Source organism: Melanaphis sacchari, unplaced genomic scaffold (genome assembly GCF_002803265.2).
Source record: "Melanaphis sacchari strain LSU unplaced genomic scaffold, SCAv2.0 Contig142_pilon_pilon, whole genome shotgun sequence".
Lineage (NCBI taxonomy): Eukaryota > Metazoa > Arthropoda > Insecta > Hemiptera > Aphididae > Melanaphis > Melanaphis sacchari.
The window spans coordinates 161,370-233,458 of record NW_020270605.1 but is presented as its reverse complement, the minus strand read 5'-3'; the positions used below and the strand labels follow the sequence as shown (position 1 = coordinate 233,458).

At 25.4% G+C, this 72,089-nt stretch overlaps 1 protein-coding gene across 1 annotated transcript; it reads right to left on the bottom strand.

The window, feature by feature from the left end:
- Nucleotides 1-14,434: 14,434 nt before the first annotated feature.
- On the bottom strand, nt 14,435-38,663 carry LOC112591749 (protein 5NUC-like). Its single transcript, XM_025335668.1, is given in 10 exon segments — nt 14,435-14,666; nt 17,623-17,826; nt 19,366-19,542; nt 21,032-21,146; nt 22,967-23,124; nt 23,239-23,433; nt 28,627-28,828; nt 30,652-30,855; nt 38,320-38,513; nt 38,516-38,663. Coding segments are annotated over 10 exon segments (1,695 nt in total). The 3' UTR covers nt 14,435-14,568.
- Between the last annotated feature and the right edge of the window lie 33,426 nt (nt 38,664-72,089).

Genomic DNA, 72,089 nt, shown 5'->3' with positions numbered 1-72,089 from the left:
GTTTTTAGGTGCGCAACACAGTGTCGTTTTATTGTAATTACTACTGTAACAAATATTTTTTTTTATTGTTTACCCTCGGAATTCGTGTTTTGTTTTTTTGCGTCGCACAGTCATTACCCATATTCATTGTATAAAAAAGCAAACAGGTACATAAATATTGTTATCAAAATACAATCTATAATTATTAGTTAATTACATTTTTTTTTTTTTTTTGGACCTTTTGTTATATTTTCTCGTTCCGTTAATAGACTCAAATAATCTATTTTTGAAGTAAATTCAATAACGACCGAAAATTAATGTATAATAATACATAATAATATAAATGTACTGAAGTGCTAGGTACAAAGTATATTGTCTTCTGTAAGATAAAAATTATCTCAACACATAACTTAGGGGGATCAAATTAGTTTGGTGTCAGAAATAAAATATTATAAAAATTGAAAAATAAATTGAAAAAAATTACATTGATAAAACAAAACTGCATTAAAATTAAAGGTGTTTTCATAAACCATTAACTTATCTAACCATTTATATTTTTCACAACTTGTTTTTTGAATTGAAATGGAAAAATACAATTTTACGCCCTCAAATATACCAGGAGAAAATTTCACCTCTAAGTCATATCAACTAAATATCTCCTATGAATCGTCTGAAATGGAGATTGAAAGAAGATAATACGAAATCTTGTCCAATATCTTATTTTGTGATAAAATATTTGGATAATACCTTAGGAGAATGTTTGTCGTTTAGAGTTCAAACTCCAACAATATTTGATAAATTTAGTTTTTTTGTAAAATATATTAGATAGTTACTACAATATTAATATTGCTTGTAAATTTTTACCTAAGTAAAAAAGTAAAGTCGTCAACGTTTTTGTGAACATTTTTATTTAGTGCAATAATGTGAGGCATGTAGAAAACCTAAATTAAGTTATAATAGATTACACAGACATGCTCATATCACATCATTAACGTAAACCGAAATTTGAATAATGCTATTAAACATTATTCTGTTCATTCAAATAATAAGAATATAATACTTTCGAGTTCATTTTTGACGATTTTCATTGAAATATTTTGACGTTATTTCCCTCCTTTTATGGCTATTGTGTACATAACATTATTATTTGTAATTTACTAAATAGATGCGATAAATAAAAAACATCATATATCCGGCCATCCGAAAACTCAACAACTGCAGCCTATTGTGAAAAATTAATAATTATTGTGTTATAATTTTGGTAGTGGTTTTGTGTCGTAGTTGTGGTGATTATTTGCATTAACTGCGAACGTCTTTGCCTTTCTTAGTATAATGGAAAACCCTACAGGATACGCTATTGGAAAGAGCATGCAATTAGTGAATTTCGCAATAAATTTTTTATTTTTTAGTTTTATGCTCGTTAAAAGCCATTTATTGTAAAAACCGTGCACATTATAATTGTGATTATATTTATTAGGCGCTATTACACTGTACAGTATATACCTATCATACATTTATACCTGATAACTATATAATGATTTAGTTCGTTTCCGTGGTTACGAATAATAAAAAAAAAACACAAACAAACAGACGATTCTAATTATTTGGTTTGGTTTTATAATTCGCAACAATACTATTATAATAACGACTTACCGGCGATTGTATACGCCGTTGTTAATCGCAATGTAAAATTTGGAAGAGTTAATGAACAAAATTACTTTAGTTAGTTTAAATTAAGTCGACATAACAAATGTTTAATCGCATTACTTTTAAGCTAAAATATAGTTACTTCATTATAATGAAAGTAAATTTTCATTTTAAAGAATAGAACATAATTAATTTGTCAATACATTAACTAAGTAATAGCAATCGACGATTAAATTGTATAAAATATGTATTTAAGAACTAAAGAAGAAAACCATTAATTTAAAAAGCTATTACAAAAATGTAACTATATGATAATTGTTTACATAATTGGTTTTAGATGTTTTAGTATAGTTGAATTTACAGATAAACACACGATTAGCTATGATTTTAATGTTATACGTATTTTATATTTATTAAAATTAATTGGTTAAAGCCAAGTTATTACTTTAGGAACTTTAACTAGATAAGTTATTGAGGTCAAAAGAAATCGTCTAACTGGTTAAGTTAAGACATTAAAAAAATTATCTTTTCAGCTAGCTAATGGCTTAACCTATGTATTATTATTGGAATCGTTCGTACGAATGTGATTTTGGTTAATCCACATATGTCTACAACATAACGATCAATAAAGTTGCTGCTGCGTGGTTTACTCTTTATAATAATAATAATAATAATAATGAACATTATTAAATTATCTTACGAATTCAGTTAACAGTCGAGAAGAGGCGCATAATATAAAAATATGTATAAAACAAACGCCAGCGTGTATACAAATGAAAAATGTGAAAAGACTATTGAAATGCGTACAAAAAGATAATATTATTATAATAGTATGTGGATATAAGAACTATCACGACCATCTGTATATTATGTTACTTACCTATACATCATGTGACGACACAATAAGGTGTGACAATAGTGATTAATTTTAAATCATTTTTTTATCTTGTAAAAAATATTTTAAAAATTGTATTTAAATGTAGATACAAATACATCTATTCAGAAAATATTTAAGAATAAATACAAATGTTTAGAATATAATTAAATACTGTTTTAATTTTATTTCTTAATTGTATTAGTGGATAAAAAAATTATTTTTAAATTGGTAATTAGTAATTTAAATTTTAAGTATCATTAGAACTTTGAACACTACTTTTATACTAAAATGTGAAAATAAAATAAAATAAATGTATTATATTTTTAATTCTAAAATAAATTAATAATATTAATTAAATAATAAACAGAATATCAAATATGTGCTCATGTTCAAGTAGCTAAAAATAAACAATTATTCCAATAAATTTGATTTTAATTAAAAATAAATATTATAATGACTATGGAGAAATAAATTGAAATGTCACAAATAATTCTTTTGAATTTTAAAAAAGTATTTACATAACGTTTGATTTTCAAATATAATTAATATGTCCAAAACAGTATTTAAAAACTTGCCTAATAACACTTAATTTAAAAAGTATTTTAATTTTAAATACTATATGATAAAGACAACATTTAAATCAATTTACTCAAATATTTTCAAATACTGGCAATTTTGTACACACCGTTAATTACGTTGTTATGGTATAGATTATTTATGATTTATGGATAAAATAGAACTCCAGTTAAAAAAATCGTGTAAAAATATAACATTTTTTAAATTTATATACAGTTTCTACGTATTTTTTTTTTCGGGAAGTAATTTCATAAAAATTAAACTTTGACTCAAAGTTCTATCATAACTAATACGATACTGTCTTTCTAATCTAAATTTCTAATAATAAATTTATTATTTATTTTTATGAAATTATACTTTTTTAAAAGAAATTAAATAACTAGTAAATACAATTAACTAATCTATTTATTGATAATATTACTTAAATAATGCACGTATTTAAAGCTTTTAGAGTTTATGGTTATATAATATAAAAAAAATTATTTTTTTTTTCGTATTTATTGGATGTTTTATCAAAATAGCTCGAGATAGTCAGCCGTATTCCCTTGGCCTACGAAGTTCTATAAGTTTTATACCAGGTCATGTGTATTGCGGGCACTACCTGAATATTTTATTTTAGTTTCGATATAATTATCAAAACCTGAAATAGAAAAACTAATAAAAAAAGTTGTATTCATTTGAACTAAAAATATTATATATAGACAACTTCGTGAACGACTAAAGTTTAGTCTATAAAATTGACTGGCCTCCCTCGTATGGCGGGACTTATGGGATCGCCGGTACTACCCACGGCAGCTAACATGATAATTGAAAACAATTATTGTAAAAAAGAGTTTTTTGTATATTATGCTATTGAGTTCTTTCCTACTTTGTAATTTCCGTTATTTTAAACTTATATAATAATTACTTATTGTACAAACATTAATATATAGATTGTAATTACGCTTTTTAATAATAATAAAGAGATATACTGTAGATTTTTATTAAGTGATATAAAACGAAGATACTAGATAAGAAATGATATTATTTCTGAAGAGGCGAGGGTAAACAAATAAGTAAATATAGCTTTTGTTTGATGTTTGTATAGTATTTTAATATAATAATATTATTTCAGATCATCGCGTTATATAAAAGCAATATTGTTTTAACTTTTTACAATGTTCGTAATATTATTTATTAGGTTAGATGAATTTCAAACAAATCTTTATTAAAAAGTGAACAGAAAAAAGGTATTTATATGTTTATAAATAAACAATTCTACGAACGTAACATAAATTGAACGCTATACACTATTTAAAATGCGGAATTCAATTAATAATGATAATAATATCATACTCTATATATAAAGAGAGTTTGCATATTGAACGATATTATAATATTATTCCGGGCTTGAATACGAAATTACATTTTTTGATTTTAATTTAACTTTGCTTATCGATATTCGTTTTTGTCAATGTCAATTAAAATTAATATATTGGTTTCATAATTTTATGATTTTTATATTGTAGAATACAAATTTAATTGTTTTCTGATTTTAAATTAGATTTTTAACGTAATATTTCTTTTTTTTCGATTTAAAGTACATTTTTTACATTTTTATAATTATAATTTTGATTTCTAATTAGGTATGAGTAGAATCGTCATACGCACGTTCTATGAGGCATTTGAAACGAACTTAAAAATAAAAAAGTTAAATATAATTATTAGGTATCTATATAGTGCTATGGATCAAAATTAAAATTAAATTTTTAGTATTCATTTTTAATTGAGTTATACATAAAAATTGTAAAATGTTTATTGTTTTGTCACAAATTATTGAATTTAATTCTTTAGATTCTAAACAAAACATTAAATGAAATGTATATTGATTTTACAATTATGTGTATTTTTTAGGCCTTTATACGTAACATTTAATAAATAAAATTGTTTGAATTTCAATTTTAAGGGTTGTTTCTGGTAGAAAAATGCATCTAATTGATACTTATGAGAGGTCAGAATTTAAAATTCCAAATATTTTTAAAACAGTTTGGAAAACAAATTAAGGAAAAACGGAAATTTTTAACCTCAATCCGTTTTTGGAAAAATGTATTTTGTTCTATTAGTGTAACTTGCAAAACTAATAATCATTTATAAATGACGTTATTACCAACTACGAATATTTTATTAAAATTATTTATACATACACGTATATTATTCAAATAAATTAACTTTTTCAAGCTAATTATAAATATTGGACACTATTGTTGTTTTTTTTTTTTTTATTAACATCATTGAAAATTGTTAAATACCTAATTGATCATTTTATTTTTTTTTCTATTTAAATTATTAAATAAATAAATATCGATATGATTAAAAAGAATTTAAATTAAAAAAATTATTTTTTTTTTTTTTAATTAAAAATATATAAAACTTTATCCATCAGTTTAAATAATAAACAATTCCTTGGGAATGCAAATAATGAACATCTTCTCTTTACATTTCATAAATGTGGGCTTTGCAGATTAGGAATTTCTCTAGTATGCTGAGATTTTAAGTTTATAATAAATATTATGGTTCATTCTACTATATTAAATATTGAGATTTCATGTTTTAGTGTAAATATAATGTAAAGATTCTTATGTAAATATACTTAAGTGGTTGACGCGGGAATTTTTTCTCAAGTAATAATTTCTTTGATATACAGAATGATTCACCAAACATGACCCTATCATTTTCCCTTTAATAATTAATTTATTCAAAATCGGATTTTTGTAATTTTCAAGTTTACTTAAGGATCATAATATTATCTTTGAATACTTAAATTTTTTACACTATTTAATAGAAGTATCCTGCAGGGGGAAAACAAACTACTTTGTTATTATTTTGCAAATAAAAACTAACTTTTCTTATTGTAAATTATGAAACAAATATTGTTTTTGAAAACGTTAATGTATCTAGGTCAAAATCTTAACAAATAGTTTCTAAAGTATTAAAACAAGTATACAAAGAATATTAGTCTTCATAAATAATTTACAAGACTATAATATGTATACAATATTTAATTTAGTATCTACATTATATTAAGCTTATGCTTGGAACATTTTTATGAAATAGGTATAAAATATTAATGGATAAATATAACTTACTTTGATTTTAAAATCATCACAGCCCTCATAACCAAGGATCTATTATCTTTAATACACATAAAAGTAAATATTGTGTTACTTCTCATTAATTATTATACATATAATCTATTGAAATGTCAAATTTTGAATACAATTATGTGGATAAATCAACTTTCAATAAAATCGTATGGTTACAATTTCACGCAACAAAGGTTTGGTTCTCACCTGAAAAAAAACTGCATTCAGAGGACTCTTAAACAGTGTAAAACATTTAAATATACGGCCTTTGTTCAAAAATGAAATAATATTGGTGGCGAGCACAATTAGTGAATCACTCTGTATAACAGTCGTAGGTAATAGTAATATTTTAGGCGCCACCGACTTTTACGCATGTACGTCATGTGGTTTATGTTTATATTATTATATACTGTACACGTATGAGTGTGTCTATAATGTATATTATATGGATGGCGTATCGTGGTAACATTATCCGTCGGGCTCGCAAGGGCAAATATTATATTTAATGGATTAGGTATATTATTATTATTATTATTATTATTTTATGGCAGGTGGGGTTGTGCCGACAACGACCGTTTTAAGGTTGAAAACTTTCGATTTGTTTAAATGATAACATAGTAATAACCGTCGTCGTACCAATAATGTGAAATTGATTTTTTTTCTTATTATGATATAATTATTATTGTTCGCTATTTATTTGTTACAGTACGAGGCTCTAGTTGAGGGAAAAAACGTACTTATTGTTTGATGTTATAACGATTTCGAGTGTAAAATATTTTCTTTTGACGTTCTACCAATGTTATAACGTATATTTTAATTAAATATATTTCGGTAAAATGTTTTCAATCAAATGACGCACGGGATATTGAAATGGTTCCAATTCATAAAACTTCCCAATCATTTTAATTCTCAGCAATTTGTCGAAAAATGTGTACGGTCGTTTGTACATATAACACTCCGTTAATATAAATGAATATAAACAGTTTCTCTTTCATGACGTGTGAATAATAAAGATTCAAGTTCAAAATCAGTGGTGTTCTATACATAAGAACCTAGAATTCAGTAATCGCGTTAATGACGTTTTTATACTTATAGCTTTCAATTTTTTTTAAAAATTCATTAATTCTTTCGTTTAAAGTCGTTTTGTAAGTTTATAGATAACAATAATAATATGTAATTTTTTTTTATTATAACCCAAAGGTATAATAGTTTAGTTTGTTACTACGAAAAGTAATAATTTTCAGCTTTATATTGATCGTATTATTGTTGAAGCGGTTTAATTTACACACACTTATATTAATAAATATTTGCACAATAACCGTTTTGAAGACGAACAATCAGAAAAATGTACAAATTCTACATAGCTTGCATATGTACTAAAAATGTGAAACTTTATCAATCCTTGTTGAAGGATTTTGTAATATTTGTAATAGACGTTCAAATTGTTGTTTGCATTATTTCCGTTAAATGGATATAATATATATATATATATATTATATATATATAGAGTTTTATTTAGAAAGGATTTTTAGAGAAAATTAAAGAACAATATTAATAATAAGAATTATAATATGTTTTTATATTTTATTAAATGTTTTTGATTATTAATGGCATAAAAATAATATTTTCAAAAACGTGAAAATCATGAGTGTCTTACGTTGAACAGATCACCCGGTATTCATTATACCTATAAAAGAAAATAATTACGGCGATATTGAACGCTGCAGGTTATTGTTGTTAATTTTCAATCACGATCGTCACTCGTCGAATAATTTTTATTTCTACTGTTTATCAAACGATTACTATACAGTCGGTCGACGCGAGGACTGCGTATTTTTTAGTAAATAAATTAACATGTTTTATGTGTCGTCGTCGCGTGCATGTTTTATTTCAATGGAGAACGATTAATGAATGTCTAGACGGTTGATCGAACGAATTCGTTTTCACGTTTTGCTGTTGTTCGTCGACTGTATAGGTACACGATATTCACACGTTTAATGTATATACCAGCCAATCCTTTTTGCTCAAACAACGAGAATAATAACAATAATTGAAATGCGTGTGTGTGTTTAAGCTTATACATTTGCTAAAAGTCATTGTATTGAAATAATTTTGAGTTTTAATTACCGAATAAAACACGATGCTGTGTTTCTCAAATAATTGTTCCGTGTTTACATATTGTACTAATTTATGATTCAATGTTTATTTGTAACGTATTTTTTTCATTCGCGAATAATTATTCAATTTTCAATAATCAAGGGTTACATAATATTATGTATTATCATGATATGCACTGCACAAACAATTCACAGAAATCAATAACATCCATTCGGCACGGTCTACCAATACATATATAATATGTATAAATATAATGACTCCGACACAATAATTACGAAGGTGCCGTATTGTTTTCAATAAATTTTTCGTTCGGTGCATTAGACATTCAACAGTTACTGTTGTAGTAAAAAAATTAACACTCGCATAAAGCAGTGTTTCACAAACTTATTTTTACCGCCTTAAATTGATAACCAATTTACAGTTATTAAAAGGTTAGACGTTTCGTTATCCTAATAATGTTTCGAGCTTGCAAAAAGATGCTGTTATAGCGAATACGCATAGAGTAAGCAGGTTTTCTAGTCGTTGAACATTTGATGAATGAAAAAAACACATGCATTTTCGCTGAATCGTTTACAATTTTAATCGAATGTCCGTTGTTTATGGAGACAATATTATTAATATCAAATCATAGTCAAATTTAGAGTTTTCTGTAAGAAGCGGTGCATAGATTTAAGCGTATATATCTTTATAAAAATCAACTTAACTTCAATTTATAAAAACGATATTTCGAGTGGCTAGTTTACAATAAAACAGCTTATATTATTTAATTTGGAAGAGTAAAATTTTTATAATGCATTTATACCTACAGTAGGGTCTCGGTAATCCGAACGGGCTTGGAAATTGCCGCATCACTATACTAATACACATGTGTATCAATTCATAGTATTATGCAATAGTATACGAGTATTATGTACTTTTTTTTTAGCTTTTAGTTTTACTATTACTGCTCAAAAATTATATAACAATATGTACTTATTAACTGTCTATTTATACATAATTATAATGATTTTGTCGATTTTGATTGTATTCATTGTGTTTTCAACAACGAGTTTTATGAATTAATTCTGCAGTATAGATAAAGATTAATTTCAAAATTTAAATTACAAGAGAATAAAATTGATTTTTTTTTTTAAGTCATAAGTAATCCAAACAAATCATTAATCCAAATGATCCCTTTCCCCAATTTCGATCGGATTAACAAGACCCTACTGTATTTGGTTTATTTGTAGTTTATACAAATGTATTCATACATTTTTTTTTTAAGTTTATAGTTATGCATATCTCAATTCTTAAGTAGTATTTATGTATATATTTTAAATTAAAAAATCATAACAATAATATCTTGTATTATTTTTACCATCCTACGAAAAAAAAGCTCAAATATGTACAGTATATATATTTTGAAAAAAAACCGATGTTAGAACGTATATAGAATAATAAATTTACTTTTAATAATAAATTATTATTCATTTGAATTATGATTCGGTACCTATTATAGGAATGTAAGGAAAATGATAATTAGGAAAAAAAATGAATCAATACGCACAGGATTAAAACATTTCAATCATAATCGTCTAATGAGTAATAATGTGTAGGTATTCATGAAGTATGTAGTTATAACAATGTAATGATTATAATATTAAGTCTTCGAAGTAGGGATTTTAATATTATGTTCATTGATTATTGAAAAGCTACGCTACCATATCCTGTAGTAACCATACTTTATATCAACCTGATGTAATTAAAATACAAGCCTGAAGCCGATAAAGTTTCTTATAGAAGACTGCGATTTTTCAAAGATGTACTATAGTTATGAATTATGATATAGGTATATATAAAATACAAATCAACTTATAATTACAGTTAATTTATTCTCGTGTTGTAAAAAGTTTAACAAACAATATTTGAAACAAGTATTGATTTTCATTATTTTTTATTTTTTTTTTTTTTTGCTCGCCGCTGTTTACGTTATGGTCTTCGCCAACTTTTTATCTTCATAAAATACGTCATATCAAGTACTTCTTATGAGCATTATTCGTTTGTGCAAGTGCTGCAGTTCATAATAAACTCGTATTAATTTCTCTTTCCTGTTATGCCTTATGCTCCCCGATCATACTAAATCTATATTAATTTTCATTTCGCATTGAATTCCCTGAAATAATGAATTTATTTTATGTCCAATCGTAAATCAATCCCTAGCCAGAAAATAGTACAATATTATTATAAATATAATACACAAATTATGAAATTAACTAGTTAGAGATCTAGTTTTTTAAGCTTTTTTCAACTTAATCAGCTAATTTAAGTCCTAATCAACTTAATAACTTACCTTTAGTTTAATTGATGGTTGCAATAACTTAACTTAATTCAGTTAAAATAGTAATAATATATAAAGTTAAAATTGAAAACTTTTTTTTTTAATTTTTGGATTTATTTATTTTATAATAACATGTTTATTATATTTTTTGATAAGATAATATTATATTATATAATCATTAGTCATTAGTCATATAGATAGTTACAATTGTTACAAAATACTCTTTATGTGAACTATGAAAATACTAATTACAAATGCAGACAAATCTTTTTTTTTTTAACTGAGTTGGTTAATAATAACTTTACAACGGATGAATTAAATTATTTATTTGTCAACCAGTTAGTTTCTAACTTAACAGTTTTGTTTTCGCTTAAATTAATTTAGTTTGATTTAATTATTTTTATTAAACACTTGCTTACCTTTGAATCAATACATACACAGTGTGTCATCGTAATTTTTTACTAAATTTATCGTATTATATACATTTATACATAAATTAATTTTAAGTTAGATAAAGGTCGACATTGGAAGTTAAAAAAAACTGTTTCTTATATTTTAATGTAATAATCTTAGTGCGTTTTTTTCTCACAAAAAATATTTTACAGCCGGCGACAAACAGACCAACCACGCTTACAGGGTGATTTATAAACATACGCACTCCTCTTCCTTTAACCTTAAATATTTTGGTTATTTTGAGTTTAGATTTTTTAAGTAAATTTAAAAACCGTATTTTATAGTACTTAGATTTTTTATACCATTTTAAAAATATTTTATGGCAATAAAAATTAATAAATGTACATAACTATATTGTCTGTATTACATATCTATTTTTAAACGACCTTCCTTTTTTAATGTAAGTCATTTTTAAACAGATTATATTTTTTGAAGTTTTGATGCATACAAACAAAAATTTCAATAAATAACTTCTGAGTTGTCAAACTAAAATTAATAATTCTTGATAATGATTTTACATCAAATATTATAAAATAAAAAGTATTCAGTTCAGTACTTGTTATACTCAGAACATTTTTGTAAGTATAATTTGATAATATATTAATATAATATTGATAATTATACTTTTCAATCACCATAGATTCACACATACTATAGTTTCTAAGCGTATATTATCGGTATTATCTTCAGTACCCTTTTAAAGTTTAATAATTTAGAAATTATACTCGTTCAAATTTGGTTTTATACATAAAATCCATGACTACAATTAACGATAAAAAATTAATTTGTACCCATCACGATAGGAATCAATCCTATAAACTATATCCAATTAAACAAAAGTATTTAAATTTGTATAGTGCTCAAGTAAGCATACTCAAAAATTTTGCGGAAATCCGAATTCGAATAGTCTAAATTCGTCGTTATATGAAAAAATTTGAACGAGCATGATCGACGAATCGCCCTGTATATAATATTGTAGACACAATTATATCGTCGTCGTTGTCGTTGTCACACAGCACAATATGTAAACCAAGTCTTTTGTCCGTCTGCCCGACAGGGATATACTTGTATACACAAGGACACCTGTACACGAAAATCTCAAACCCGAGACACGTCGTCGTCCCCGGCAAGTGCGATCGCGGCACGATAAAATAATAATATAAATCCTACGTATGCGTGCGTACAGTAGTAAAAACAGTAGTATATCGATGATTATGTGATGTGAATATGCGCCATTGTCGCAGAAAAGACTGCGTTACCTGAACACGGCATTGACGGGTTGACGACGGATACGAAATGATAAAATAATACGTAGACAATAGACATATATTATTATGTAATAAAGAGTTGGTTTGTCAATGCGCTTTTCATTGATTTTCATAACCAACTATGTGATGCTTGTCGTATAAAATAATTAACGTTTCATGTATTATTATATCAGAATAAGAAGTTTTTATTTAGCGTTTTTTGAAAATATTCAATTTTTAGGTCATTTTTTAGAATACTACTTTAAAATCCGGGCTATTATAAATTGTATTTTAATATTTTTACTTAAAAAATTGACTTTGAACGTGCAAAGACAGTTTTTACTTAATAGAATATTATTAACCATAACTGTTCAAATGTATAACATCAAAATTGAGATTGTGGTTGTTGACGTAAAATTAAATTAGAATCGTACTATTTCAGATTAAAAGTTTACGTAGAAAACTTAAAATCGTACGTGTACTGCAAAACTTTTTTTAAATTTAATAAAATATACTTTTTGGTTAAAATAAAAAAAAATAAGTTCATTTTATATGTGCATTATTTTTATTATTTTTAGGATTTTTTTATGAAATTTCATTCCCGGCCTAATACTTGCCTTTTACGTTATAGTACGATGCTTTGTATTTTCCAAATTTTATCTTTGAACCTTTCAAACAAATTTTGGAACGGACTATAATGGCACTTCATTGTAAAATGTTTAGTGAAGATACTTACTATTATTATCAAGCAAATATTCTATATACTTATATATGGATAGTTTGAATAATATTTACACAAAAAAATAACATTATAATTGTTTTAGACTCGAGATGGAACGTTAAGACAATATTATATTGTATTGATTTAAAATGGAATGTGTTTTTTTTATGTCTAAGTATATGATTCCTAGAATAAAAATGCTCTGACCAATGACCACATATTTTGAAGAAAGTTTCCGATAGAAAATTGGATCTGGTTGATACTTTTAGAAAGTCAAAATTTAAAATCGTCAGTACTTAAGATTAAACGGAGATTAAAAAAAAATATATATAAGTATATGAATATTTTTTAAAATTTTTTTATCATTATATCGATATTAAAAGTAAGTAAACGGTATGCTTTACAGTAGGAGTCAAATGTGCAAGTGTGCCCAATTACAGTACATAGAAAATGGATGTATTAAATTTGAGTTCAATGATAAATAATATTTGTATCCGGTGAAAAAATAATTTAGAAAGAAAAAGTTTAAGTAACCAACTTATAGATCCAATTCGTAATCAGATACCTTCTTTGAAGATAAAATCAGAGCATTATTTAAGTGTACGAAAAAAAGACGAATGTCGTCATAAAATTAATATACATTCTTTGTATACGAAAAATCCACCAAAAAAAAAAAAAAAAATTTTGAACATCGAAATAATCATAAAAAGCGTACGTCTTACCGATATCTTTTCATATCGATAACGTCGTGACCATCTGCAACAAGTGTGTTTTCGAGGAAAATGCTATTCGGATATTTTGATTTGGAAAAAAGGACGGGAATAATGTCTTATACATTATAATAACGGGTGTACCTACAGTTAAATATAAAATATTTATCGTACGTGTATGTATATGATACGGATCGATCCAGCTTGATCTACGTCGATGACAATGTATAATATCATATTATCGTATTGTATTATTATAATAAACGCGAACGATAATACGACATATTTATCATATTGTATTGAATAACGGCGAATGAAGGACTGCCTGCTGCAACCTGTATCGACATATATTATACGTTTTGTACGACGAAGAGCCATTGAAATCGAGTTCAATGAAATTTCATTCGCAAACGAATAAATATGCGCACAAGTGTCGAAATGGACGGGCGTTCGTCTTGTTATTTGTTCAACCTAACCTAACCGATTTAGTACCTACCTACTTCAATGTTCGTTGCAAAACATTTGCTCGACACTTAGATTTATTTTCTGTACGTGTGTCTCCTACTGCGGTAATCGATAACAAATAATGGTAAAAAGAATAGGAACTAAACAATTCTAGTGAAATTATGTTTAAGACTTTTTTTTAAAGCGTCAAATATTATTTTTATTCACTGAAAAAAATCGATTTAAATAAATATATAATACTAAAAATGAAAACTTGACGGAGCAAACGCAATAAGTCGAAACGATAAATTTACTATTTATTATTATTATATTATATTATATATTATGCAATCCTCTTCATTTATGATTCAATACTTTGATTCTGTTATCTAATCCAGCATAAATTGGATTGATTTCTTTGACATACGTTAAGAAAGCCTCTGTTTCTGTGATATCTGAAAAAAAAAATAATAATCAAAACAATATTACATTATATTATTGATCGAATAAAACTGCGTAGGATTTGCTCAATATAAATAGACTTTTAATAATAATGTGTAGCGATAAACCTGTCAATAAATCATCGTAAAACTCTGATTCATAATTAACACGCGTTTGATAAAAAGTAATTCTTAATCAAAGAACTATGTATATGACGTTTTATCAGGGAGGTTTTCATTTAAATAAGTTACCTAAAGTTATTTATCGTTTGAGAAAATATAAAAATAGATTAGATGAAATTTATATGAGAACCTAATACGTCTAATATATTGTTTGACCGAGCTAAGATTATTATACTATATAGTTTGGCTGAAAGTCATATGGATACCTCGTGAACAGGTTTAATACTTTTTTCCTTCTATTTTTAGAACCATATAATAATCTGACATAAGCTAGATATATTATTATTACCATATTCTTTTACTTGATTTATAAAACAAAATTGTTCATCTTTAAAAGTAACATTTTTTTTGAAAAAAATGTTATAAAGTTATTTATGTGTTACTTCTAGTGTATTAGGCTATATTATAAAAAATGACATTACGTTACACAATGTATTTAATGTCTATAATAAATTAAAATACATTCTATATTTATATTTTTTCAAAAGTTTCTATTAAATATTCTTATCGCATTAGATAATTTCGTTAATATAGGTTTTGTAAATAAAGTTGAACATATAATTTTAACTGGTTTCGAGATTAAGTCTTTATTTTATTTTATTTTTTACGTATTTACTGTAGGTTTTCTCATTTGATTTAATGTTTAAAACTTTAAGTAGGTATATACAAAAATAAATTAGAGATCGATTTACTCAAACGATCAGTTAATATCTCCCTCCAAATAATGTGTTCTCATTCAGGTACATTTTAGACCATTCGCTCAATTAATAACTTCCTTTAAGCAAGTATCGTCGTTTGCCTTAAATCGTAAAGAATATTATATATATATTATCTATACTTATTGTTATACATATTACATATAACTGTGGATTTATATCTTTTTTAAGATTAGAGTGGTTTCAAACAGTAAGGAATATATTATTGTTTTACTACGCATGTACTATTAAATAATTTTGTATTTAATTACTATATAAACTCACATTAGTCACGTGCGATGCCTATATTTATATAACTACAATTATTTATGTATGCACAGTAGATATGAGTAATTAATAAATATTCTCAGATTAATGTGCATTTGAAACTGTAGATTATACGATCAATTTTTGAAAAAAAAATCACTATAAAGCAAAATGTACACAAAAGAAATAATTGCAACATTAAAACCAGATGTTAATCTTATATACACAGTCTACGTCTACATAAAACACAGAAATTATATAGGTAGTGAACATATAGTACAAATAAAAATATATAGTGACAGACAAAGTTTTCGATAGGTACATGAATAATTATAATAGTATTTTATAAATGAATCAACCAGTGGAAATAGTAACGTCACAGAACTCACGTTTTTATATTTTAGAAACTTAAACCGATTATTTTAGAATACTGAAAACTTGTTTTTCCACGCTGTAATTTTTTTTTTTTTTTTTAATTGTGTTTATAGACATTATTAGCAACGTACCTTAGATGTCATTAAAACGTCAAAGACTTTATCAAAATAAAATCAGTAAATGTACAATAATTAATCATACTAACTTCTACTTTTCGCATATATATTTCAAGTTCTGTCTCATTAGAACAATAAACTTCTATTGAATTTGCTGCAACGCTTAACGCTATGAATCAAAATATATAGGTAATTGGATAAATAACAAAATAACAAAAATACAAAAATAGTTCTGGTTCGTAGTAATCGTATCATTATTGTTTTTCTTCTGATTGTAATACATATATAATTTAGTTTATTTATATTTTTTTAAACTTTATTTTAAAAACAATCTGTAATTTATTTATTACAATAAGTCTTCATGCATACATGTATATTTATGCCATGAGATACGTAAGAAAATTAACCACCCAATGGCAAAACTTTACTTGGGGATTTGGTTGATTTTGATTATGAAATTTATACATAAATTTTTTTTTCATTATAATATAATAATGTTTATTGCATACACTTTTTTATTTTGGTGGGCCTTTGGTCTCAAAGCGAGTTCAATAATTATTGAATAACTGATTAATCGGTGACTATAACTACGTTTTAAATATAACATATAAGTAAAGTATATCCATCGAAACACTTTTCAATGGGTACATTATAAGTATATAAATTATTCAGAATGGTAAAATATTAATGTAATTATTTATAATTAAATAATCGTATTTATTCCAATTTGTATTCACAAAATATCAATGCAACTTTAAAATGGTTCTAAAAATATGTACCGTTTAACTCTAATTCTAAACTTTGATTGTCGGAAGAAGTTTTCCAGAAATTCGATTTCATTTACCACCTCATACTCACTCAAACCAAGCTTGAAAAAATATCGAAATTCATATTGGATTTTTTTAATTTTGTTATATATCAAAAACATGTTAAATTTTATCTTTTAAATAAGTTGAGTTAATTTATTGTAAATAACCTAATAAAAAAAAAATAAATCGTTAATTCGTCCAATTTTGTAAATCTGCATGTTTAATTAATAATTATATTTCTGGTTAATGTCAGTATTGAACAAAATAGATATTTTTAATTTTTATAAATTAAAACTTTGAATGAAAATAAATAATAATTGATAAAATAATAATAGAACATTTCAATTTAGAAATGATATAATGTTGAGTTACGCATAATATTATTGTCTGAATAGAGTACGAAATAAAGGTTTATCTTTTTACCTGTATTGATAATTTGATGATTTTAATTAGTCATCTAATTCGTATTATGTTATTAATTATTGATTAATTGTATTTATTTTTAATGAAAAAAATAGACACTTACTTAAAAATTTAAAACTAATTAGTTCATCCCTGATCATCGTATACTGATCTCCACCTTGTGCTATGTAATTAGGCATAATTATCGTATAATTTTTTTCTAGAGCGATCGGCTCGTAAGATGGCAAATTACATTCTGAGCACCGAATCATCACAGACCGTACTCGTGAACCCACGGCATTTTTAATGTTATAAGTGACGTACATTCCTAAAAAAAAAAAAAAACATTTAAAAAACCGTACTTTGGGTAGAATAAAATAATAAACTACATTTATGATGTGGTTCAACTATATAATATAAAATATGATTTAATATTAAGACCAATTTTGAAAATTTCAAATTGTTTCGATATTAGCTACATTTAATAAATAAAAATATTTAAATCATGTTTGTAAATAGGTAGAATTCGGTTTGTTATAAGTGATGATTAAATAGATTGACAGTACTATAAAAAATAACTTTAAAATTGCTTTATGTACAAATATAAATAGGTATACCTATTCAAAAAGTATTAAAAATACATTTCGAAAATTTTAAAATAATAAATATATAAGTATTATTAGAATTTTGAAAAATCTATATCATTATTTATTAACATATTTTCTATTGGTCTTAATTCTAAAATAATTTAATAATTATTATCGAAAAAAAAAGACAACCTGAAGTATATCAAATGGGGTTTTTTTTTTTAAATTTTGAAAAGTTAGCATATAAAAAATTATAGTCTTATCCAACACACATTAATTTCAAATTTTTCAATAGCATCGTTATATAACTTTTATAATAAGACTCTAACAACGGTTGTTGTTCTTTTTTTGTTATTATTTTTCCATCAACATAATTCTCATGTGTAGTATTTTTAATTAAGAATATGGATTTTGCGTATAATATTAAACTTTTATTAAATTTGTATAAGTTGTAAATATTAAAAAAAAAAAAAAAAATGAAAAAATAAAATATAACTACTTAATTTTTAACTACGTTGAGTTCTTTTTATTAATGATGAGCTTTTAGAAGTTAGAAGTAAAAAAGATAAAAGTAACTTTTAAAAAGATAATTTAAGTTATAAACTAATTTTTACTTATATTTCAGACTCTGAGCGTTCCGATGAATATATTGATTTTACAATGATTTTTGTTTCTTTTGTGTCGGTCATGAACTTTTGAGACAATAAAAATGCTTAAATTTTAAACTTTGGCGTAGTTTTGGTAGATAATTGGATCTAGTTGGTACTTTAGTGGATTCAAATTAAAAAATTCTTAGTATATTTTTCAAAATAATTAGGAAAAACAAAATAATAACCGTAAATACTTGAAATATTTACTAAAATATTTAATGTTCATGATAGAATTGATGATATATCGTATAATTTTCTAAATATTTAAAATACGTTTTTTTTTCTTTAAATATCGATAAAAAAGCAATATGTTCGATAAAAATATAATCAATCTTCTGTAATACTAATTACTAATAATAAAATATATTAAATAATAGCAATATAAAAAAAAATATATTATCATGTTATATACTTAGTAATACAGGCTGATAGACCTTTGCTCAGAACCGTTTTTCGAATTAAATGTTATACTATCGAATTAAAATTTAACACATCCGGTACAATGACCCACTCGACACTTATAGACTACAGTATAGCAGAGCGGTACGCCTACTTTGCACTTTCCTACTTTTTTTTATATTATCTTAACTTAATGAGATGAATATTTTTGATAACTCTTTCAACATTTACCTGACATTTGCATGAAACCTCCGTATATATTATGTTCAGGAAATGCACATTTATGATAATCATACATGGATGCACTATGTTCTAGTGCTTTTAACAGCGTTGTTCCAGTAATAGTCACCTTACATAGAGGAGCACTGTATGGCAATGCATTTTTAATGTCAGTTTCATATATAATACCTAATAACAGGCACACAATTCAATATAAATGTTTAAAAAATAAATATATTATTCATGCAGCAAATTAAAAATATCGTTATAAACATAACACAATACTATTTTATTAGGTTTGATTAAGTAGCTATTATAATTTACTTCTATAGTCATATATAATGCATATAAATAGATGGCATCTAACAGTAATATTAGATTAATAACGATTGTTATATTTGTCACAAATGTTGTGATACATATTATATGATATGATAAGGAAACATTTTATAAAAATAGATACCTAACAAAATAGTTGCATTTAATAAAGAGAACTACAGCTAATGGCCCTAGTCGCCGAAGCTTAAGTTCAATAAAAAAAAAAAAAACTACAGAGAACTACTGGTGATCGATAGCGATTTGAATTTTCCAAAGTGTTCATAGATACTTATTTTATAGTTTTTATAAATGAAATGCTTACGAAGATCAATCTCAAATATGAATAGCCATGTAAGATAAGTAAATGAATCAAAAATCTCTAAACACCGAGGATTTTTCAAAAATTTCTATATAAATCATTAAGAACAATTAATATTTACAGTAATAAAAAACTATATTATACGAGTTAGTTTTTATTGAAAAATTTAATATAGTTTACGTATTGAATTGTTTTTTTATACGGTTACCTCATGTATAGTCGATTTCTTGGTAACTATTTGAAAAAGTTATTGTTATTTTGTCAATTGACGTATAAGTGTATAATACAATTAAATTTAAATTTCTAAAATATTATATTGAGAATGTTTGGTTTTAAAAAAATTTTATATTTCTATATGAAAAGATTACTTGACAATTTTATATGGTCTCAACTATATAAGAACGTTATACAGTACTTTCTTTTTAAATAGACTTGATCAGTTTTACTTATAATTGTAACACTAAAATTTAACGTCCTTAATTTAATTTTTATATTTTTTTATTTCAAAATTTTCAAGTGTTTGATTCAAAATGTCAAAATATTTAATGAAAAATAAATTTACTGAAAATATTCAATCAAATTCAAAATATGTACTAGAATGCTAGAATTTATAATGTTCAGTAAAACATAATTTAATTATGTTTTAATAATTTAAGGTGAATTCTATTATTGTACAAAAAACTATTGAAAAATTAAAAAAAAAAAAATGAAATTCATAAAGATTTAAAAAAAAAAAGTTATCTGATTAATGATAAACAGAAAATAAGTGTAATCCTTTTCTGAAAAAACTATTTAAACTGGTAACACGAACACCTTTAAATGGCACGAAAAATTCAAAGTATTTGAAAAAATTGTTCTTAAATAATTTGATGTCTTTAAAAATTCCAAAAATTAGAGTTTGAATATATTTATTAGTTATTATTTATTAAAGAAATAAACGGGTGTGAAAATGATCGACAAATTACCTTTATCATATAGAGATATATAAAACATGTTTATTGCATAGTTTTTATAATATTAGAAATATTAATCTTATATTACCTTGTGTTTTTGAAGCATTTATTGAACTATGAATAGAACTACTTATAGTAATCGCTACAGCGGCATCGGTCCAACCACTTAAGGATACATTGTCTTTTAACAACTTGTTCAAATTCTAAAATATCGATAAAAATAAAATATAAATTACTATTGAAAACACATTCGTCAACTATTATTTTACTTAAATTTGATAAATACATCTTACAAAATTAAAAATCTGGTTTAAGTATTAAAAATAGCAGCAATTTCCAACTTATATATTATTGAATATCTGTCTTTTGAGTAAGTTGTTTGAAACAACCCAATTTTCGTGAACATTTCATTAAAAACGATAACATTTTTTTGAACTATTCGAGTTCATAAAAATAACGAATATTAAGTAGAAAATGATTTGTAACCTAATATTATTTTTAATATTGAATGTTTTACAATATTTTTTTTTAGAATAAATTATTACCTTATATGTTAGTTATGCTTACCATTACTAGAATGTATTCTATCAATATAATATGATAAATATTTTATAATAATAATAGATATTATTCTTATTTTTACTGGAAGTATTAAAACTTCTGAGATATAAACGTTAAAATAAATTCCAGTCGTTTTTTTTTTGATTGTAAACCTTTAAAATCAAAGTTTTAGAAAACTATGAAGTGAAGTGACATTGAATAGGTAGCTAATACTTAACAACAAAAATCTGTAGTTTACGATTTGGTACTCAATTACAATACGTGTAAGTGTTATTATTATCAAAACTATTATTTTTTTTTACTATTCGACATTCATCAACATATTTTCTTGGAGACAGTGAAATTAAAAATATGGAATATCGTTTATAATTCTAAAATTAATATTATACCTAGTGGTATTTGCAATTAAACATGATATTATTATTATTATATAACAAGTGAAAATAAAATAAATAATAAAAAACATTCAAATTGCTTATATCTTAGATTTTGAAAAAATTATACCCTATTTATAGTATTCACTATTAAAATTATTGTAAACGTCGTAATAATATTAATTATTACAACCTGTACATAATATAAATTAGTCACTGTAATAAAGCAATTATTCACATTTTTTTTTTTAAATAAGTTCATTTTTTAAGCGTTTAAACGTTTTAAAACATGAAATATTTAAGAAATTATTCAAGTTATTAGGACATTTTTCACATTTTTTTTTTTTTTGAAACGACCATAAATTTTAGTACGGAATTTATCGTTTTTTAAGGTGCTCATAAATTGCAACCAGAGTTAAATTATTAAACATATCTTTTTAGTAGTTTGCAAACTAATTTTAAATATTATAAATATATTTTTATTGTAATATTATTAATACTTAATAGTTAATAATATTAAATTAAAAACTTCTTATGTAAATAAATGTTAAATATAGATGTACGCTGTACAATAAAGATTTTTAATTTCAAATTTAACAATTTTTTTCCTCAACCAAGTATAATATATATTCATATTTAGAAGCTTGAAAGAATATGCAAATCGATACTATAATATTAATAAAAAGTAGTATTAGTATAGAAAAGGTCAACGCACCTATATGGAAAATCAATATGAAAAAAAATAATCTATAGAAAGTAAAATAAACCAATTAAATAATTACAAACAATATTGAAACGTTATGCATTTAATAAATATTAATCTCGTAAATACAAATATTGAAAAAATTAAAAATTAGTATTGAAGATGATGTTTTTTACATCGCACATTTGATTTATTAACCATTATTTATTTATAAATATGATTTATGACTCATATCATATAATATATTTAATATAATTCTTGTATGTGTGATTTCAAAGTGATTATTTGTTACGTGTCCAGGAAGAAATTCATTTAAAAGATACGTTCATCTGATTGTTTTGTGTATTAAACCTAACTTGAGTATACCCAAATCGTTATTACTCACTATGCGTATAAAAGAATCAACGATCAAATCGGCCAAATTGGTTTCCACGCATTTGCAGTCGCCGTCCAAAAATACTCGCGTGTTTCCGACGGCTTTATCAACAAATTTTTCCGCCATTAATCTTTTGTAGTATTTGACTTTTTCCAACATTTTAGAATCTGAAATTGATGAGCGTTATTTTTTTTTTTCATGAACGCTCAAGCGCGTAAGCAAATATTTAATATAAGCATTATGTTACATACCAATATATAATTCTTATTAATTGTACCTACCCTGAGGAACGGTTTCGTCCAGTAAAATTGGCTCACCGACGGCACTGATTAAACGCTTTTCACTGTCGAAAGTTAAAACCAATTTCCCCAAGTATTTGGAATTTGCGTATGCTTGCACCACGGGCACAATTCGTTCACCTCTTTTTTCGATAATAGGGTATGGGCCCGCCGGTGTTTCGTTGTCCTGCGGTGGTCCTACATAAATAGAGTAATGGGATATATAGTAAAATCCACGGTAAGTAAATTTCGTCCGCATTCTTTTAAATAGAAATAACACTGTTTACTAAAAATTGCTTAGTACATGACTTTTTTGAAAATTTTAGAACATCTAAATCAAAATTTAAACTATTATTTTTTCTAATTGTGTGCTTATAAAAGACCATAGAAATAACATTTAAATTATAGTTTTACAATAAATATAAAATAAAAGTCTATTTTCTTTCCCCCAGACTACCAATGCTTTGGAATTTTCAAACAAAACTAATGTTAACGACTTGTATTTTATTTGTACTTAAAGCCATTCCATTAATTTATTGTACCTTATAGCTCTTTTTACTCTAACTGCACTCTTTTGTTAATTGTAACTTGTAAGCTGAGGGAACGAACTTAAAAAATGTATGTAATACTTAATTTAGAACTTTTTACTTTGAAAATATTTTTACAAATTATAAAATACATATTAATATTAATAGCTATCTATCATTTTAAAACCATTATAGACTTCATTTAATCAAACCTATTTTATCATAATATCGTAGATTACTATTTTCACTCTTTAGTACATACACTGCAGTGAAACCTCCCCTATAAATATAACTCCACTAGTTTTCCTAACACTTCTCAATATCGGAGACCTTCGAATAATAGACGAAGTTTCAGTGACTGAGAGTGTCCGTTATTCAGAGGTATCATTGTATTCAAGTAATTCAAAAAAACTTGTCCGAATTTCGTCACATAGTTTTGATTAACATCAACATTTATTTCATAAATAATATGCTTAAAAATTTAGATTCACGTTTGAAAAATATAAGTTGATTTTAACACAATCTATAGGAGAAAGTAATTCCTAATTTAAAAATTAACGATGACGAGTATTTCCTGTATGATAATATATTCTACCACATAGCGTACCAATTACGTAATTTTCATAATATTGTACACATATTCGTTATGTATAAATTAAATATTTCAAAGAGATTAAATTATTTTTAAAACAGATAGTTATGCTGAGTCGATCAAATATTTATTTATTACTATTATTATTTTATACTCTGATATTGGTACATAATACATCACCGTACTTGTCCTCGTACACAACCCGCCTGTCTATCAACATATAGGTAGACGTACCAGAAATTCATCACCTGCTTAATCTTTGAACGTAGGTACGTAAAAAGTGTGTTTGAATATATCCAACGAAAATCAATAATTCGATAACTTGTTGTGTAAGAGTTTACATTATGAGAATTACTAAGTATCTTCAATTAGCCACCGCCGAGAAATGTAAATACGATAATATTGTTAAACTATTTTTTATTAATAAAACGAGTACGGTGTGTGCATTCTATATAAAAAATATATTTAACAGTAATACAACAGTCAATAAATATAAACGTTTTCAATAACAATATTTTAAAAAGGTCTACTAGAAAAAATGCACTATATTAAAGACAAATACCAGTGCCTCAGGAGGCCGAGACGCAACTACCTACTAATCTTTTAGAAGTAAAATTATTATTTATAAAATTTACATAATATTTATGATACATTAATGGTTAATTCGTTGGTGTTTAATAAAACTGAAGATGGATTTAAAAAAGAAAACATTTCAACTAGGTAGGCAAGGGCGCCCATAGAAAAAATTTCAAAGGGAGGACAATATTTTAATTATGCCCGTGATATAGGAAGGGGTTTACAATTTAACATTATTATACTATTATATTTTATATATCAAACTGAAAGATTATGAAATAATAATTATTTAACCAATTAACTATAATTAATAACATAAATTTATTAAAATATTAATTTACAAATAGAAATTGTAAATTATTTCTTTAAATATATTTATTACTTGTTCTATGTATTCATTCATTTTATCATCAATTTTTCCCTATGTACTCTTATCATGCATAATCCATCAAGTCTATTTTCACTCATTGTAGATCTTGTGTAAACAATTTTTCAACATTTTCCAGGGGGGGATATGCCCCCCATATATGGGCGCCCTTTTAGGTAGGTACTTATCATGGCTCATAATATGTCCATAACAAACTGGAATAAACGGATGTGGACAATTTCTTAAAATTATTTTTTATTGGCCACTATTTTATATTGTTAATAATCTATTCCCTTACAAAGCTGAAAAATCTAGAATATCTACCCGAATCCTATAATATAACTGCAACCTTTAAACCCCAGTGCACCTCTCTGCATCACCGCTAAATCTAACACTGCATATACACGCTGAAACGCACTGAAAATACGCAAAATTATAATATGATTGCGATATTAATTGCATTTTGTATGTGCGATTTTTTGTTTTAAATAACTCTTTGACCACGACGATTTGAACGAAAGTTTATCTCCAAAAATAAACTCTACGAGTATACTCGTTGACATTTTAAACTGTACCCGCATGCAAAATGAATACAACTATTACTACGCGTGTATCCGACATCAATAACGTAAATTACCAACGTTCGATTACAAAATATGACGTATGTGATGTAGGTAGGGGGGTATATATGTAATATTATTATTATTCTACACACGACTATTCATAATGAATTCAATGTTCCGAACTGATGGCTATAAATTATATTACACGAGTTTGATGAACGATGATTTTTTTTTCGTCTTTTTATTTATTTTTTTTTTTTTTTATGAACTCGCGAGAAGTATCTACCATGGGTGGTGTTGAGAAACAGCTGTTTTATTATACACACACACATATTTATATATATATACACACACACACCTTTATATCGTATATACACGCAACAGGTGATCTACCGGAATGCGATTCACTCCTGCACAACGTGCTGGTCGGATAATAATAATAAGGGTTGTTAACCTTTTCTTATGATATTATTATATCATGCGCCCGAGGTTTGGATAATTTCGTTGTTCTCCCGGGAAACAACTGCACGGCTCTATATTTTATTCTATTATATAAAACTATATGTCTATATAATATATATATATATATATATATCGTGTATATATATATATACACGATATAGGTTTACTGTCTTAACAAAATACAGCTGACGTATGACTATATCCACAATATAATTTGAAACAATACATTATGAGTATAGGCAATAGGCATGTAAAAACGTATAATAAATACTAATAATGCAGCGTGTTAACAATCATTTACTAGAGATGATGATGCTTGTATTATACAATGTTATCACTATCGTATTACAACTCTTTTAATGTCTATAAGTTTATAATATTTATACACGGACTACAAAAAAAAATAAATAGTTCACTACATTTCCAAACAGTGCACTAATTACATTAATTAAATATAAGGTTAGTTTTATACGAATGTTATGACTGGTGTACATAATAATTCATATATATACGGTGATCCATTTAAATGTCTACTTCTTAAAGTATTGTGCACTTATTATTTCGAAAAGTTTTTATTTTAATTTTCATCGTATAATTTTTTTTGCAAAATTCGTTATTAAATTGTTACTTTTTTGTACCTATGATAAATAGTAATTTTAATTTCATACTTCGAAACAGGACGTTTTACGGGGTATGCTTGTGCTTCATATCAGTTCGTCTAAATTTTAAATACTATTATAGCTAATCACTACATGTTCGAAATTAGATTTGTATGTATTAAAGCCTCCAAAAATTATTTTGCTCAGGAATACGAAATTAAAAAGGTATAATAATCAATAAGTGATAATCTAATAAACTTTAAAAATTATAATCACAAGAATTGTAAAAATAGTAATATTTTTCAAAAAATCTTGCTTTGCAATGATATTAAATAGTGTAAAAAATATCTTGAAAAAGTAAAGTTAACTATTCGAAATAATATGTGGTAGATACTTGAATTTATCACCTTGCATTAAATAAATAATTTATTTATTATAAAATGGACCGAGTTGAATGCATGTAAATAAATTATCGAATTATTAATGATAGTATAATAATAATAATAATAATAACTAATAATATAATCGTAGATATGATTAATTATTTAAGATGATATTTTATAAACTCGTTTTATTGAACGTTAGTCCATCATTATTTTTTTTATTCGTTATTAAATAATAATATATAGGTACATCTGCAGAAAGCAATACAGTGCAATGTATACATTTTAATTTTTAGTCTAAATAAAATAAGATAAAATAACTTATTAACAAGTTGATAATTACACGTGACTTTAATAACAAACACATTTTATATTTACATTACATATTGCTCGACGTCTGCAATAATCAACAGACATAGGTTATATCAAATGTATTAATTATTTCGTGAATTCTTCAAAAATTCACTTCTTTCTCTTTTTGTGTACAATAACAGTATTAGTCGAGCTTGTAACGTAACATGACAGTTAATACTCAAACTTTAAAAACATTAAAACCTATACCTAACTTAATGTTGAAGTTCCAACACTGGATGGTTCTTCCCTTACGCTAAAAAGCCTTTGTAAATAAATAAAAACATTTCTTATACTTATTGTACCACATACCTGTGTACAAATTGTATAATTATCGAATGAAAAAATAAAAAATAAAAGATTCAATAGCAAATTTTAATTAATAAAGCTTTAAACCTCATAGAAGTATACTGTATAATTAACATTTTTTGTTTGAATATTAGTTTTACATGAATTTATATTTGTCAATATTATACGCATAAAAAAAAATCAAAGTATTTTCTGAATTCGAGTACTACACAAATACTATTTTAAGATCCCCCCCCCTCATTTTCCATATAAATATCTAATCGAAAACAGAAAGTAGATGCCACAAAACATATTAATATAATTATAAAGCGTGACTGACAAATACCAAATAATTTGTTTCATAAAAATTTCATCGAAGTAATTTCGTGGTACATATTTAAGTTTCAACACGATAAAGCTTTAAATATACGTAATATTATAAAACACACTCAACGTTTAAAACGAAATTGTGACACTGAAATTCATCAATCTCTCTCCGTCTAAAGTGAACGGTATAATATTATTTAAAGGTCATAAAAGCATTTTTTTAAAAAAAAAAAAAATCATTTTTTAATATTCTATCCAGTTTATTATATTATTAAGTATTGTTCGCTACCAATCGTTCAAGTAAATTGATCGTAATTACCTATATTCTTCCGATTAGCTTGTTGCGATAAACTTACCACTGATCAGATACGAATGCGAATGTCCTCCGACGACTGCGTCTACACCATCCACTTCTCTAGCCACCCGCCTGTCTATTTCGAGACCCGAATGCCCGAGAGCTATTATGAACTCCACTCCGGCGTTTTTTAACTTGGCAACTTCAGTCCTGACACTCTGAATTTCGTCGGTTATGCGAACTCTGCCTACTTTATTTGTAAACTATAGAAGTACAATTTAATTGATAAGTATACGTTCGAATTTCTAAACTAACAGTATATTACATAAGGTAATTCACCAAGCATGCTCGCACTCATTTTTAACATCCATAGTGAATTTATCAAAATTCTGATTTTTAGATGTCACAAGGATATTTTAAGACATTTTTTTTAAATACTCTACGGATTCCATTACTATATATATTACAATAGTTATTGAATAACTAACAATTTTTTCTAAAAATAAAATTGTCTTTTTTTGAAACTATATGACTTTTTTGAAAGTTTTTAAAAATCTAAATCTAAATTCAAAAGACTAGTTTTTGTGTTATTCCAAATTGTTTACCAATCATAATTTTAATGGATTATCAGGAAATATGGGTGGACATTCTAAATAAGATATCTAACAACCATACGTTAAATTTCTAAAACTTATACCGGTAAAAAATAAACCGATGAAGATTTTGCTGAACTGCAGTCAACTGATGGTTTGGTATATTTTTTTAAGGTACAATTTCCCAGTAGCGTTATGAGTTATGACGCCGTACTGTTCCATTAATTGACGTTGCAGGATAACAGCACCTTTAGATAATTTCTGTTAATATACCTAAAATGCTTGTTTTCGATATTTAAAATATTATGAGTATATTTAGTCGAAAACATTTAAGCTTGAAAATTTTGCTAAATATTCATAATTCAATGCAATGTTTTAAGTATAATACTCGTAAAAAAAATATTAATTGTGTAAATAAATGTATTATTATTTTTTATTTCTGAAAATTTAGAATAGGAAATAAAGCATATTTTATTTGTTAAATAGCCCGTACAGAGATTGACAATAATATTTAAGTATTATTTTATTATTTATTCAATTTCTATTTTATTTTTTAATAAAAGACAATGTAAATATAATTTTTTTATAATAAATGTTTGAAATAAAAAAATGAAAATTATTTTTATTATATAATACATAAACCATTTTAATAAATTATAAATTACTTCTTCAATTTTTGATTCAGTTACACAATTATTTTCAAAAAAAAAAGTTATTATTAACAGTAAACATAATTTGGAAAAAGCAATTTGTATCGATAGGACACTTTTTAAATAGTATAAAACCTTTAATAATTGAAAATATGGTTTTATTGGTATAAGTATAAATGCCTACTTGTAAATTTCATAATAAAAATGGAGGTGAGCATGCTTGGTAAGTTTTTATGTATAATATTACTATAATATCTAAAGTAACAGATAGGTACTTAAAAAAACAAGGCAAGATACCACTAAGCAGTTATTTCTTCAATTAATTACTATCTGGTTTTGTTTTTTTTTTTCAATGCATAATATAACACATTTATATGGTTGTAATTTTTATGAGATATAATTTATTTTTTAGACGAAAAACATTTTTATTTTCATAATATTACTCTGAATATGAATCCTTATTGTAAATAATGCTTAATAGTATATAGTGTTAATACAATATATACTTCTCTGAGGCAGTGAGGCAAAATAAATTATATTTCATAAGTGGTTTCGAATGTCGATGGATAAAAATTTAATTTCAAATAATTCATAGTTAACTTGACGATAAAAAAAAAAGGGAACAAATTATTTTTGTAGACAAATCAAATGATGTGAAAAAAATAAAATAAAATGTTACAAAAAAAATAAAAGTTTGAAAAAATGAATTAATGCAGTTTTACATGTATCTAACAATAACAAATACACCTAAATATTCAGTAATATTTCATCAAAATAATATGTTATTAATAAACACTTATTATATTTTAAACAAAGCAATTGAGCATTGATTACACTGCTTACTTTCGTGTCCGGAGTCAAGTAACCGATCACGCCTATGGTGTGCCCTCCGATCGTCAGGACTGTAGACGGCTTAATATTAGTTAAGCTCGGTTCGTCTTCGGTATTTATATTTGCCACGACTATTGGTATAGAACTTATGTTTTTGGACTTAAGGAACGGCGCCAGTCCTTCTGGACCGTCATGGAATTCGTGATTTCCTAAACACTGTATGAAAAAGTTTAAAACTGCTATTTATAGACTCATAATTTTATCTGCGATTATCAGAATATTTTATTAACAAAATGTTATATTTTATATTTTGATACATTTAAATATTTAAATATCACGCAGAAAATGATGAATGGCAGTCCATTCTTGTTATTCTTCATGAATTGAAATATTTTTTAATAAGCCGTTTTTAAATACCTACTTTTAAAAATAATCTTTATAATAAAAAAAAAAAAAAAAATATAGGAAGTAAAGAGAATTTTTATGCAAAACCAGTGTTTGATCAAGTCTATTATCTTATTAGTTGTAATAACTCAAAAATGAATGATCACGCTCAATATATTTATTAAATGTTTATAAACGTATTTCCTATACACGGTAAAACTCAAAATATTTTGACTTTTTTTGAGCTGTTTATAGATATTTGAAATTTTGATAAAAAAATGTTATTTTATCAACATTTGAAAATATAATACAAGCGTTCTCACAAAACAATTAATATTTCATTTATTTAAAAATGTTAAAAGTACAAAAAAGTACTTCTTTTATAAATATAATTCAATAGCTTATATTTTTTTTTTTTTTAAATCACGAAAATGTGCAAATTATTTTGTTGTTTAAAATGTATATGTTTAATTAAATATAAAAATTATTTGATAACTTTTTTTTTTTTTTAGACATTTTAAATTCAAATTTTATGAAATTTTTAATTTACTGTATAAAAAGCGGCGAAATTAATAAATTATTTTGTTGTATCATCCAAATGTTTTTTATGGAAATTTTAAATGTTTACGTACCTATATTATTATGTTTTTTACACCTTAATAATTTAATAATGAACATTTCAAAACATTATTATTAATTTTATACTATTATCTGCTTTATCCAAGAACCTATTCACGCCGTATTTTAATAAGTTGGTATTGACTCAAAGTTAATAAAAATAATATAATATAGATACGTTCCTACTATTATGATTATTTAATATTAAATTATTAAGCAAAAATGTTTCCTGCGGGAACTAAATTAAACTTGCCGTATTACTAACTAACAGTAAAATAAATTATTACTTATAATAGTGATGAATAAAATATACTTATTAATATAGGCTGACAAACCGTCTTAGCTCAGAATCGTTTTTCATATTCTATGATTTATGATTGAATTCAAATTTAACACATGCATTACAGTGACTTTTCAATGCTGACAAGATACACTCATACATTTACATTTATAGTAAAGCAGTTATCTATCGTTTCCCCCATTTTATTTTTCGCTTTTATAAATTCTAAACATTTTAAGACAGTAATTATTATAAAATATTATAAGGAAAGCTCAGCTAAGAACTGTGTTTTCAAACACAATGATTTATCGTCGAGTAAAAATAGAAAACCCCCTATATAATAATGTATTATGTACATGACGATGAGAGCGAATCGAGATTAAAAGCGAGCATCCGGTTATTACTATGTTATAACATGAAAACATTATTTCCGGTCTATTTTTTAATATACCTATGTTTTTCCTAGTACAACTTTAAGGTTTTTCAGTCCTTTGTCGACCACGCAAAAAATAAAAAATTCCAACTGACTTAATTTTCGTCGAATGTAATATTTTCTGTAATACCTAAATATAATTAGAACGCGTATTTTTATACAACTTTATAATTTTTTTTACAAATCGTAATACTTTTGAGATAATCACAAACATTTTTTTTCATATTTCATGATTATTGTATACTATTATATATTTTGACAATATTCGATATTTATGGCATGTACAGAACTGGAATTAAATTCTACATACTGTTTTCAAAATTTATTTAATCAAAAATATAAAAATAATATTCCATGGAATAGAAATTTATAACTTTAAATTTTTTTGTGTCTATCATTTTCGGTACCTATACATTTTATCGTTTTTCATAACAAGTGAACTTTCTCGTACATAATATTTTATCAAGCAGTATGCATATTGCATCATATATTTAGTTAAGCAATTAAATTTATTTAAAATCATTTTAATACCTAGTAAAGTAATAATTATCAAATAACCGATCTACTGGTATATTATGTTATTTTTACTATTATTTATTTTTTAAAGTTTTTTGCACATTTGTTAAATATTTTAATGATTTTTATTTCATATAATTTATATTTTGATACTTTTCAACTCGTAAAAATCTGAGCTCTATTTAGTACTCCAGAGTTACTCAACCACTGTGTCTTGCAATAGGTCTATAGTAAATTGTGTCATAACTCATAACTCCGTGCAGTAGGTAAATCAAACAATAAAAACATAAAACATCAACACAACAATTAATATTGAATTTTATGGTGATCAATAAAAATCTTCAGTTTGCTGTGAAGGTCATTTTTTTATGCTAAATTTAAAACGTCATCCATTCAGATTCTGCATCGTAGTTAATAGGGACAATTATTATCCGTTTCTTCCAAAATTTAATAAGCGTTCCTAGTAATATTGATGAACCACCGCCTACTACGCGTTAACGAGAATTAAAAATCTGATCAAATCATAATTCCTACGCGAGTAACCTTTTTACTTGGAAATACAATTTGTTGTTATTTCCTAGTTTGTAATGTTTCAAAAATATCGGACTTCAGCGAGAAAAAATTTCACGATTATTACTTGTTTACCAACAGCAAACATCAGTTGTTATAATAAGCTTAGACAAAATAATTACGTGCGCTTTTAAAAGACGAATAAAATGTAACTTGAAATATAAAAAAAAACTTATCAGTTGTTAATATAGCTAATAGAAACATAGTCCAATCCATTAACCATCAAATCGTGTGCCTATTTATTAAGTTTAATAAAATATGATATTCATTTTCATTGTTTCGTAAGTTCACAAAATATATTTATTATGTGCAGAGAGTAGTTTATACAGTAGTGTTTCCCAACATTTTTAATTAAAAAAGGTGATACGTTGTTAAAATGTTACATTATTCACAAAACAGAATTTAAATAAGAAATTAGTTGAGATGATAACTAAAAAAAAATCTTATACATTAATATACTCGTATATATATATATATATTTTTTTTTTTTTATAAGAAATTTTTACATTTAAATAAATATTTTAAGCCAGTCTAAGAGAATATATAACATTCAAGTAGTTTTTTTCTTTCTTTAAAGAAACGTATGATGCTAATGTGCATTTTATGTACACATTAAATAATAAATGGATATGTTTGAGGTGTTCTAATGTACGTGTACCACGAACCGATGTATTTTTCGTATATGTGTGGTGTATAATGCAATTTATTCAAAATTCCACAACCAAATTCAATATTTAAATAATAAACAGTAATAGGATTCTACGTTTCGAATATAGTCAGTAAATAACTTAATTCAATTTTTACTGTTAATAATAACTTTCAACGGAATAATATAACAAATATCATATCTTATATAGGACGCGGTCAGTGGTGTATTTACGGGGTAGGGGAGGGGGTTGGCTGATAGGATTATATGGGCGATGTATTTTCACAATAACTTTTTGTTTTTTACTATTTGATAATATATATTCTAAAGAAATATGTTATATTATGTCCATAAATGTATAGGTTTGTATAATACAAAAAAAAAAAAAAATGTTATAGTATTTATTCGCGTATATATAGACATACGTTTGACCATGAGAGACGTCAATAACAAAAACAAATATAATGCTCATATTATGCCCAATGTTGATTTCGAGAGATAAACATGGATTTTTATAAATATATATTTATATTATATACTCGTTGGTAGGTTTATTATATAATATATAGATGCTATATTATAATAATAGGACTTTTTATTACAAATATTGATTTAGTATTCATAATATATACTTGTTTAGAAATCGAAATAGAGGTAATGTTTTAGGATTTGTATTTTGAATTCGGATAAATAATATAAAAAAAGCACAAATAGGGATGAATTAATAAAAACTTATTGAGTTCTATTCGATTTTCATATCTATATACCTTAATTTTTAAAAGGTATTCAATTTTGTTTTACGACATTTTTCTAAAGAAATATGTTATGTATAATATTTTGGTAACATATTTTGTATTTATATTTCTTATAAGTAACTATAATTTAAGGCAATTTCAGGAGTAAAAGGGCCAGTTTCCTCAAATTTTTGCATCTAGATAAATTCATATTCATCTCTTTCTCATTAAGAAAAAAATCTTAAATACGCACTTGATTGTGATAAAGTCTGTATTATTAACTCTCTTGTTTAATTTTAGCTTGTGTTATACACACACGTATAGAATGTAGTTATAATTTCTAATTGTACCTAAGTATGATTTTTTGGGATAGGAGGATTTTTATTTTTATTGATTTCTAATATTTATTTTTAATGTACTAATTAAGCCACTAGTAAATGTAATTGATATGTAGTAACAGCCCAGTTTTTAACCCAGGTTTCAAAGGTTTTGAAAAATGAAAAAAAGTCGATACTTTAACTGGTTCTTAGAAAATTTGGTTTTGAGCTCTTATTTTAAAAGTGTCATTCATCTTACATAGTAATAATGAAAAATGTCTTCAAGTAAAACTCATGGGGCTCCCGGCAAGCTTAATCGTTTTTCTAGTCGTTATATTACATTAGTTGTACGTTCAGGAAGTTTATTTTATATGTAGTACGAACGACATTCGTTTGGGATAATACACATATTTTCGTATGGTTTTGGGCATTATATCGTCAATTTATTGTCATACAGAATATTCTTATGTACAAAAATCGTTCATACAACGTAAAAAATAGACCCTCTAAATCGAAAACTCTGTCCATATGAAAACCATCGAAATTTGTATGTATTGTGCTTAACAATATGTTAAACAGCCATGACAGAGATTCAAAAAGCTCATCTGTAATGCAATACGTATTGGATTTCCGATTTACAGGGTCGCATTGCAACAAGGGTCTTTTAGCTGTCTCGAGAAAAGGTTAATCGAAAAATAAATGGAATAAAATAGCTAGGATATAACATTGAATCCCTGTAGTGTGCCACTCCGCATACATATAGTATACATATGGATCGCATCATTCCTGTTTAATATATAATATATAATATATATACACAAACCCTTTGGCCCACATACCCCCTTCCACTATCACCCGTCACTGGTTGTGAAAATTGTATTATTATTTTTGTCTTTTAAAAAAGGCACAAAACCGTTTTGACCGACGTCGTCGTGGGTCGTGACTCGTAAATATCCGTGTCACCACAAATAGTTCACCGTCGTCGTCGAACGGCACAATATAAAATAACACAAGCACGATGTTTAATTGAATATCGTAATACACTAGGCTTCTAAATTGTCATCAAAATTATTTATCTAACTTTTTGCTTTTTAGCAACCAAGGCTATTAATCTAGACACGTGTGTTAATTTTAAATTCTAAGCGTAACGATAAATGTTATGATTTTACAATAGTCTGTTTTTATTCATGTGGCCGAAAAAAAATTTTTAATAAAAAAAAAATTTTCAGTCATTGATTTTGATAAAGGTTTTTGGTAGTAAATTGGATCTAGTTAGTTCTCTGAGGGTAAAAGGTAAAAAAAAGATTAGTACTTTTAAAAATTACCGAAAGTAAAAATGAATAAATACATTTTTGTCAAATCTATTTTGTTGTTTTGGTGTAACTAAAAACAAATGATGATACACAAATTTTTTATAATAACATTTTTTATAAATACTATTTTTAAAATATTTAAAAATAATTTCTGGATAATTCATAGACATTTAATATTTTTAATTATTTATACTTAACACTTATATTAAAAATAATAGAAAATAAATAGTCACAATATTTTCTCAAAAGTGTTTAAAGTTAGAAAAAATAATTTTGTTGGTAAAAACTGATAAAATGTTTAGTATTCATTTTAAGTTTATAATATAAGATTCATTTTAAGTTTTTAAGACTAGAATTAAAAAAAAAAAATTTGAATGGTATTATACAAACATTTGTTATAATTTTTTGAAGTTTTAAATTTGATGACATTTGATAATCACTGGCAAAATATAACGATTTCTTATTAAACAATTAACTTATTTTTGTTGTGATTTAAAAATAATTAATTGTATAGATACTCGAAGTTTCGAGTGTTTATAGTATATTATGTTAAAATTTATTAGGTATAACAACATTTTCAAAAGAATTTGATTCTCTTTGACTTTTGTGATATTTATATGGACATTTGAAGTTTTAATAAAAATATAATTTATTTATGAAAGTTTCAGTTCTTTTGTAGTATTAATAATCTATATCAAATAATGACTATATTATAATTTTTACAAAACAATTATAGATGGATTTAAAATATATAAAAAAAAAAAAATGTCGTTAATACTTAAAACAAATTCAACAATAACTAACAGGTTAAAACTGTTCATCGATATAGGTATAATAATAGTTACTATTGATATTTCGTTTTTTTTAAGCCGGTTTCACAGTTTTCTATTATGACGCGTGAACTATGATCTTGCGCTTATATTGACTCATAATTAAAAATCAAAGTTTAAGACCTTGAAAATGTATAAAACTTATATTTTAAAACGAAAAAAATAGAGACACGTAGGGTCTCATTAATCCGAACGAAATTGAGGAAAAGAGATCATTCGGATAACCAATTACTTAAAAAAAAAAATCGATTTTCTTTTAATTTAAATTTTGAAATGTATTTTCACCTATAGTGTATATTAATTCGTAAAAAATCGTTGTCAAAATACACAACGAATACAGTCAAAATCATTATAATTATGAATTTACAGCCAGTTAATATATTATCATACATATATTACACACCGTTCAGATAAACCTATGGAGTGTTGTGAGGTATTTTCTAGTACATTCGGATTACCATATCTTTCGAATTAGCCAGCTATGTTTGGATTAATGAGACCCTATGGGCTATGGCGTATAGTAAGTTTAAAAAGTCGTATTAAAACCGATATCGTGCAACGATGTACGGAAATCGTAAAAGCATACAACCAATATCGTACTGTACATATTCATATTTCCGAATGGGAATCGGGAAACGGAAGTAAAGTTGGAAAAATGCAGCCGTTTCGAGTGCAAATCCTAGGCGAATATTTTCTAATCCTCCCGAGATCTGCAAACTCGCGACGCAGTGTTGAATCCAGACAATTTCTCCGGGGAGGCTCACTTTTTTTTTCATTGGTGAATGGCGATACATTTTGCCCATTTTGGTATTATATCATGAATTATACCTACTATTAGTTATTACGATTTACAATACTTAGACATTACGTGCGGTAATCGTAACGAGTATATTATATTGTGCATTCAATAAATACGTATACGCTTTGTCGAAAGCCGTATTTGCCAGGGGGCGCGAAATAAATTTCGGATGGGGGGGGGCGAATTCCTCTAAACTATATACCTGGATTCAACACTGTCACGACGGTATCACAAACGTACCATGACATCCACACCGAGGTCACCCATCAGATCGGCGGCTGGCTGCCAGCCGAGCACGTCGTAAAACCGCGTGCCTTGGAACGTGTCGCCGGCGTTCAGGTGGACGGCCGCGGCCGCCCCGGCGCGTTCGGCGTCCAGCGCGCCGCGCAACCGGGCGAAACCGCCGTAGGCGCCGGCCGCGCCGCACGGCCGCCGTCCGGCCCGTCGCGGCACGTCTCGTCGTAGTGCGAATGCAGGTCGTTGGTGTGCAGGACGGTCAACCGGAACTCGCCGGAAGTCGCAGCCGCCGTCACCACGGCCATTGCCGCCGCTTGAAGCAGTCCCAACGCTACGGTCGCGATCATCGTACTGGGCTCTGCCGGCGGCTGTTATCAGCGCCACCGTCGCTGCCGCCGCCGTGGTGATAACGAATCGCATTGAAGGTCGTACGTTTCCTACCTAAGTGTAGACATCACTATGTTCCTGTTCGGCTGTGGTATAGTGTATACCTACCTACTATACGTAGTGTTAAAAACGTCGAAATGCGTTTTAATACGGCGAAAAATATGACGAAATCCTTTCCGTAAACGCAATAATAATTATTGTAAAAAAACAAAATCAGACAAATAAAATTTATAATAATTTAATCAGACATACGAAATTCCAACACCTTCTGTCGAAATGTGTTGCTGCGAGTTCAAAACAAATTAAAATAATTACCAATAAATTACAACTTTAATGTTGCATACATATTTATAATGTTATTTAATTTATAATGTACATAACGTATTAATGTAATTTTCCTTGGTAGTTTGATACTAACTTAAGAAAGTTAGTTTTCAAAAAATATTAACATCACAAAAATAATAAAAAAATATATTATACATTTGTTCGGTGTTGTGAAAAAAAATAGAACAAACGTATGCTATATAATATATATTGTCCTTAGTAAAGCGTTTAATTTAATTTATCATGTTTGTTATTAAATAAACTTAGCGCTCAAAGTTTTAATAGACCTCTACTACCATAGTTAGTTTCTTTTTTAATGAATAGGATTTAACAAGTCAAAATGTAAGACAAAGTGTCATCTTCGGGTATTCTCCAAAATCTTTTCCCTATTCTTCTTGTTGTAATTTTTATTGTTCATTAATGATGTAAATTATTAAAACATATTCAATTTTTGTTAATAGTTTCTTTTATACTGATGACTTAAAAATGTACATGGTGCTGAGTGCTTTAGACGATATTAAGGTGGTGTAAGATGATCTTATTAGTTTTACAATTTAGTTAGAGAGAACCATTTAAAAGTTAATAATGATTAAAGTGCCCAAATATCCTTTACTAGACATAAAAATTAATTTTAAGTATAACTTTTTTTACTGATTGCGAAATCTTAGAAATATTATTTTAATAATCTAATTTTATCTGACATAATATATTCTCTTGAATATTTGAGTGTTGTTCTATCAATTGATTTTTCTTATTCAAAAAAACACATTATATTTATTTATAGTCAAATTATGCGCATGTTTGAGTTTATAAGGCGTCAATGCTGAAACCTTAAAGATATTCAATGTTTAAAAACTATTTTGTTCTCTATACTGTTTGAATCAAAAATATGGAATCCATTTTAGCTTGGTCGTTAATTATAAGACGTTTGAATAATGTTGATAAAATTTTTATTTTTTAATATACTTTAATAAGTTTATAATGAATTAAAAGAACTTATTTCAATGTTAAAAATTTACTTACTTTTCTTTCAGACGTAAGTATAATAAAGCATAATTTATTTTTAAAATTTTAATTTTTAAAATTATTTGTTCCAAAGTCTTAAAACAAATAAGTATTATTACTCTTTATCGTGTTTATTACCCAGAAAACTATTCAAAGTTTTATTTAGATACATCTACATTAAAAAAAAAATAAATAAAAACTTGACAATTTATTGTAAAAAATATGGTAGTTTATTTTGAAAAAACGAAATTTAGTAACACTTCTTAAGTGGTATGAAATGTTTTAATATTTGCAATATGAATATACTTTTTATGTACCTAATTCCTATATTAAAAATAATAATAAAAAAATAAAAAATTCCAATTTGAATAAATACATAGTTCATGGATCAAATGAATCATTCTGTATGTTTTAATAATCTATGATACTTTTATATCGTTCCTTTTAGCCTGCTAATTTATATAATTACTAGATATATAACAACAATATAACATATACATTACATATTATATTTACAGGTACACACAATGTATCGATATTCGATAGTAACGTGATACATTATTAAGTATAACATATTTTCATACAGAAACACGAATGTGTTACACTTAAAAAAAGAGTGAAAATTAGTTGAGTTGACTTAAATAAAATCGTATGACGGCGAAAAGTTGCTTTTAACGAGTATTACCAGATGTTACAAAGTATAATATTATAAAATTATAACTCTATCAAATATTTATCACATATGTCTAATGTCTATACATAAGATATTTTTCTTATAATATATAGTTTTGAATATTTAAAGTTTTAAGACTTCACTCCTCTGATTAAAATTTGAAATGATATAAACTCGACAAAAAGTATGAGTCAATTGATATTCAATATTATTTATACGTGGATATTTTTAGAAAACTTGTCTACTTCTGAATTTTTAAAAAAAGTCAAAATCAGAAACTTTTTTAAATTACGAATGATGCCTTTTAAATGAATCTGTAAAATATAATATTATTTGTATAGTATAGACTATAGAATAACTTACCATGTTAGTTCTTGACAATTATACTTACTAACTTTATTTCTAAGTGTTATATTACCATTTGAATAAGCAACAAAAACTCCATTTTTAAAACATTTGTACTTATGATATTGCTCTTTAAATTAGCTATCTAAGAGTTATAAGAACACGGGAAAAGATAATTTATTTTTAATTTATTGAATAAAAAATAATTTATTATTAAAATCGAGTCAATTGAGTGATTAAATGACTAGGTTGTCTATATAGAACAATGATTTTCCAAAATCTTATTAAAAAAATATTAATTATAAAAAGAGAATTGTTACACATTTTTATAATTGCATTTATAGTATATACTTTAGTGTGTATAAGGTATTTCAATAATTCCTTTATTTATTATCTTAAAAATGTATTTATCAGCTGTGACTTAACTTTTAAGATTACTTTTAATTTGAAACTTTATGCCACTCTTTCCTTGTTTTACTACAAAACAAAATAAAATTCTGATAAAAAAATAATTTATGAAGAAAAAATTTATTGCAACTATCCCTATACTGTTTTGCACTCTCTCTCTCTTTCTCTTTCTCTCTCTCTTCAGCTTATCAGCTCGTTGAGGACTATTGCTGCCTTCAAAAGGTCTCGCCAACTATCTCTATTGTACGTTAGCTCAAAAGTTACATTCTGGTATATTTCCTTCAGGTCTCTGGTTATCACATCTATTCTCTGGGTTTTTGGTCTTCTAGAGGCCTTGTTTTGTTCATTTTCTCAAAAAGTACTTTTTTTATTAGTAGTCCATCTGCTCTCCAAATGTGTCCAAACCACTCTAGTCGTTTGTTTTAAATAAACGCTAAGATATTTAGTCTGTTGTACAATTTCTGTAATTCATCGTTTTTTTCTTCTTTCATAGGTATTGGTTTCTTGGTTGAGACGAGGTCCATAGATGCTCCGGAGTACTTTTTTCTCAAATATTATTAATTTCCTTTCATCGTCTTTTGTTAAGAACCATGTTTAGCAAGCATATGTTACACACACAATTATTATATTATAAAACATTGATTATAGTAATTTATCACCCGAAAAATATTGGAAATATATGTACTTAATAACATTTTATTATACATAGTTTATTCTTTAATATTATCCTTTTATTATGTAAATTTACCAATATTTATTTTTTGTAGTCAATGAATATTGTATCATAAATAAAAAATGTTTAATATTACGTCAGTGGTTAGATAATTGCGAGAACATCAAATTACACATTATTAAAAAAAAAGCCACGTCCTCATTTTTTTTCGTTCAATTTTTTTTTTTTAATTTGGAAAATACTCGTGAAAAAACTATTTTATAAACATTTTAATATGCTTTAGAAATATGGTTGGAACGAGAAAAAAAAAGATTATCAAACAAAATATAAAAAAGTTAAATGAAAAATTAAATTACAACTATAATATCAGCTGAAAAAAAACTTATTACACATTTTATTTTCTTGATTTTTAAAAATATTTTATCATTACATCAAATACTTTTATTGTTTTATTAGCAGTGGCTTTAGAGATAATTTAATTATATTTTATCGTTTAGTTCATTCAGTGTATCAAATCGTATAAAGTCATGTGTTTATATAGTATTAATTTCTGGTGCCATAGTCACAAGTCTTCTGATAGTTATTATAAAAAAAAATCTCTAAAGACGTTTTGAATTATTATTAGCTATATGTTGTATAGTGTGCTAACTGCTAGGTGATAATAGTAGGTAAGTACTATTTCGTCGCTTTTTAAGTATTTATTTTTTTTGTTTGTTATTTTAAAATTTTAATTATACCAGAACGAGGTCGCAGTTATGCACAAAAGCGCTCTTACTAAGAAAATAATCGTTTATAACGTTATAACTTAAAAAGCACAAAGTGATTTAAAAGTCTTCGTCTAATTTCAAAAATTCATATTAATTTTAAAAATGAAAATTCAAAGACGGTGAGGAATAAAAAATATTCTTGAAATAGTATCAAGTTTTAATATAGTTAATTTAAATGTTATTGTAAAATTTATAAGTACTATATACATGATCCTACTGGCCGCTCTGTACATAACTATGTAGCACTAACTGACTTCTTAATCATTATAAATGCTCACAAGACACGTCTTTGATGGGAAAATGAAAATAAAAAAATACTCATTGAAAATAAACTTTACTATTTTTTTTATCTTTACAATCGTGTTATATAGCTCTTGAATTTTACGATTGCTAAGTTATATTAATTAGTAATCGGATGAAGACTTTTGAATCATTTTGTACATTAAAATGGTGGTGTTTTATTTGCTGATTTTATTATCTTAAAAACCATCACTCCTAATACTTTACCTATAAAAGCTGTGCCTCATTTTTAATATTTCAATTTATCATTTCTCGGATCTCCCATAAATCATTATTTATTTCTTCCACCTCACGATTCGAAAACAATTTTTGGTTCAAATATTACATTTATAATAATTTGTTTTATATACTTTTCTTTATGTCGTATTGTTAATTTTTATTTTAAACTTTTGCTAATTTTTTAGCTCTTTTTATACAAAGCTACAAAGCTATTTTTATGTATAATATACTTATATAAAGTATGAAATCAAACACAATTTATTGTACTTTTTATTAGAACTGGAATTATATGTTGAAAATGTATATATAATGAAGTCTATAATATATTTAAGTGAATTATTATTTTTTTCTTGATAGTGCTAATATATATTTTTTACTTTTATCAGTTAATTAATAACAATCAAAAGTAAACATATGTTTAATAATATATATATAATAAGAAAAAAATTACTATTTTTTGCATGTTTTTCAATTTTTTATACTATTTATAACATATCATATTTTATTGTTTATACGTAGATAATCAATAAGCACTAAAAATTAAATTTTCCAAGGCTAATGTATGTGTTTTCATTCCTACTTAAAATATATCATATTGGTCCCACCAGTACCTTTTTCAGTTATCCTTTTCCACGAAACTGGGTGGACATTGATTTTGCATTAATTCCGCTCAGCCAAACATTGTTTGTTTTACATTAATGCAAATTTTAGCTGTTTCGTTTGTTTATTTTCACAGTATTGACCGCATTGATTAAATATTTAAAATATTGATAATTTTACAACAGGAATATTGTCATTTTTTTCTGTTTACTCCGATTTTTAAACTTTGAGTCACTTTAGTGTCGTATCGGGGTCTCTTATCAACTATGTTTTGCAGACAACCATCTTCATTCTATTCTTGGCCCAGATTTTCTTCTAACATTTAAATAAAAGTACTTTTGGTTAACGTTTCTTTGAATCTGCAGCTATCTTTTTTATTATTATTAATAAATGGCACAAAATCTCAGAAATTCCCTGTGGCCTAGGATTTTGTTCTTTCAAGAATATTGGCTAACGGGAGCTAAACCAATGTCCCATTTCTCGTGGAAGAGCTTTTTCTCGTTTATACTCGTAATTTTTCCAAGTATCAAGATTTTTCTTCTAATTGTGTGTTTTTCAAGCAACAAGAGATCGTCTTGAGAAATTTCTAAAAAATATCTGCTGAAACACTCATGAATACTTCAATTATTAGTTCACTGAACTCTAACCTGAATTTTTCTGGTTTAAAAAGTTTAGCACTACCGACAATTACTAAACCATTTAACTTATGTTTTCGTTATAAAACTTTAGGCCCAAACACTTCAAGTTATGATTTTACAGCTTAGATATGATCAGTGATCTATAGCTTAATATATACTAATATGCGTCAATTGTTCATTCAAAGTAGTTCGTGCATAAATTATTAGCAAGTAGATAACAATTATTTCAGATAATATTGAATTCTTTTATATTAAAAAAAAAAAAAAAAAAATATTGAGTTGAGTCTCACAAATACTTTTGGGTTATCGGAGTTGCGTCATTTTCTTTAATTGTTATAATAAGTATAAAGAGTCATTTAACTAAATATAAAATAAAATGTAGTTAAGTATTTTTGTCGGGTAAAATACGTAAGCAGAAGAGAAAAGATTTGAATTATATATTATGTTGCGTCAACGGTATATAATTATTAGAACGGAATAGGTGAACAAACTAAAGTTCTATCACAAAACTAATTAAGGCAATTATTCATCAACTCTAAACTCTTTTTCATCGAAAATAGTAATAATCTTTTTGTATTTGTATTCATTATTAAAAAGAAAAAAAATCGTCGGCAACTGTTGTCTTTCTACATTTCTTAGGAATTTAAAAACTAAAGTTTAAAGGATTTACAGAAGCTTTTAGTTCAATTTGATAAACTCCTTGTATTGTTCTTTTTAAACTGGCTATGCTGAATGATTGAAGTACAACTGATAAGGGAACCTAAAAAAAGGACATTTGATGATGTGCAGTATAATTTTTGAATTATTATTTTTTTGCGAACAGTTATCGTTTGAACAATTTTCCTGCGAATGTTTATCGCGCAAACTATTTTCGGCAAACGTTTGACGTGATACCATAAATATATACACACGTCCTTTTCATGAAGTTAGTTTAAGCTTGTAAAATTATTATATTAAACTTGAAAACAAAATGTTCTCATTACACTCGAAATAATAGTTTTTCATAATATGCTATAAACAAGCAAGTTAATTGCAAGTAATTTTAACTTTAAGAATATGTAGTGAATATAGGATGTTAAACATTTCCCTCAAACTTTATCCTATATGCCACTGAATACTGTAAGATTTTATGTTGTTCATACATTATTATAATAGAGCTATATACCGTTCGATAGTAACAGTAATAGTTTGTAACGATCGTTTAACGGTGTAGGTACCAGAGACGATAATGCACACATCATTATAGTGTATATAGATAGTTATTATACACAAACCTATGTATGTCCAAAGTCAATTTATTATTACAAGTCTTGTACACGAAATAGCCAACCTGCAGTCTAGACGGTTGAGATATTGACTGTTTGGTGTATAATACGCATATAGTGCATTGTTATGTCGTTTTTGATAGTGATACTCTCCACGTTACCACACAAATGCGTATCTACATAATATCATATTAACATGTCAACACACACACACACACACACACGCACGCTAACGATAATACAAGTGATAGATATAATACTATCGAAGATAAGTGCAGCAATGCCGGCAATTTGTTAACGGCCATGCTACTGCAGTGCATTTTTGCTCCGTCCGTCCGTCCGTATATATTATTATTATTATTATTATTTTGTCCTTTAACTCAATGAACCATATATTTTTCGACTTTGTGTAATAGGTATTTTGAACATGATATCCAAAAAAAATCGACAAATTATGACAAATCAATTTATATACCAGATTATGTATTGTGCGTTGTGTACAAATACATATTATATTATAAAATATACTATAGCTGCATTACCCGGCGTTGATACCGAAATGGGTAATTCAACTGCGGTGGATAGAAATAAGTGAATTTTTCTCGAGCATATTACAATCAATTGCAAGCAGAAATAAATATTTAATATTATTAATAACGAATAAACCACTGTAGTTAAACAAATAGTTAAATCTATTATCTAAACCTTCCTCGAATCGTAAAAACCAGTCGAGTATTTTTATGTTCAAGAAGTCTCAGTCATACATTTTGTTTTGATACGTTTATTTTTAGGAACACACATATTTTCGAATTTTTAGTTTTTTACGATTGATGTACGATTGTAAAAAAGCTTGAACATTTGTATAAGGTTCTTTTTAAGTTGTTAAAAATTAAAAATTTGAATAGTCAAAATTATAATTATTAATTTTATAAGCGTTTAAAGTTTAAGTTTTACAGAATTCATCAAAATCGAGAATTAACTCGAAAAGTTCACTTTGATTTTTACCGTAGTCATGCGTGACTGGTACTTCAGTTACAAGTCGATCAAAATACAATGTAATTTTATTACAAAATTTATAGAAATAATTTATTTTTTTTTTTTGTGGTAATTTTACCCTCTACTTTCTTGTCTTATATTTTTACATACGAACCATGACTATTCAGTGCCTTAGGGATAAAACGATCTCGAAACTGATGATTTATGATTTAATCCTTCATATTATGTATTATATACGTATAGTATTAAACAATTATCAGTCCTTGATTATTTATTTTATTTTCTAAAAAGTAGTGCAATTACACTATAAACCACTGTGATGTTTATTGCCAATTGAATATTATAAATTATAATATAATAATATGATAAATGTCAACTATAGTCATTAACAGCTGATTAATTTCCTTTGATCTAGATTTGCCTGTTTATTAAAATATCATTAAAATACTATTATTTATAAATATATTAAATCACTCGTGTACTATTTTAAACATTATAATATGACGAATAAGCTATTAATCAACAGTCGAATAAAATATCTTGTTGAAAAAATAAAATAAATAATTTCAATTCAAAGAACTAAAATACTAATGATCTTTTAATAGCTTTTGTACGATCGAAAAGTAATAAAAATCTTTCAAATCTCGTTTAAATTCATTTGCTTCTCGTTCGAAATTATTTGGTTAAATATGTCGCTTTTATGAATAATAGCGTAGTTATGTATACAACTTCAAATTACTTTTCGTAGGTACTTATTCATTATATTAACAATTATTTTATACTTATACGCATATAGTCGTGACCTTAAACTTCATCAGAATAATATTAAACGTAAGCCATCAAAGGCACTACTGCAGCTTTATTCTATTTATTATGAATGATGAAACTTTAGTGCGTGAACGATAAATTAAAACAAAAGCAATACCTATTAGTGCTAAGTCATTTTTGAACAGCTGTATTTATTTATCGTATGGTTTGTAATGATACATGCTAATATTATAATAATTATTATTGTTACACTATGTTACTATGTAATAATACAATTTTCAGCTAAACACGTGTTTACGCGTGTTCTATTAAAAAAATAAATAGATTAATTTTTTCGTTAAACTGAGTTAAATTTGTATTTCTTTACCACATTAACTTTATACACAATGAGTTAAATTTATTATTTGTTAATTTTTAACTCTTAAATAAACAATTTTGTGCTTATTTAACTTAACTTCAGTTAATTATTGTATTAACTTGCTTATATTTAAATGAGTAATTATAATAATTATTACTAATACACTTCAACATAGACGAGTAATTATTATTATAGTGCGCATATAGTATTATTTATGATGTATAGATACCATTTATCTAGAACCATTATTGATTTTTTAATAACTACAAACATTAAAAAAAAATAATAAATAACCGCAAATTTCCCTGTACAACAATTTTGTAATTATATCAAAGCTATGGCACAAATTTGGCTAATTAGTCCGTTGCAGTTTGCATAAAAGTCTGATTTACAAATATATACATTTAACAGATAGGTAGATTCCTCCTAACTGTATGTATAATAATTAATAATAATTAAATAATTAGACATTACCTATGTGTATTAATGCATTGTTTATTCATAATTACTACGTAGATATTATGTTAATCGCTAACGATCGTCGTTGTTGTTTATTTTTGCTCAATAAACAGTTATTGTATTTGTTTACCCACCTAAACAGTTATTAATTAGATTTTTGAGATCTTATAAAATCAAATAGTTTTTTAATTTAATCACTTATGAATTATATTATTGATAATTAATTGAAAAATTGGAAAATGTATTAACCATTTTCAACGTGTTGATCATATCACATTTTTCAAACGATTTCCACAAAAATCACGATGACCTTTCTTGTGAGTCTGTTCCATTATTTAATAAAGTAATAGAAGAGATTTTTTTTTTTAAGTTGACTAAAAGTTGGAGATACAACATAGGATAAGTAGTATGCTGTGACTAGATTGTTTTTTTATTTTATTAATACAAAATAATATGAAAGTATAACAATCTTAACCTTTGTAAGAAAAAAAAAATACTTAATATAATTATTATAATTACAATAATATATTTTTCTAATTTAATTATCCTCATTTTAAGCTCATACAATTACATATGAGTTAATTATCAAAAATATAACTTATTGTGTCATTTTTACTAAACTATTGAAACCACCAAAATCGCTAATATGTTACATAGTTTCCAATAAAAACAGAAAAAAGTTATTGTTGCATTATTGAAAACACACAATTAATCTATCTTTCACATTTACATAATGAGTAATTCATTAACGTAAAATACTTATCGTTTCAATAATTGTTTTACATAATTTTAAATCGTTGAAAAACTAAATTTTTATAAAAAAAATTATAATTTTAGTATTTTTATCGTTATTAATTTAAAATTTTAATTGACATGAATTATAAATTCCATATTCTAAAACAGTATATTTTTGTCAGTACTTAGATGTATGAAAATCGAATTTTAGACGAGTATAACTTAGAAGCGCTATACACGTTTAGAATTATGATAAGACGAGTAACCTATATACCGCAAAATACTGGTATATATAATATTTCATTTTTTTAAACTTAAACTTTAAATATGTCTTATAATTAATAAATTACTTATTTTAAAATTAAGTTTTATAGATTGAAATACTCTGATAAAATATATTATGCTTCGGAATATAAAATCAAAATAAATATTAAAACTCAAAAAACTAAAATATAGTAATGATAACAATGAAAAATATTTAATAATATCATTTTTTTTTTCAAAATATTGTTTTGCAATTATTTAAAATTATTTACTGGAAATATTTTCAAAAACGTTAGTGTTTATTTTTTTTTTAAACAATGAGTGCATTACATTAAATGGTTAAATTTGTCTTAATTACTAAGATGAATAGGTAAACGAAAATAATTAACTTGAGTTATTTGAGTTAAATAAATGTTAAAAACAATATTTGTACCTAACAAAATAGTTGATAGTTGATAAATATTATTTTTAACTTCAAAAGCTTACATTTATTATAGAGAGAAATATTGACGTAATACTTGAATTAGTTAAAAAGAAATCAATTTTTTTTCTATGGCCACTTTAATTATAAAATTATACATAATTAAGTGATTGTGAAACTTTTTTCTTTTTATTAAATGGTTACATTTTATTCATCTATAATATTCTTTCTTATTCCATCTAACTAAATTTAACACTAGCTTTAATATATTATATTTGTGTCGACTTAATTATTACATATATTAAAGTATTAACTATTTTTTTTTATGAAAAACATTGTATACACGAATATATGATGACGTCAAAACAACAAAATGATTAATTAATTGGTTTCAACTACAGTGTTATAGATACGAGTAAGTATAAATATGTAATTTTAACTTAACGTTATACATTGTGTATATTATATTAAATAGACTTGCCAATGCACGCTACAATAACCTATTACAACTTAGCTTCAATGTCTTAATTAGTTAATAAGTCTCACTTCAATTTAAATATTTAAAAAAAAATGTACATATTTTATTAATATTTTTACTTCAACTGCAGGGTCGTAAGGGGTCAATTGTGTAAGTATAAAGAGAACTTTTCGTTCTCCATTGTTACTGGCTAACTGCATTATATGTACAGTATATAATAATTTCCTGTTTGTATACGTTACGTATACTCAACTTTATATCTGGCAAACATAATATTGAGGCGAAAATATTAATGACTATCAATTATTATTTGTTTTAGTTATAGTAAAATAATATTATTTATTATAATGCTGGTGCAACTCATCTTATACAGCGTTTTGTCTTTTATTGATCGATTGAAGTACAATGCTTATAATCAACAGTTTTATTGTATCAAAGTTATGTAAAATATCAATAATAATATATATAGTAGATTGACATTGTCTAAAACAGTTTTTATAAACGAAACAAATAATTCAATAAGTTGGATATTAATTGTTTTGCTTGTATGTGTACTTAGCAGCTTTTAGGAAACTAAAGTTTAATTTTTTAGATGATAATATTTTATTCTCTTTCGACATAGTATGCATAAATTCCTTGTTTTATAATATATAATTTTACTAAACTTATTTTTATAGAAATTAAATAATTTCTATAACCTTTTACATTTTATTTGCTTTAATGTAGATATCGAGTTCATAATTTATGATAAAAGTCATAATTCGTGGTAGATATGAAAATAAAACAGCTATATAGTAATTACAAAAACTGCATTAAGTATAAACATAATTTTTTTATTTATTAACCATATCTTTATGTCAAACATTCTATCATTGAGTGGTATAATTATTAACAATTACTTACGAAAATTAATTGATTATTTAAAGAACATAGTTAACATCCATAGAACAAAACCATAATGCGTACTTTAATCAGAGATAATTATAATAAAATGGCACCGAATAATCGATGTACAAATTATAAATATAATATTTTGTTTAGATTATATAAATCAACATTATAATGTTTGACATACTTTTTCTTAGAGTGTGGCATTTTCTGAATAGTATTCTAAAATAGGTTTACATTGAACGTCAAACATTAAATTTTAAAAATATCAAATAATTTTTATATTTTTAATTTTAATATAAGGTTTAAATATCAAATATATTTTGGCATTTATTCTTATTAATAATCATGAGCAAACTGCATTATCTATATAATTATATTTTTTATAACATCTAAAATCTACATACTACAAATTTTCACATTTATTTTCTGAGTTTTATGACAATAAGATTGTACACCAATATTTACTATCAGTATGGTATTGTAACCATAACAGGTGATAAAAAATAAATTTAAACATCTAATTAAATTTAAAATTATAAATAATTTATAAGTATATACTATATCATACAAATGTTTACCTATCAATTTTGAAATAAATAATAACATTTAGAAAATGGGTAAATACATATGATAAAAATATATCACTATTAAAGTAAATATCTTCACTTTTATTAAACGATTTGTAAATAGCAATTCGTTTTCTAAGGGCCTTCGATATTAGTTGTTACTTCCCAGTTTCGGTCTTTTAAGACTTTGATCCGGCAATAATTATAATATGTAACTTTTAGAACACCGCTCCTAATAAAAATAAAATAATTAAAATAGACAAAACTAAACACGAAAAATAACACATACCGTTGTAAGACCATGTATTGTACTAATACATTCTTCAATTTAAAAACGATAAATTAAGCACTCATGGAACAAATTTACAAAATATATAGTGAATCTAGAAACCTTTGAAACTATCATTTTATAGCATTTATGTTCGTTTTTTTACGGCTTTACTAAAATTAAAAAAAACTTATCAAACGAATGCTGTTGAATTTCGGTTATATTATTACGATAAACATTTTTGAAAGTTATAATGATCATAATATACTATGTTATATTATGCATATTTTATATACAAAGCCACTACAAATATTGGGTTTATAAACTTTCTAGACACTGCGCGGTTCAGAAACACAAACCGCTGCTTACATTTAGCTAAAATCGAACGATTTATTTCGCTTTTAGTTTAGGAATAAGTTCCGAATAAAAAAAGTACATAATTTATTAAAAAGCACATTGATAGAATGGTTCACTATAAGCGTCACTCGCTTCACACCACATCGTATAAGTATATTAAAGTTATGCATGGTGGTTCAACAAAAAAAAAAAAAATAAAAAACTCCACTTTTATTTAATATTGATTTCTTCAGATCCTGATTTTTCCTGATTTTAATCCTAAAGTTTACTTTAGGATTATATTTCCAATTAATGCTGATGTGATATTAACTTTTTTTTTTAAAATAAGGACCAAACTTTTTTAGAGTAAATTGTTATGTAGATGACTTTTTCTTTAATATTGACGCATCTAAATCAAAATTCGAGCAAGTCGTTTCTGAGTTATACGTATTAAATCACTAAAGATATTTTACAAAAACTTAAAATAGATTTATTAATATTACCGATTGAATCTAGTATTTTTTATACTTATACAATTTTTATAAATTATAAAATGTTGTTAGATTCATAAGAAGTATTAAAAATGACAAAATTCAGACGATTATTATTTAAAAAGTTATTAAAATTCCTTAAAAATTGCCTTTTTAACGTAATTATATCTTTAAAAAATGACCCCATTTTTTTCTTTATTAACACGTCAATACACAAACGATTGAAAAACAACGGTTTAAATTTTGTTATTATTAACACTTTTTAACTAAAATACCAATTAATAAAAATAAACTTAGAAGATACACACAATAAATAAACATTATAGACATTGGTAATAAATGCGATAGTGATTTATTACCAAATGTTGTTAGTTTGAATCCCGGACTACATCCGATAATCACTAGAGACAAAGAAATTATTACATTTATAAATAAAACGATAAATATTTGATGGAAATTAAAAATATTTAAAGGTTATAAGCTAAACTACTAAAACTAATATTATGAAAACAATATTTCTTCATATAATATTTAAAATATTCTAAAATTTTTATACTAAAAATTCATATGATGTATAAATATATTCACTAAAAAAATTACTTAAAAATGAAAAAAAAACTTTAAAAATATAAATAAAATTTTTACCTTCTGAAGTATCAGTTACACGAAACGAATTATTTATTTTAAACCCAATGTCTTAGAGTTAAAAAACAATAAGAATACACTGCATTGAAAACTGTTCATATTTACAACAAACTTTATTTACGATATTTTTGATAATTTCACTTTATAATTTAAAAAAAATAAATATTTTTTAATATGCATTGTTGACAAATAAATTTAAAAAATAATCATTCGTGCGTAATTTTTTATAAGTTATACTTTAAGTTTTTTTTAAACCACTAATGAAAAGGATTGCTCGAGGATGCAAGTATAAATAAGCTTCCACAAAAAAATATGATAAATATACATATTCACGTTTTTTTTTGTTTTTTTTTTTTTTTTTTTAATACCAAAAACAAAAAACGTTTGCTCAGATTGAATTAGCAGAATGGTATTATTTTACACCATAAATTTTTATATACGCTTCTGATCGTTCGTGGTAATAATATAAGTACTTAGCGGTTTTATGTTAATGTTAATCGAGATCCATAATTGTCATTTTAAATTTCTAACCTAAACTATACTGTCTAACTTAAATATTTAATTATATAAAATTATCAACATTGTCTACACGTATGTAATATCCTAGTGAACGTTTTAAATGTATTAACAAAATATTTGATTTTTATTACATATTTTATACTGGCTGTTAATGTCGAAAGGCATTTGATACATCGTCTACTAACGGCAGGCATTGTAATTTGGCTGGCATTTGCGTTATTGCCTAAATTACATCATTAGAGGTAACATATATATTATATAAACGTTACAATCCAATGCCCGTAAGGGACTTCGCAATAACGTATTATATAACTTATAGTGCAAGAGCTGACTGAGTACCTCTATATTATATACATGCGTAGAATCTGTAAATGGGTTCAGTGAACTCTAACAAAAAAATAAAAAGGTCTGTGCCGTACTCAGAAAGATAAAAATAAGAACCGTATCCGGGTGTTCCACGGCGGGGGCTCCAAATGCGATTCAAAAAAACGTCTCGACGAGAAAAAAAACTTCGTTTTCAAAAATGAGGGTTGAAGCCAGGTGTTTGAGCTGGCCGACGATTATGATAGTATTGTAATATTTACGTCTCGACTTCGTTCGTTAAGACGCGATGACCTTTCTCTACGTTGCAACACGATTGCAGTATTCTGAAAATTCGTCCAATGGGCTCGGAGTTGATATTTAAAAAGTAGGAAAAATAAAATATTGCTCAGTCCAAAGACTACTGGCTATATGAAGTGTACAACTCGCGTTATGTATCTATAATAATAGCTACAAAATAATATTATTATTGTGACAAGTGCGTGGTAATACCGTATATAACCGTAGTTTTTACAACGGTCGCGGGTAACGTATAAAGCTGTTATGGAACATCATTTTTGTCGAAATATTATGGGATACTCGAGTTAAGTTTACCATAGTTATTAATTGATATTACTTGAATTGGGTCCACAGTTACAACATGTGACAACTTTTGAATTAAAATTTACAGGTTTCATTAAGCACAAAGTTTGTAGAGAAAAAATTCAAAACAAAGAGTATCAAAGGTAAATACAATTTCAGATATTAATACAAGCAACTATCTTGAGTGTTTTTTTGGTTAATTAATTTTAATTTTTTTTTTTTTTTTTTAGGCCTCAATATAATAAGTGTTGATTGGTATTACATAGATATAACTATCAATTGTGACAGAAAAAAATTTAATTTATACATATTAATACATAAATATTAGGGAAATGAAACACTATTTAAAAACCATTTTAATGTTCTATATATTATTAAACTAATTTATGGGAGACATTAGTCAACCACCACAAGATATCTACAGAGCCCTAGGTAATGTTAATAAGCTCGACTAACCTCACTAACCCAGTTTAAGTTTTGTCAATTAAAAAATTCCGAACTAAACTCATGTACTTAATCAATTACTTCGAAACTTTTTTGGAATTTTTGGAATTTGGAACCCAACTCGTTGTAGGTTATTGGGATACGATTACGGTGAAATCTGGTATATGATAAGTAGTTGATAAAATTAAATTTTCAACTTTAAGGGTGATTTTAAATAAAAAAATAAATCTAGTACTTTATAGACATCAAAATTAAAAATTCATATTACTTTTTTTAAATCTGCAAAAACAAACAGGAATTTTTGATTCATGGACGAATCCCCGTAATACATTTCCCCGTTACGCTTTCCCCTTCCAGCGATTTTCCCCGTTAGACATTTCTTCGTCAAAAGAAGGATATATAGGGTAATTTTTTTATCAAACAACACTCATTATTTCCAAAAGTATTCATTTTTTTGAAAATATTTTTTTACATAGTTTCAAATTGTTAAAAAAACAACATTTTTATAAAAAAATTATATTTTTAAATATTTTTTATCCTTATAATTTCCTTATAATCAATCCACGCAATAAAATACGACACAGTATTACCGTTAGTGTTTGCACTTGTGCCAAATAAAACACGTGATAGTTATACTAAAATTATAAAAGAACTTCTAAATTTGGAAAACAATTTACGGCCAGCAAGTGTTACGGTTGATTTTGAACAAGCGCTTTTAGGTGCGATTGCAGACGTTTTCAAGGACATCCGAATAAGAGGCTGCTTTTTTCATTTTGGACAATGCATATGAAGAAAAATACAGTGTATCCCTGAAATACGAGAAAAATATATTTCAAATGCTGACTTTGCCTTAAATGTAAAACAGCTAATGGCTTTAGCATTTGTACCGATACCTGACGTTGAAAAAAAATTTGACGAGTTAATGTCCCAAAGTTTTTTTGTAGAAAATGAAGAACTATTGTTTCCATTGACAGACTACTTTGAAGATACATGGATCGGCAGACCAAATAGACGTAGAACTCGACGCCCACCTACATTTAGTTTAGCACTGTGGAATCAATACGACGCAACACTTGCAGATTTGCCAAAAACAAACAACTCCGTCGAAGGATGGCACAGAGCATTTTCGTCATTGTTAGGTGCATCTCATCCAACAATATGGCGATTAATAGACGTAATAAAAAAAGAACAAGGGTTAACGGAAATCAAAATGAATCAATTAATAGCAGGGCAAGAACAGGTAGCTAAAAAGAAAAAATATACGAAGACAACCACACGGATTAAAAAAATTGTAAATTCTTACCATGAACGTAATTTAAATGAATATTTAATTGGAATTGCTCATAATTTACAAATATAAGGTATTAATTTTTATTATAATTATTGCTCAAAATTTTTATTATTATTTATATATTTATTATTATTATTATTATTAAATAACATTTTACAAATTATTTTATGTGTCAGTAATAGTGTAATAACGTATACCAGTAGCATTCATTTTTATTATAATTATTTCTCAAAATTTTTATTATTATTAATATTATTATTTATATACTTTTATTATTATTATTAATTAACAACATTTTACAAATTACGGGGACGGGGAAATGTCGCACGGGAAAACGTATTAGACGGAAAAATATTTTACGGGGAAGTGTTTACGGGGAAATGTTCGACGGTGAAATGGGGACGGGGAAATGACCCGTTACCGGAATTTTTACGCAATCAAATTTTTAACAAAATCGATGTTGTTATTCTGGTGTAATGCCAAATCGAATAACCCTAAATACTTGATAATATTCATCAAATGTTTGTAACATCATTTTTAAAAAAAATTATCTTTTTTTGAGCAATTTATAAGCATGACAAATTTTCAAATTTTTAGTTTTATTTTCTATAGTTGTCAATAAAAAAATTATCCACTAGGTCAAAATTCTTGAACATTTAATACAAAATCTTACATAAGTTGTTCTTATATCTGTATAAAAATATAAAAATACAAAGGCACAAATGCACAATTTTTATTTTATTTACATTTCACGTTAAAATTTTGACTAAATTCGTTAAAATCACAGAAAATTGCAATTTTGTGGTTAGGAATTCATGAAAACCTTTTTTTTTTTTTATATTATTTAAATTTTGTATGTGTAATAGAAAATTTCTCATAGCTAGTTCATACTGAAACTAAAAAATCTAAAAAATATATAAAAACGATTATACTTTATTGACATTTTTAGTTTAAATTTGATCGAAATTACTTATACACTAAATTACTTAACAACAAATAACAATATTAATTATTTTGTTGTAATTTAAAAACATTATGGAAACTTAAATGTTTTATGTTTATTATATTATTATGAATTTTACTGTACGAAATGACGTTTTTAATTTGTTTTAATATATTTTTTATTTATAATATTAACTTAATTTTATTGTTTTACAATATTTACAGAAAAATGTTATTAAATGTTGAGTTTCATAAATTTATATAGTATGGTGTAAATACAATGTATTGTTATTGTAATGACTAAAAAGTAACAATATGAGAAATAAAATATATTTGGTAAAAAATACATCAACTTACCGTAATACTAAAAGTAAAATAAATTACGTGAATAGCTATATATACATAAAAAACATGAGAGATATACTTAGTGATGTAGGCTGACACTCTGACAGGCCAGAGAACTCAGAATCGTTTTTCGTAAACAATGATATATCATTGAATTCAAATTTATAACACGACCATACCAGTGACCTACTTAACACTAAACGTTCAGTAAAGCAGTACCCAGCGTGCAGCCTTTTTTTTAATTTTGAAAGTTATAGACTAAATTTAATTTGAATTTAACACTAAGCACTTATTGACTTCTTTATAAAATAAAAATATAATTAACTGTCTAATACTATTTTTATTATTTTAAAAATTTTATAAGTTAAAGTTTAAACAAAAAAAAAAAAAAAATCGAATTTTGAATTAATTAAATCTTTATTACGTGAATTGTATAATACTATTTCTATTCAAATATTATAGGTACATAATATATTATAATTCATTTTTTTTTATAGTTTATTTACTGTATTAAACTTGAAACTAAGTATTAAAAATTGTTTAAAAATAATCCATTGATTTATCAATATTTATCTTTGTGAATATAACATTATAACATCGGTAGTCGGCACTTGATGTCTACATAATATCACTATCGTTATTATTACAATAATTATTGTAACTATCATTGTAATATACGTAATTTTACGAATATTATCGATAACGATTAATATATTATGTTATACGAAAAAATCAGAAACTTGCCCATGGCCTACGCCTACCTCTACCAAAATTCAAGTACCTAAGTTCAGTAAGGAATAAAAATAAAACTTGACATGAAAACGTTCATGCCTATAAATAGCTGTAGGTGAATCGTATAAACGGCCGGTGCGGAGATCTAATTCAGGCTGCAGTGGTTGTGGTGCGGGCGGTGGTGCAGGACGACCGCGGAAGAATTTATTAATACACATTAATATTATCATTATACAGGTTCCTTCTGCGACTAAAATTATAATAATATTATACACTGTACGTGATGGCTGTTATCTAACGAGTGCCGGTGCTGCTGATGATGATAATGCTAATAATAATAATAAACACAGCTCTCGGTTCGTGTCACGGAATATACCGCCATGTCTTGTGTGTATCACACTAATCCTGAGCAGGCGGATACGGACAGTGGCGGTGGAGGTGGTGGACGTGGAGGAGTATACTGTACACCGCACATATCACAGATCCATTCCGAATCTACTTAGCCATGATCTCCTACTGATAAAGGGCCAGTGCACGGCAACCGCGTGTCATCGCCCCAAACACGCATAATGAACGAGTATATTATTATTTATTATATTACGTACATATATTATTATCATACACGCAAACGCGCACTGTACAGAAACGACGATTGAAACCATTACGACGGACTCGTCGAAACGCTAATGCGTATAATGGCGCATTCCGTAAAGACCGGTAAGTCCCGTCGCAGAGGAGACACGTGATGACGATAATATTATACACACTATATACGGTTAGGTACCTAACGCATTAAAAGAATATGCCGACCGTATTATTATTATTGTCGTTGTCGTCGTACACATGTGCTGTGACGTGTCAGGAGAGGACTAAGGAGAGAAAAAACGTGGCCTTATATATTATAATAATGATATTTTAACACCGCTGACGATGACGGTCGCGTTTGTATAATCTCGGACCGGTCCCTAAACTCGCGTTTCGAAAATTCAGTCAATGACACGGACTCCTTGACCACCGTCGTCGAGGTGAATAGTAATATAATAATTGCAGTTTCTGATCGCCTCTAACGCGATCCTTCAGCTTTCACCCTTATCTGAGTGTATCTGCTGCAGCTACAAGTGCAGCGATGCACGCCGCGATTTAAATCGTTACATGTTATTATTATTATGATGATCACAGGCATTTAATAATATTATTATACTTCAAAGGTGAGGGTCATAATAACTCCTATCAGAACCGACATGTGCTCACTTAACTTAAGTTTAGTCAATTATTTTCATTAACTTGTCTATCTTGGCATCATATAGATTAATTCCAAAAAGAATAAGAATTTTTATGTCGAGTTGATGCGAGCAATTTCGCATCACCTGACATCTGGGTGGTAATATACTCAGAATATTTGACATAGCATTCAATAAAACAATTATTTGAATATTATTTGAAAAATTATTTTCTAGCCATAACTTAAGAGCTTATACTAATACATGGCACGCCACTGATACATCATATAAAATGTCAAGTACCGTATGATATATGTAGAAAGAAATTAAAATGTATAATTATTTTTATCATGTTGCAACATATATATATATATATATATATATATATTATATGAATGTATAAAGTAACTATGAACAAAATTATCTATAAAATTATTATTACGATTTAGACTTATCACGCGAAAGGTTTTTAATTTATAATATTAAATATTAATAATATTAATGACAGTGCAAAAAAAAAGCTATTGTAAATCATATAGAAAACTAACGACCGAAACTTTTATAAGCTAAAATATTAAAAGGAAAGATAAAGAAATAAAAATAAATATTAAGAAAAATTAAATATCTATATACGAATGCCAGTAATATATTTTACTCGATATTTTTATGACTGATTGAATGTATTTAATTTTATTCTAATAAGTAATAATAATAATTATACGACCGATGCATTATAGCTGATGACTCATAATAATAATAATGTCACACACAGTGGAAAATCAATACCGTATAATGTTATTGAATAGTGATGTTATTTTCAATGACCGGTAATGAAAATGATATGTATCAATAATGTGGCTTTCTATTAAGCCGGAAATGTAATAAAAGTGAATGAAAATGGACTGACCCCTACTGATTTCTATGAATTTTTACGCACCTATCTCACCCATCATTTTTTGTTATACTACTTATTTCAGATATGCAACTGAGCAGGATTAAATCTTGGCGTAGGTTAGCTGATGGCGATTCAAAGTGCCCTTTTTTTTTATGTATCCTGATTGCAACCATTCAAAGTAGGTAAGAAATACTGTTTTCAGAGGTTACTGAAACTAAATAAATACCTCGATTGCATCTTATACATAAGTTAACAATTTTCAATGCGAATAGTAGTTTCTAAATTAGAAAGATAAAAAAAAAAAAATCAGTCAACTTCTAAGTTGCAAAAAAAATAACCTAACCTAATTTTGAGCTTATAAAAATCAACCCATAATATTACAATCCTCTTTTGTTGTATGCCTTTTATTCATTAAAATATATATAAATATGTATAATTGTAATGCATTTACTAATTCGACTACGCATATTATGTATACCATTAAGAAATTTAAATTTACTATTGCTTTGTTCCATGAAAAATACACTTTTAAACAAAATAATTATATGATTATGAATTGACAGTATTAATAATTTTTTTAATTTGATGTTTGTGTAATGGCCGCAATTGGTATATTTATATAAGGACGCAATAAAAATACCTAAATTTGGACCGCAAGTAGGCATCGCCATCGTTGTTGATTAAGTTAGGTCGAACGTTTTAATGAAAACATCGCCGTGATGGTAAATTAATGATATGCGTTTGACATGGACGTGAATTTGGAAGGATGAAAAAACGATATTACCAATACAAAGTGATTACCTACTAATTCCCGTGTTTCATATAGGAATAACGTCCCATGTTATATTAAATATAATATTAGTCTCGAAACTTAATATAAATATTTATACAAAAAATAAATTAGAGATTTACAAATCAAATTTATTCCATGAATTAATAAAATTTAAAAAATGTAGTGCTTGTATAGAGTTATACCGAATTTTTTTAATAATATTTTGATTAATCTGTATACATTTGCATATATTTGTATCTATTGCAAAGGTTTGTTGGTTTCTTAAATGTTTTTTTTTTTGTTATTTTATCAGTTTGTTAGTTCTCGATAAACTCAAAAACTATATTGGATGTGTTCAAAAAACTCAAAAGTCATATTATCATTTAATTCGTTAAAACTCTGAAGCTGTTTGTCGTAGGTTAGGTTTTATCACAGAAAATTAATAGAATAGATACTTTTTGTTTACTCAAAACGGTTGCTATTGGTTACAGATATATATATAATATAAGTGCTACAAAGGCGATTGAAATCTTTTACACTTTTCTTCCAAACTTCTCCAAATATTTAAGTTCATTGCATTATCCACTTTTATTCATTTGACTCATCAATTTATAAGATATCTTTCCCTAATCCTGTCTAACCATAATTTTTTATCAGAAAATTTCTAATAAAATTAGTGTAAAATGACATGTGAATTAAAAAATACAAGAGAAGAAATTGTGTTACGCAGAAAACATTTACGGGCAAAACAACAAGGTTTCGAACAAAACATTTTTAAGAATAAAGTAAAAATTATATGCAAAGTACAAATTCAACGCATACGAAATAATTCAATAATATTTAGAAAATTTATGATTTAACATAATATAAATATTAGTTAAATTAAATAAGTGATATAATTTCTTTCAAAAATGTACTCGGTGAAAACTGGGTAATTCAGATAGTACCTGACTAATAAGAAGTATTATATTTTGGAATTTGTAAACAAACAAATGCTTTTATTCAGAAGCAATATTAGTAAAATCATTTAAAAGAATCACCTTTTATACTCTTTTATATTATATACCACCCACAGTTCAATGATAAATGATCATATTATTAAAATGTCACGTCTTTGTTACACCAAGGTTTTTAAATTTTGTTCGGAAACAGTAAATGTCCAATTATTTGGCTATTATTACTATATTCAATATAAATTCTACCTTGGTGTAATAAAGCAGTATGTACCGTTTCCGGCATAGCCCGTTTCCGCAAATTTTGAAAAGGTTGGATTATTGTTACCACTAATGTACCTCCTGTGGTAAAATTATATTACTTAAATATTTTTAAAGAGAATTTTGTATTTTAATTTAGGTGTACCTATAATAAAATATTATCTAAATTAATTTAGATTAATTTATTAAGATAAATTTATCTTAATAAATATTAACTATCTTTATTTTAGATTTTGAAAAAGTTTTGATTATTTCTAAGACATATTTATATTTGAACTACAAAGTTAAAACTTAAAATGTTATCTTTTTATTAAAAATCATTGCGTATAGTTTTTATAAAAATAATAATATTAATTAATAACTAAAGCCATATCAAAAAGTTACTATGTAAGTGCATAATATATAATACGTAATATATAATATTTTTCCATATTTTCCATAAATTTAAATAATAACAATATTTGATAACTAATAATGCATATTAAAAAGTCTCTATTGTATGTAATGTTTTGTTTATTTATTTAACATGATTGAATGAAATAAATTTAACATAATATGAGTATATTCTTTTAATTTTAAAATTTCTTATAATTTTACTAGTTTAAATATATTTTAATAAAAAGGCTTTTTTTTTGTTTTTGAATGTTTTGAACATTAAAATTGGCATTATTTATTTTAATATAAATATCTGTCTGGAAATTTTCAATTAAAAGTTTTGATAATTTACTTTTAGTTGGGTTATTTTATAAAACTGTTAGTTAAAGTGTAAAATAGTATGATTCAAAATTATTAATATTTTGACATAAACTTTCCGTCATACATACCCATACTTTTGAAGAAAATTTTGAATTTTTTGAATTTGAATTATTATAATCAGTATATAATAATTAGACAAGGTTTTCAAGAATATCTGACATTAAATCAAGCACAAAACAATCAAATCAAATACTTTAATCAGTTATTTCGTGTGTATAAACTACAATTTTATTATATTAATATGTTCTTAATTTTTTTACACCATCATTTAATTTAATGAAATCTACAGCCTATTAGGTAGAATTAATCATTACTCGTTACTGATTGGACAACGTTATGAATCGCTATTTCAAAGTCAGCTGTTACACTTTTGGATTTAATATTAAATTATATTCATATACATCACAATTATTTGCTATAGCACTTAATACTTTGAAATGTGTTTCTTGTTTTAATCGGATAACAAACAAAATACTAGTGGAATAAAGTGATTATTTATAAATCCGTAAGACAAATAATTGTAAAATTATTGGATAGTTTAAAAACGTCTCATAATCAATGCACATTATTTTCGATTTATACAAAAAGCTTAAATTAGTTTCATTTAAATTTATATAATTTTTAGAAGTTACGGATTTTAAAATCAAAAAGTCATATACTCCACTTATGGAAACTGAATTTTTTTGATAAAGTTTGATGTCTGACTCGATAAATGCATTTTCGAAGAGTTGAAACATTACCTTTGTTTATTTCTACATTGGAATTAAATTAATATACTTCGGATTAAATAATATTTTATTGGCATTAAATAATATCTTTGATAACTTTTTTTTTGGCTTGCCATTGAAAGTTTATTAATAATACGATATTGATACCATATACATAATGAATATAAAATTGACTATAAAATAATAATAATAAAAAAATAAAAAGTGCTTTTTATTTTGACGATTTATACCAACAAATGTCTATTTTGAAAATAAAAACTATAGTTAAACGCAGTGAGAATATTAAATAGTCTAATATTGTTTCTAATACTTTAAAAAGTAATAATATTTTAATTTTATCATATTATAGCAAAGTTTGATTGATTGCAAATTTACAATATTTAAAATCAAGATAAAAATTAATTCGGATAACCGTTATTACTATTTGCATATATTCGGATATCATATAGTTCAAATTTTTTTTTTAATTCTACATTTTACTAGTATTTTTATGAGCCATTTTTAATTTATTAAAATGTAGAATTAAACAAACAAGTAAATTATCGCGTTTCTTTGAATTAAACCAGCACAGCACAAAATCGAAAAAAACTCAAAATGAATACAGTTGCCAAATGTGTAAAAATAATTGAACTTTTAACACTAATGTCAAACATTGACAGTATGATTGCTATATCTCATTTATAACTATTATAATATCGTTATCATATTGCAATGCGTAAATTCCGGAGTCTCGTTGAGTTTATCTCACGAGTTATATTAAAAATAAATTCCTACCTACTTGAAAAACATTGAAAATACAGAAATCTGAATACTATAAATATTTGAATATTCAAGTAGATATAATTGGATATCTGAATACTATGGGTAATCGAGAATATTCGAATTTCGCAATTTGAATTATTTGGATATCACATTCTGGCTATCCGAATATTTAAAAAACCCGATTATATGTCCCAAGTCCCAACATTAATGGTTATTGGTCAGTAACTAGTTAAAAATGTTTATTTTATTTTAACTGTTTAACATATAACTAATTACTTTTGGGTATAACTTAACGTGGTTATTAACTTACCTTAATTCTTTTTTATTAACATGTTATCAATAAATTAAATTTTCATTTTTACAAATAAATAAAAATTATTATTATTTTTTTTTTTAATTTCGTTTTATTTTATTATATTTCAATCAATTTTATTCTCATGTCAAAAATATTTCAGCTAACGTTTTTGTCTGTTTTTTCGATAACGAAAAGCTTTAGTAAAAGTTCTATATAAAAATACTGTATAAGTGCCATAATATTTAGAGTTAATAAGAAAATGAAATAGACAAGTGTTATACATAAAATAATATAATCTTTTTTAACTTAATAAAAAGTTCAAAACAATTGTGTATTAACTTTAAACTTAGTTAAGTTAACCAAATATTAAATTATATTTTAACTTTATAATGTTCAAACAAAACATACAGACATGTGTTGTATAGAAAAATTTGACATTTCAAACAACATCAAAAACAGAAAACTTTATATAATAATGAATATTTATTTAATAAAAAAGCTTTAGTTTCTTTAAACTAAAATATATTTTCTGATTTCTACACCATCGGAAATAATTTTCAACTTGATATGTTATTACATATTTCATTGCATATCAATAACGCACACTTAATTTTTGTATAATTTATTGTGTTTTAGTTCTTAAAATATTTCTTAGTCTTTTAAGCTCATAAAATATTTCCTACGCTGCTGCGCAGTCTACGCAGCAGAACTTTCGTGACTTATATCATTTTAAAACATGATAAATAATTATACTATCAGCTTGTCATTATAACTGTAAAATCGCTAATGGGCTCTCGGTGTGGTATTGCCATCTACTCTACATGATTCGCTTGCTATCATTTAAAATGCATTATTATTCTTGATCCGATGCCAATATGCAATATATATAATATATTATAGCGTGTAAGTGTGTTATATTATGCAAGTCATTAAATGCGCACCAACTACAAGTGGTGAGATTGAAAATCACATTTCTGGTTTTATTGGAGTCTATTTTCCAATGGTTATAACTTATATTACTATGTGGTGCGTTTATATATATGTGTAAATATAGCATATCTCTTATACGTCATTTTGTAGTTTTTTAGACATAACAATTCGTGATATTTAATACAGACTGTAACATTAACTACTTCAAAAAAAGAAATTACACTGAAAAATTATTGATAAAGACAAGGATTGCTGTTTATTGTGTATATCATTAATTCGCAATTTCTACTAGAATACATAGCTTTTTCAAAACTAAAAAATGTACAATTTTTATAATAATTTTGCATTTTTTGATTTTAGCATTGTTATGTTTTTATTTAAATCTGGGTTCATTGTATTAAAAAAATGTTGATTAAAATAATTCACAAACCATTTAAAAAAAGCAGTATGTGTAAATTAAATGTTATTGTCGTGCCTATTATATGTAAAAAAAAATCATGTATTATTATGTAGTAGGTATTTAGAATTGTAATTGAAAATGATGAGTTTTTTCTCGTAAATAGCCATCGATTGGTTTATTTTAAAAAATCTTGATAATTTTTTTTCAGTAATGCTATTTGAATCACCACAGGACACCTCTTAAATAGTTTAAAAAATCTCAAGAATTAATAAAAATAATGAAATAAATGAATATAAAAATAAATATTTTATTTTATTTTTAAGAAAATATGGTCTTTTCTTTTCGAATTTGAGTAAGCAATTCATTATTAAATTAAAAAAATAGTGTTAAGCATGTTTGGTGAATTACTTTCAGACTTTTGCTTAATCTTCATTTTATTGATATTTCCTGGTCTGTAAACTAAATTTTCAGGGAAGTTTTAAATTTTTAGCCCAAATGTAAAATTTTCAATACATTTCTTTTGAAGACATTGAAACAAGTGGAAAAAACGTCCATTTAATTTTGTTTTAACAAACTCATAATTAATTGCATCCATTGTTGTATTTTTGTAGTCGCTGTTATAAGTCTTAGGATATGGTACAGTTTTTATATAACTTTCAATGTCTAATACATAGGTATATCCATAAGTGCGTTCTTTTTTATTGGGCCGTAAGACGTACGAGTATACTGATGGTTAGACGTTTGAACATTATACCACATGAATAGTATACATTTAACAAAAAAAAAATATGGAGCGATATAGAAAATGTACCATCATAAAAAAAAATTGGTACATTACGTTATTATAGATTCTAACAACAGCCTGGTTAAAAAAAAAAGTACCTAATAACATTTTATCATTATTAATACAACTATTATATTGTACAATAATAATTAAACAGACAAAGAAAAAGTTTTTTAGTTTTACCAAACACACGTGGACTTTTATCTCCAAAATATTTTTAAAATATGAAAATTATTCAACAATTTTTAGATACTTTTTCTTAGAAACCAAAATTGTCTGTCTTCGCGTATATTATGTAAGCCCTTATTACTCTGTTTAGTAAATTTATTTTTTATTTTTTTTTTTTTTTTTTGTCTTATTGATTAGTATTAGTAATAATACCACATTTCGACGGTTTCGGCTTTAATTTTTTTTTTTTTTTTTTTTTTTTTTTTTTTTACCAATATTATAACCGTTTTACGTTGGCATAGTTTTTGTTCAGTGCAAACATTCCTTGCAACATTAATGATGAGAAAGCCACCAAATCAATATCGTCGATTGAACGGCAAGTGTGTGTGTATGTGTATGTGATATTATACATTATACTTTTGTTTTTTTGTTCGTGCAGCACTTAAATATTAAATAGACTAGCTTCCGAGACAAGACGTAATAGATACCTTTAAGGTAAACATGACCGCGTCGAATCAATAAATCCATAGAGTATAATGGTGCGGTATATACATACACTATATACACAACGACTGGCACGCTTCGAAAATGCATCAAACCGTTGCGTCGTCGGGTTACCATGATGATACTTAAGAAATATTCAAATATAGGTATAGTATTTCTCTGCTAGCAAAAAATCGTGTTTCGGAAGTCGCGTGCGAATAATATTGTCGCCTTTCTAAAGTTATACTATTATGCTGCAAATAACATACCCACGTAAAGTGTTTGTTTTTTGTTTATTACAAAAACATCTAATTGCATTAGGCGTTATCACATTATTAACGTAATTTTGAATTTCCAAAAACTGACACGTATATACAACGTAGAGTGTTACGCAACACGTTTATATAAAGTGACTATTAATATAATAATATTATTCATTTTATAACTACATATTATGTTCGTCAAACAACAAATTTAATTCGATATTATAGCATACCTACATGATAAACATATCGGAAATTTTCGCTGTGATTTAAATGCATCGAATTAATACTACGTAATTCATTTAAAACAGGGCGATTACAAGCTAAACATTTCTTAATATTTGATATTATCTAAAATAAACTTTATTACATACTCACGTGTTACGAGGTACTTTTAAAATACGTTATAAATATTATTCGTAAAATATTACAACTGTATAAAAATAAATTAATCATTTCAAAAAACTTGATAAAAAAAATAATGTATTTTTAACTTAAACTTAAATGAACGAAATACTTACTGCGATAAAAACATTTGAGACCAAAAATTCAATACCTTACAAATTAAATATTAAATTAACTAAGTATATTATATTTGACACGTTGTTGATCAAAACTTGAAGATGAAATATCCATAGATACAATTGACCTTAGTTACAAAATAAAAATTACAGGCCACCTTTTTAATAGTTGTAATTTGCACCACATAAAACGCGTAATTTTATAAATAAAAGCTAGTTATACCTAAGTAACTATACGTACTTGATGTATAAATAAGTAATATTTTTGTTAATAATAAAGTATGTTAAGATCAGGAACATTATAAATCACTGTTCAACTTTTGTGTTATTAATAGTCAATGTTAGATATTTATTCATAATTTATGCGCTACAATTAATGTGAGCTCTGTAAAATTATCAGATAAATTCTAACAATTTAAATTAGAATTGTAATGAAGATTACTAAAACTAATAATTAGATGTGGTACAAATTACATCTTTTTTTTTTATTTGTATTTTTAAAATTAAATGTGGAAATTAAAACTACTAAAATTGGTGCAAAAAATCCACCTTCTAAATTACAGTATTACACCCTTACTACTGCTTTTTCAGTAAGTAAATTAAGTATACTCGTATTTACATAAGGCGCCATACATTTTCACAGTAAGTTGAATATAAATAATATAATATTATAATGATATTATGTTATTAATAGTTATTATTCGTCACATCCAACGATACAATGCTTAAAAAAATATTCGTATAGGGATTTTGTTATTATTGTTATTTTGTATATAGGTATGTGTCGTGTGTGTGTGTAACTAATCATTTTATTGAAACATTTAAATTGATTTTTAGGATAATCAATTCAGTGTACATGCATGTATACAAGAAAAATGGAATTTGTCCAAGTGACATGGAATCAAGACCTTTAAATTGTTTCTCTTTTATTTGTGGATAACAATAATATCGTAGCTGTATTGTATCAAATCAACCAAACAAAATTCCGTTAACGGCCCGACATAAAAATATATTAATAAAAAATATTCTCATTGTGTGGACAATAATACCAGTCAATGTTTCACCTGTCTGTTTTATTTTGAACAATATATATTTTATCGTCACCAAATCGTGTGGTGAACGGTTCATATTTTACCCTCTCGCCTACACTGTATGTGTACAATACAGTATATATATATATACCTATAGATACCGAATTATGTTTTTAAAAAATATTCAAGGTATTGAATAAGAAGCATAAGCATTGCATTGGCGCAGAAAAGCTATAGAAGCGAATCGGAGACTGTGATATGACGAGACACCTAACTTGTAAATCTTTTATTTTTTTGTGTCTTTTTTTTTTTTTAAGATTATTAATTATTAGAGTATTTTTAATTTACTTGCAAGAATATGCAAAATTTAAATATTTTAATTTAAAAAATGTTTTTTGTTTTTTTCATAAAAGTAATGTTTTCGCATCTTGCTCTAATGCTCTGTATAGTTTTGGTATGAGGTTATATGGGTCACATAAATTAGTGCTTAAAAAATATTTTAATTTTATAATGTATAATTAAATTGTATTATTTATATTTCTGGTAAGACGGACAACAAAAATATTACCACAAAGCGAGTTTCCTATCTTAATTCTATTGGTATTAGTTCGTATAATGTATTATTTATTATATTATAGTTATTTTACTATTTTATATAAACAACAGTTTACGAAAAAATCGTAATGAAGTCCTCACGACATATTTTACTATAATAATTATTAATAATAACATATATTTATTTATTGAAAAATAATTGTCATCGTAAATTATGAAATTTAGACTTCTAGTCTTTTAAATATAGGTGCTTTAAGCCAATTAAAAAAGAAAAAAACTCGTAAATATTAAATCAAAATTACATGAATTAGTAATTAAGTATTTTTGCTAATATTTATCTTACAGTTTATTTGTAATTACCATCTTACCCTAATTATTCATTTTGAAAAAACTGATATTTTGAATTTTAAAACAAATTGAAATTATCCATTAATGTGTTCTTGTTGATTAAGGAATACGCGTATTGTATGAGGTGTACTATACATAAATTGAGTCTTAACATTATTAAATTATTTCTGACAATTTTTTAGAAAAAATATTTTAATCTTTTTTATAATTATAAAAAAAAAAATTAAAAAATTAACATTTCAAAATTGTTTTGTTTTATTATATACCTAGGAGTTTTTAGCGTTATTATAAGTCTGTAAACCAAGTTATCATATTTTTAATAAAATAAATAATAACATATTTTAATAAATAATTACAATTAGCCCTCGGTAACTCAAAGTTCAAACGAAATGGAAAACATTTTAAACTACTAAAAATTGTTTTTATTTTGAAATATTAATAACTTTTAGTTTACTTTTATAAATTTAATATTTTTAACTATTGAACAAGGTATATAATATTAAATGTATTTTATACAAATCGTATACAAGTTACATATTAGTTTATGCAAGTAAATCATATATATATATACATATATTAATAGCTTTTATACTTTTGTAAAAATTCAAAAAGTTTTAAATTCATTACATTTTATGAAGAATATAATATATTGTGCTAATATTTTTTATATTCAGTATAAAAGGCAAATATTGGACAAAATATATTCTATTATTAATAAAATAAACTATATTTTATTTTTTTAAATTAAACGGGAATACAATATAAAAACCCTTGATCGTTTATTCATTGTTATTAAATCTTCTTATTTTCATTGAAATAATTTTAAAAATTAAGAGTAAAAAACATACAAGTCTAAAAGCAATAAGTTAATAAACTTTAAAAACATTTAACTACTTCAATTCAATTTTCATGAATTTTGCTCATCATCATCATTTACTTGAAGACGAAAACAATAATATAATTATTTCTCGTTTAATTTAATTTCAGTATTATATTCCATTATATGATATTATGTTTACAAACACAAATTTAATTATATTTTCCCTCTGATACGATAAAAACAACATTAATTTTTATTATACACAATTAAGGACAAATAAAAATAAATTTCAATATTTTAACATCGCGTATACCTGTATAATATATTATAGAAATTATTATTTTGTATTATAAAAATAAATTAGGCCAAACA